General features: G+C 38.7%; 1 protein-coding gene across 1 annotated transcript; it reads right to left on the reverse strand.

The window, feature by feature from the left end:
- Window positions 1–39606: 39606 nt before the first annotated feature.
- Window positions 39607–54739, reverse strand: LOC128371274 (protein sprouty homolog 3). Its single transcript, XM_053331553.1, has 2 exons — window positions 54588–54739; window positions 39607–40722 (listed from the first exon to the last, which is right to left on the reverse strand). The coding sequence occupies exon 2, from the start codon at window positions 40634–40636 to the stop codon at window positions 39728–39730; it is 909 nt and encodes a 302-aa protein (XP_053187528.1). The 5' UTR covers window positions 40637–40722; window positions 54588–54739; the 3' UTR covers window positions 39607–39727.
- Window positions 54740–60948: the final 6209 nt, after the last annotated feature.

Genomic DNA, 60948 nt, shown 5'->3' on the forward strand with positions numbered 1-60948 from the left:
TTTGACAGCTCTGGTTTTCACAGATGTTTCATGTATGTGCAGCATTTCAACATGAATAAATCATATACATTCTTGAAACACTGGAGTGGCAGCTTTATTTATAATCAACATCATTTAATGACACTTTTGTATGGTTATGTTCATGCAGTGGCAGCCAAGACCATGGTCCTGGTTGAATCCTTGAAAGACATGACTTGACGTAATTATTAACATTTAACCAGGTGCTTTGTTCATTCCAAAAAACCTTGTTTGTGAAGATGATCCAGGAGCGTTTACCTTTATAACACAACATAGTACATAAATGTACTGTATTGGACCAAATATAAAACAGTACTTTGTTCCGGAAATTACATTTAAACAAGCGGAGGTCATCTCATATTTGAGGACTAGACTGTTACATGTTCACAACATCAGATATTCTTTTTGAAAGGAGACTACCGCTGTAACTCTAGATCCTACAGAACATTGCATTATGGGCTGTTTGTAGCCTTAAAGTTGCTCAGCTAGCAAGTCAAGTCAGTTTATAGTGTATTTTAGAGGAAGTCAGCCCTAAAAGTGTTTCATTAGATCAGGTTAACCTGCAGAAGTGTCTGAAAACTTGTAGTTTTTTGTTTTTTTTGCCATGTTAATTAAGTAATGATGAGTTTTTACTGCAGAAGTGGACTGGCGACTCTGAATCATCACAGATGATGATGACTAACAGACTAACAAAATGATAACTGAAATACTGAAATAATTTTGACTGTTTTTGAGAAGCTGAAAGGAGAGATTGTGAGTTTGCGGCTGATTGACAAGCTACAGGCTATATGTGGGATTCTGCTTTAATGGAAGTATTTCACTTTTACAAGAGAAAATAATTAAAAGGGTAAGGACTTCTTGGATTAGCAGTACCTAAGGGAAACGTTCTAAACATGATGAGTGTGAAAGCATGTTGTATCTCCAAAAACAGGTGTTGGAAAAGGTGGGGTCGTCTAATATTTGGGCATGTGCGGCAAGTTCTGAAACAGGGTTATAACATTTTTTAGTTGTAGAGAAACTTAAGAGAATCAAAAAATACACTGAGGCCCAGAAGACAGTGGAAGCTAATCTGGAAGTACTTGGCTCCTAATCTCAACGCTTGAACCAAAATACTACATGAGAATTGTTGACTTTTTAAGATAATATACTTTATATTTTATTTCATTTATCTCATGTTTTCATCCACATATTGGCATGATTCAGATAATTTGGAATATCAGCCTATAAATGCTGTGTTGATTACGCTTTTTCCCTTGGATAGCTAAATACCTAGCTAGCTAACTGATTAGATAGATAGATAGATAGATAGATAAGTCTATCAAGACCTCTCACACATATTCTCTGTCTCTCTCTCTTTTCCCATGAAATGAGAGTAGGGTGCTAATGGAGGAGGGGTGGACTTTGTCTTGAATATCATCATTCAGGCCGGGCGCACAGGGCGAGTCGTGATTAGCTGGCAATTTATTCTGGCGGGCGCGATTGAGAGGAAGGGGCCCTGAAATGGTAATGTGTTTAAATGTCAGAGGAAAGGTACGGTTCTCATCAACCTTTGGTCACCCGTCCGCTTTGAATATTCTTATTGCCGTCATGTATTAGTAATGAGAGTTGAAAAGTAAGTAAAATTTAACCTTCGCTGTACCTGAGGAAACTATGAATATTAACGAGGCCTATTATGTGTACCTGATCTGAAAGAATTTTAACCCCGTGCCAGGTTGGCTCGCCGGCTCTCTCCCTGCCCAATTTCTCTACATCCATCTCTCTCTTCTTCTTTGTTTTGCTCTTTTACCAATTTCTCAATTTTTCTCATTTTCTTGCTGTTCTCTTTTTGCCTTTCCCTCTTTTCATTCATCCCTTTCTGTTTCCCTCCCATCACTATCATCTTTTTTTCCACTCATATGCTTCTTCCTTACCAGTTACTTTCATTTTCCCCCTGTCATTCATCCATCTTCCTCTCTCTCTGACACTCAACAACTCTCTCTTGTCTTCTGTCTTCCTCTTTAACTTTGCTGCTCCTCTTTCTGTCTCTTACTTGTTTCCTGTCTTTGTTTAATGCTGTTGTGCTGGATTCACCAGTCTGTCAGTGTAATGGCTTATGTTAGCCCTGCTGTTTTAAGTGATGGGACCATAATGGATAGAGCTGCAATAAACAATATTTGGTGCCATGTGTACAAGGTTGCTATGGCCTTGCTGACAGCGGTGAGAGAGTCCCCAAAGGTAGAAAATTGTATTTAGCCCATCCAGCAGTTCATTAAAACACACACATCTCTTCTCAGTCTGTATGACTCTAGTAACTGATTTGACACTATTTGTATAACTGTTAAGTGATTGATAAGTAGTTGTTGGTCATAATTTCTCTTTTTTCCCAACATTTCTATATTCCTCGTTGAGACAATGTCACATTGTTAGCACATACCCACAGCAGCCTCCATTCTGTAGCCTTTGTCATCACTTATATATGTTAGATTGGACATGTATGGATGTATTTGAGAAGTTCACATTTCTAGTAAAGAACAAGGAAAGGAAGTGAAATCATTGCTAATACTGTTTGTTGATATAGCCTCCAGAGCCACCGGAGGACTGAGTGGGGTAATCAAGAGGTGGTCCTTAAAGAGACAGGAGCTAAAACAGCCTGTTTCAGTCAGAGGCTGAACTGAGGGGCTGAATCAAGAGTCAGTATAGTCTAGTATAGAGTGTTTAAATCATGTAAAATTATTTCAATAGAGCTTCCAAATGTGAATGTAGACCTGGAAATGTGCATGCTATGTTCACTTTACCAAGACATATATCTTCACCCAAGAGCAGACAACAACCGAGACTGAGCAGGATGTTACCGCTGAATTTGGTGAGATTTTGTTTTTGTATACTGTGTTTTATCGTGGTTTTATGGCTGCATAAGCAATTAGAATAACTGCTCGTTGAGCCGCTTCATTAACAGACACAGACAGGATCTGGAACGGATGACACTCCTCCTCTTACTTCCCCCATTCACTAATTTGCTCTCTTCCCATATTCCGTCTCTTTCTGTGTCTGTCATCCCTTTGGGTCTCCCCATTTCACCCTGTCATGAGAGGGTTGGAGGCTGTTTACCATGCAGAGATGGTGTTTGCATAGATCAGGCCAAAGTGGGACGTGTGTGTGTGTGTGTGTGTGTGTGTGTGTGTGTGTGTGTTGGATGGAGGGGGGGGTTCCTCCCAGGATTAAGGCTTGATCAAGGCACCATCAACACACACACACCCTCAATCCCACCTCCCCCATGAGAGCATGGGGTTTTCTGGGGGGATTGACACATCTATCTGCAATGGACAACAAAGACAGAGGATATGTTGGTTGAACCCCCCCCCCCCCCCCCCCCCCCACTCTCTCTCTCTCTCTCTCTCTCTCTCTCTCTCTCTCTCTCTTGCTCTTACTGTCACTTATGATCTGTACATGTTACATATGAAAAACTGTCAGGCTCTGAGAAGATTATGTGTGATATGTATGTTTGTGCGCTTGTGTGTGTGTGTGTGTGCTGGTATGCCAAAGTATCTGTTGGTGTCTGTCGATATCTTCATGTATCCATCCTGCATTGGTTATGCAGCAAAGTTCTTATTAATGAATACAAAGAAAAAGAGAAAAGCGATTCTCACCAAAACTGTTAACATGGACCATCCTTGATTCAGACATAAGGGTTGGAAAAGAGATACATTTGAGATCATTTTTTAATAATAACTGTTCTTGTGGACAGGACAAAAGCAGTAGCCCATTAGAGGACAGGGAAAGTTTGGACTAAATACACAGTATCTTCTCCCTTTAACTCATGTTTATCATCGTCACTGTCGGTAGGTCATTCATTCTGCATACTGTAGACAGTACTTAGCATTATATCCTATGATAAAGGTAGACCTTTTTGGCTTTATTTTGATTATCAAAAAAACACCAGACCTAAAAATCCAGGTAAATTTTAAGTTTAAAAAAACATTTGCATTACAAACACTTTGTAGTTTAACAATTCATAGGATATGTTTTATGGGGACATAAAATATGGGCAAAACCAATACTTATTTCAAAAATGCATCTAAGCACATGTATTAAAGGCATCTAAGTATGTGTATTAAGACAAACATACACTCCTCCCAGGGGCTGCTCTCTGTCTTATCCCACATAATGTCCACCAGCTTGAGCTTGTTGTCCTGAGAGTGAAGCCTCCCTCTGCCTGCTGTGATCTCTGGGTAAGCCGGTAACAGCCCGGCTCTTATTAGCTCTCTTTATTGATTTGGAGAAGGGATTCAGAGCTGAGCCACTCTCATTAGCACTGGATAAAGTCATAATCCACCAACCTGCAGGGTCAGACTCTCTCTGCTTTTCTGCCTTAGCGCTCAGCCGCTTCACATTTTTGAATTCAAACTATTGAGTTGATTCCAAGATGTTGCTTGTTAGATGGTAATAGTATTATTTTTTTTGCCAAAATAATGATGAAATATGGAGTTTTCTTGAAGACAATCTCACTGCACCAACAAATAAGAGAGTTTAAAGTTGCATAAAATGAACTATTGTATATGTAAAATACATTGGTTCTATGGGTAGGCCTATAGCTCACAAACACACATAACATTAAGTTTTTTCAAAGCTGATATGACTTCAAGGGACTTTCTACACATGCTAGTCACACAGTGAAAACAGAGCATGACACTTTCACAATTTTGCAAGGTTTTAAAAGTGTTTTCTAAAGCTTTTCTACAGATGTTGTGGAAATGTTACTGTGTTCGTGCTTACATGATACTGATGAGGAACAGAAACGGCACAAAATATCAACATCTAAAACTCTTAAATCAACACATGTTCTTTCTTATATTTCTCACCAGTCACTCTGGCTTCACCTCTCATCTCCTTATGTTGATGGTGCAAGCTAGATTCATAAATCACTGGGATACACTCACATTGTTTTAAATAAGTTGAAACATATTCAACTAGTGAATTCCACCCTTAGCAATTTATTATCTTCATTGACAAAAATCAAAGTGAAATTCACTTTGCATTCTGTGTGAACATAAAGTTAAACTTCTACAAGTAGTAAAAGGCACTTAGAATAACTAGGGATTTAGAAGGCAGTAAAGGTAGGCAGTGGAGTTTTTGACCACTATGGTACTATGTTTGTGTGGGCTGATCCTCACACATGCACATCATTATTGCCAACAGTTTCATGTCACTCCTCTCACTGACACTTGGTGGCAGTCACAACAAACAATCCAGGCTTTGTGAATGTTTTATGAGGAAGCAAACACATTTAACACATATATAATATGTATGTGACATACATATGCAATGTACTTTTGGGGCAAACACTGAATATAAAAATGTTTAAAACTCAACAGGGTACCTGAACTGAACTTTAATATCCTTTTGGGAAACAGGACCTCCATCACCATCTTTCACAGTAGCCTTAATTGATTGGATATATGCAGGAGCTACATTACCCTTGGACAAAGTCATAATCTGCCAACTTGTAGATTGTGACCTTTGCTCATCCACTACTTAGCTCACTTCCAGAGCTATTGCAGTAAAATTTAAAGATCTCTTCTTTCCTTTGATCTAACGCTGTCAAATCAGTGTTTGTTAGCTTGAAAACCCCTTTCTTTAATCTTGTGGTTGCAGGTAAATATCAATGTATGTATCCAAGCACGTGTTAATGTGTTTTTAATGTGTTTTTGATTTCACTAATTCTATACGGTATCCTTGAGTGCCAAGAAAGGCACCTTTAAATAAAATGTATTATTATTATTATATTTATTCTTCATTAACTATATTGTTTATGCTTTTCGTAGATGTACTGCCTGGTTGCTTTTTGTTGTAGCTTCTACTTGGAAAATGAAATAAAAATTGGCATTTCCAAACCAGTTGTCTTGTTTGAAGCAGGAAAAAGTTCTTCACAGTGGATAGATTTACTGTTCCAGCATTGTGCTGTATAGTGAGCAAAGAAAACAGAGATCTTCCATGTCAGGTGTCTGATCATCAAGTTATCCAGTTTTTTTTTTTGCTGTTGCACTCCATTACACGTTTCTGTAAACAACAAACAATATTTCAAACATGTCTGGAAGCCCTTTTGGTGGAGTTGACTGAAAGCGTCGGTCTCATGACCTTTGTTTGTCCAACAGAAAACTGTTTTCTATTTTTTTGGCTTTATTTTTTTATTTATGCAAATTCTTATGTTCATTAAATTATTCTTTTCAAGCTATTTTCTTTAGGGTATTTTTTTAATCATGTCAAATCATATCCGCCTGTCAATCACGCTCTAAGTCATTCTGTTCATCACTCCTTCTTCCTCACCAGAGCTGGTGGAAGCCTTCCTCATCCTCTTCTCCTCCTCCTCCTCCTCTTCCTCCTCCTTCTTGTCTTCCTTCTCAAGCCCTCCACACCAAATTCACTCCCGCCCAGCTCCAAGCTGGGAGTCATCGATTTGCCGGTGTGATAGAGGTGGGAGGTTCGTTCACAATGCGGCGGGGGTCTGGCTGCTCTGGCTGCATCTTTCAGAGGGCCAATCGATACCGACTCCTTTTCTCCCCTTCAAAGCTTTTCATTCACACAGACAAACAGAGAGAGAGAAAGGAGACGTGAGGAGAAGGGGAAGGTGTAGAGGAGTGAGTGACGTGAGAGTTATTTTTCCTTTCTCTCTCTCCTCTCCCTCGCCTTTCTCTTCTATCCTCTCTGGACTGCCTGGCCTCAGGGTCAGACTCGGGAGAGATGGAGGGAGAGGTAGAGACAGAGGGAGGAGAAGAGAAGGGAGCAGGACCATGAAAGACAAGAAAAGTCATATGGAAAGCAAGAAATAAAAGGCAGGTGCTTGGGCAAAATATGTATAAAGCAGCAGGGAATCATAAAATACAAAAAAAAATTATTTACAGCAAGTAGCTTTGTCATATTTGCTTGTTTCACTAATTTGCTGAGAGCTTACCAGACAAATGCCAGTGACTCAAACATGAGGTATATGGAGGTTGAACGGGGAAGGAGGTATTGTGGGAAGATTGAAAAGACTACAGACAGGAAGGAGGGAAGGGGTGCAAATGGATGAAGGATTACAGTGGGAGGTGTGAGAATCAGAGGGTGATTTTATGCAATATACAATAGGCCGAAGGATGTGAGGAGAGTAAACATACACAGAACCTGCCCTCAAAAGACACCAGCAAGGTCAGACTCCCGTTGTCTCTGCTCAATAGTTTCAACCTCGAGGTTATTAAATCAATTAAGAATCTTCTTCATACTCATCTTCCTTTTACACCTCCCTTTTCTCCTCTCCAATTCTTTATTGATTGCATCCTATTTTCAATATTTCTCTTGCTCTTTAACATCATCACCATCTCTGCTTTCTTATTCTTCTATGCCAGTCTCCTCTCTTGCTCTTTCCAGTTCTTCCACTCACTGTTTCTACCATTTTTTTCTTCTCTTTTCTTTGCTCCTTTCTTTGGTGCTTCTCTTATTGCAAGAGTAGCATGGCTTGCACCTGTGGAAGTGGAAGACTAAATCTAAAAAAGACGTGAAAACACAATTATATATGAGCGAATTAATTCTCTCAGGTGTTCAATCACTTCTTGACAATAAAACGTAAATCTAAAGCCAATCACACATTTCAGTCTTTCAGCACTTTAATGTCATCTTTGAGAAAAAAGTTGTTTGTATTTGCATATGTTGATTGAAAAATCGTTGGGCATATGAATACAAATCCTTCCACTGAGTGGTTTTCCCCTTTGAGTAAATAAATGCAGACTTTCTGCATAAAATTAAATATAAAGCCAGAGATTCAAATCTCAGCCTTAAGCGGCAGGAAATAATCATCTAACTAACTAACAGATGCACACTAGCCTCTGCCATGGAACTGATTATAAAGTTGTCTTACACTCTATGTATGTACAAAGCAACATTCCCTGTCCTCTTGATTAATTTAAGTCCAGTATTCAATGTTAGATCTCTATCAACTCCTGAATAATAATATTGTGTTGTTTCGTAGCTAGATGTTCAGCATGCTTCATCAGCAAGTTGCTAATTTTTGCTGTCCATTGCTTGTTTCTGGACAGGTAGTGTACAGCAGGTTTATCAGGTTTTTTAGTTGTTAAGACTCAACAAGCTGAAAGGCTAATAGTGTGCTCACAATAAACGTGAAGCTAAATTTTCACACGGCGCGATTACATACAAAATCCATGCAAAGACACAAATAGATGCAAATCAACATGAATACGCATTTATGTGTGCTGAAAATGTTTCAGCTTCAGCAAAAAAAAATTGTGAGAGGAGGTGTGAAAAAGAGAGAAATAACAGAAGGAGAAAAAAAACACACTGCTTGAGTTCTGAGTTCAGTCAAAGGTTGAACTGAACACACTCAGACACAGACTCTCTCAGACATGGTCAGTACATCTGCTGTTAGCTAGTTGCGTTGCCTTCTGGAGCTGTGGAGTTGAGAGGTCATTCTTTATAATTTTCTGATTTCACATTTGATTTGATGTCAATATCAAAAATGACCACAACCTCTGACATAAAAGCTATTATAATTATATCACATGTTCCTTTTTTTTCTTTCTCCTGTACAACCATTGGTCTCTATTCTTTTCTGGATAGCATGCTAGCACACTTGCAGGGACCTGAGCTACAGTAGATAATCCATATGTGACCATTATGTCTTAATAAAGAACAACTTTACACCAACTTATCTGGTTTAACTTCTCACCTTGCTGCCGTAATGCACATATGTACTCCAGGGATGTGGTTAAAGGTGCAATATATCAAACTTTGACCAGATGGGGGTAAAACACTGCTTTACATCCTGGTATTCTTGACATGTTTGCTGTTATTTGCACACTACAGTCTGATGAAAGGAAACCAGTTGCTGCCTAGAAGTTCAGAAAACCACATTTTCAACATAATCTCAATTTTAAAGTACACTCATTAGCTTTTTCAGAACTTTCTCACATGTTTCAGCTGATGAGTTGAGATGTTTTATCATGCATACTGATCCTGAGCTCATATTTTAAAAACACATCTACAGCACAGCGGCTTTGAAAAATGGTCAGCAATCGTAAAGCATGTCTAATTTGTAAAACCTGCAAAACCACTAGTACGGTGTCTTGTCTTATGTATTTCAATGACAAGGTTAACAACACTCTTGTCTTTGTCTCTCAGCTTTAGAAGGGGGTGACTTATAGATGAGAAGCTCTGGGAAATAATATTCTGTGATGCAAAGGGATGAGATTTGTAAGGTTAAACCATATCCATTAACAAACAGGAAAAAAAACAAACAAAGCCTTGATTATTCAAACACAGACACCACTGTATGGTCTCCCCTGGGACTGTAGGTCTCTGAATCAAAGACTGCCAGCTTGTTTACTCTGATCATCCGCTGACAATAACCTTTTTATCAGCTTTAAAGAATGTCTTTTCATTTCATTGTGAGAGACGCATTAGACAAGAGGGTTGTGTAGGGAACAATCTCACGTCGTAGTGAAATATGATGTTGAATAGTTGTGCTCTCAGTTTTAAGCAGTGTTATTCGATGGTATTTTTACACTGGGCAGTCTGAAGGTTTTGTCCTTGTTAGAGGATTTTTATTGAATATTACATCGGTGTCAGGAGTAAACTACAATGGTGCTGACAGTAAGTAAACTTTCCTTGAGAGCTTTCCCTGTGTCTCGGCTCGTAACGTTATCCATGGCTTGAGGCTTCAGAGACAATTATATTTTGGTGATATCTCTTCCTTTCTTCACCAGAGGTTCTCGCTAATTTGATGCTCTGGCGAGGAAGATCGTTGGCTTTAATACAAATCATGTTTCAATCGTTACTTGAAGACCTTAAGCCCTACCCCGGCTCTCTGGAGGGCCGCAGTAATGAGGCCTGCTGGGATTTCAATCATTTTTACATCTGTTGAAAAATAAGGAGAAAAGAGAAGAGGGAAAAAACAGAGAAAAAAGAAAAATCAACTACCCCCCCTTCCCTTCCTCACAACTCCCCCCATCTCCTTCTTACTCCGTTGAAAAAAAATAATTTGTTTTGAGGATTGATAATGAAAAAAATATATAAAGAGCTCTTTTTTTTCTCCTCTACTTTTGTGTTCTTGAAATTCGCTGGCCTTGAAATCTCTCAGCACAGTACCTCGATGCTTAAAATTCCCCCAACAGTTTCTAAAGCCCTCTTCTCTCCCTCCCCTCATTGCAAAATAAATAAATCTTTCTGATATTAGATTTCAGACACCTCTTTATCACACAAACTCACTCTTTCTCCCAATCATCCCCCCTGTCTCTGTGGCTTATGGTATTTTAATCTCAGAAAACAGAGGCTGCTCCGCTGTTCAGAAACATTACTCCATCCCTCCGAGGGGTGGAGTAGTAGGTGATTTGGGGGCCTTAGTAATACTGAGTCATGGAGCCTCCGTCGTAACTCACCTTTTCTTTAATTGAAAATGTTGGCAGTGGCAGTAGTAGACAAAGTGTTCAAAAACCTTCGACTTTTAATACCATACTAACAATACTATGTGAAAAAAATAAAAAAAAATATATATAAAAATCCTGCGTTTGAAATTTTACGTCAATGGCAGACGTATTTGTGGCACAAGGTAAAACTGATTTATATGCTGCTGTATTGTTTAATCTATAATAACAGTTAACAACAGATAGTAGCCATAGGTGGACTAAAAAAATGAGTCAGTTGAGGAATATAGCTTGGCGCTTCCGCTTGTTGCAGCAAATTTCCCCCTAGTGGCCATTTGATGTATTAAAGCGAAAATCCCCCTGCAGCCTAAAAAAGCATTTTCCCCATTACCACTATTGTAACAGAGATGTCTGTCAAACTGTATAGTCTCATGCTTTTGCAGATATTTTTGATACAAAATATCATAAAATATGATGTATTGTTATAGTAACTGCCCAGTGCATTTACAAGGATTTTCAGAAAGTGCTTAGGAGCCCTTTAGTACAGAGTTTCAGGGTATAATAAGTTAGAATAGAAACATCATTTTATATGCTTCATATCTAAACATCATTATAAATCTATAGCTGTTTGGGGCCCCTATTAGTTGGGGGCCCCAGGCAGTTGCCTACCTTGCCTAATGGTGAAGTCTGCCCTCGTCCCTCCTCTTTGTCCTCCATCTTTTTTGTCTTTAATTCACCCTAAATAATGGCGCCCAAGGTCCATAGGTGGGAGAAGAGAAATAAAATCTGACATAACAAGTACCTACAACCCTGAAATAAATAAAAATAAAAGCTGGAAGACGGTCGATACTGTCTGATAGCCTCAAGCAGAAAGTGTCCTCATTCAAAGATGTGATCAATTAAGAAAGGTGAACCGCTCTGACAGAAATAATTGCATGTATATAAAGTACAATTTTTCAACAAACTTCATGTGTTAATAAATCTTATGTAGCCCCACTTTAGTCTCGTTGTATGGTTGTGAGTTAGAAAATCGAGTGTGTCAGTCTCAGACTCAGAGTCTGTCTGGAGTTTTGGTTTGAGATACTACAGCCAATGTTTGTCCCTGACTTTTCTAACCAACTTTTCATTCTTGAATTTCATAGAAGAATATCTGACTGCATGAGATGATGAATTACCTAAAAGTGCATATATTGTTTTGGTTTGTTTTTTGGTTTTTTTTGGGGGGGGGGTTGTTTTTTTTTGATACTTGGAGGAGCGAATACGTTAACAAACAAATACCTATGGTAGTACACTTGTTCATGTTGGTGAAGAACAAAACTGTTCTGGCCTAACAGTAATTAAATCAAGGTGTGGAATTAAAACACTGTGAGAATTTACACATTCACACATGTCATTTCTGGTCAATATATGAGACTTAATTTAAGCATCATGCAATGTTCAAACAGGCATTTGAACACGGTGCAACCATGCATATTTAATCCATGGGTGGGGGCAATATTCAATGTAACAAGATCATGTTCATTGCTTTGATGGAAACTATGAAAGTTAAAACTTGAGGGCCAAATATTTTTTATTTACACAGCAGACATAGAGAAACATCAGCATTCATCTCACATCATGTTTCTGTCCATTGGACAAATGTTAATCAGGTTTTCATTCTCTTTTGGTCTCTTTACATCATTTACATCAACTCTTAAAACATAGACTTCTTGCTATCACACACTGTTGTATGTCACACCTTATGTTGACATATCGACTAATTAGAAGAAAAGTTATGATCAGATTATGACTTGTACCCGTTTTTTAAATAAATCTCATTGATGCCGTAATTATCGTAAAAGACAAGAGCTGAGGTCATTTTCCTCACAGTTTCCAATTTCAATATTTCTTCTGTTAGGAAGTGTAATTTATTTGGTGGGAGGAGTTTTAGACACGGTTAGTTGGGTCAGACTGTCCCAGGTGATGAGAAACTTCTTAGAAATCTACATTGCTAAGCAGCTGTGGGGATTATAGAAAGTCTTGCATCACTGATGTAATGGTTACAGCACCTCATGATCCGAGACATTGAATAAGCCTTTTATGTCTTTATTTATCATGGGAAAAATGACTTAAAAATGCAGACTCTTTCACACATTTACAAGAGGAATTTCCCCAATATGCCCACAGTCCTCTACAGGTAGCCACTGAGCAGCTCTAATGAGAATCTTAACATCTATAGGTACAACATAAGACCCAAAGCTGCATATATCAAGACTGTTGTCTCATGGATTTCCTCTTATTGTCTCAGCTGGTCATCAACCTGCTACGGTTTTTCTTTGTTTTTGCAACAGACAGCAAGTAGTGGTGTAAATTAGATAGATTTGTTTTGTTTGTTTGTTTCTTTGATAGCGTTTGGTGGTTATGATGATGATGTTTCACCTTTTATGATGTTGGCTTAAACTTGGACCAGAGAATCCAGTCTCCTTTACATTTATTTAACCCTAACAGCCCCTACACATCATACTCAAGCCAATGGATTTTACTCAGACAAATGTACACTGCAGATCAGTCTCTGTGTACAGTAGAAACTATCTCAAATTAATAAAATATTTCAGTGGTTTAGTTGCCTGTGTAAGGATTGATTGAAAAACCTCCTGAAATACAGATTCAATTTTTAGAAATTAATTGTAAAAGCAACTTCGTTTTGGAGGGTTATTTCAAATGGGCTAACAGAGGATCTCCAGCTCTGTGTATATATATGGGAAAAACAAAACCATACCATACTGATTGGGACTATCATTGGATCTGAACCATGCCTTTGATTAGTGGAATTAGGTTACCAGTAATTATGACAATTATGGTGAAAGTTTAAAGTCCCTGCACAATTGGGTTAAAGAGTCACAGTCCAATATTCAAACATTTTCTTTGCACTTAAATTTACAGTTAGTTAATAGGTACACTTACAGCATTGACAGCTTAGAAAACCATCCTTTAATATAAACACATAGGAAAGTGTGTGAAATGTAAATAAGCTGCTAATTAACAATGTCTTAGAGCCCCTGTAAGAAAAATGACAATAAATGGTCAACTACATAATGCTTGGGAGGTAAACAGTATACATAGAAATAAGTGAAGTCAATTTTATTTATATAGCACCACATCGCAGGCGCAGCAGAAGTTATCTGAGGGCACTTTTCACATAGAGCAGGTCTAGACCCTACTCATTAATTTACAGAGACTCAACGTCCCCCTATGAGCAAGCACGTGGTGACAGTGGCAAGGAAGAACTCTGGAAACCTGGAGCGCTACAGTTGGGTTGAGAGAGAAAGAGGGAGGGGGAGAGAGAGATGAAGTGATGCATAGCAACAACAATAATAACAACAATAACTATATGACTAATACTAATATTGCTAGCAGTGGGCATCAAGCAGGACCACAGGGGCAGAAGGTGGTTTGCAACCACAGATCCATAGATATCTGCAAGTACCAAAAATGTTGTATTAGTCATCTTTTTGTTTTGATTTTCACTGATGTTTTAAATACATTGTACATAAAAACGGATGAATTCTTGGATTTTTTATCTTTTTCCCCCTATTTTTGTTAACAAGAATAATGAACCCATTCTATATGGTGTATACACAGTCAACATTCAAATGCATGGATGCTTTTGGTTAGCACTGGGATACCGTGATCAAAGAAAAGAGAGCGTTTCTACTCTGCAGTCACTGTGACAGAATGTCACAAATTTGAACATATTCTACAACTGTGTACAAACACGAAAAGTTTGCTGTCTCGAGGTGTCTAAAGAGTTTTCATTTTTTGATACCAGTTTCATTTGATCAGTTGATTTTTCTGTTTTATTTCAGAGCTCTAAAGCAAAATCAAACTCATATTTGAATATCAGGCTATCGGGCGGACACATCACTGAAAACTGGTTGCCGAAGCAGCCCTTGAAGCCTCCTGGTAGAACTGCACCACTGAGCTCAGAGCTGGCTGCGGAGGTTTGGCCTGCACTGTTAGTATTAACACTCCACCTCAACAGTGGATCAGAAGAACCCTGGAGCGAGACACCTCACCTCAATGCTACAACAACAGAGGTATGGCCCACCTCCCAGGGTGTACAGGGCAGCCTGCTTTGTTTATCACATCAACACCTGTGAGTTTGACTGTGTCTGCTTGACTGATGCATCTTGTGTGTTTTGTTGTTGCCTTTGTGCTCATCTGTCTCCTCACTTGCTGGTCTGCTTGCTCACTCTGCCTGTCACTTTGACTCCCCAGTTGTCCAATTGCTTGTGCTCCCTCCTGCTTGTTTGTCCATCTCATTGCTTCTACACTTACCTGACAAACTTGTTATATTTTTACCTGCCTGTCTACTGTCTCACCTGTCAGTTTGTGTGACAGTCTCTCTGCCCTTGCATCCTTGTTTGCTGTCCTGTTCCTCTGTCCCCTCCCTCTCCCTTCAAAATATACCTGTTTCTTGTTTGAAAGCCTACACATGTGGAGACTGTAAAGGGAGGATTGTCGTGTATGTGTTTGTGTCTTTAAGTCAGCTGTCATCAGAACATACCAACTATATGCCATGCACATACATGTGCCATGCCATACTATGCATCTCTCAATGAAAGCATCATTGCACAGCATGTTAAAGCTCCCTGTAAATACTTTACATGCCTGTACTGTGACCCAGTTTCTTTCTACAGTGTACATATATAACATTTATTTTTCCTGCCTGCCACATCTACTTAATTCAACAGTGTGTATGGTTGTGCTGGGGTCACAGTGGAGCTGAAAGTGCATGTGCCTCTTCATATAGAATAAGTCAAATTTTTAAATTGTCTCTGGATCAGACATTCAGTATATCGTCAGTCAAGTAGAGTTCATCACACAGTCAATAATAATAAAAAGAATCAGTCCATTGGTCCGTCAGCTAAATAAAAACGTCAGTGAGAGAGAATCAGACCATCAGACAGTCATTGAGTCAGTCAGTGAAACAGAAGCAGTCAGTGAGTCGGTAAGGGTATCACAGGCTCAGGCCTTCTCCTCTGCAGATGTCAGACGCTGATGAGTGACAGCTAACCTCCCTCAGTGCTACTTATTGATCAGCCAGGGCCTCTGCTGATCCAATACACTCATGCTCTGTGTGTATATATATGTATGTCCAAGAGAGAGAAGAGAGAGAGAGAGAACATCTCTGCGACAGTCGTCTCTTAGGGTTCAGAGGTTCGAAATACAGTTTCCACTGACCCTTATATGAACTCCATGTTCTGCTCAACAAGTCAAAGCAGCATGAGTCTATCTGACCCAGCACAGTAGACTGCAGCTGACTCATTTTCATAGGCTTTGATTCTGATTATGAGGATTAAACATATGAGAAACAAAACAACTCATCTATTCGCTCAACTTCTTCACTTGTAGATCTGTACTTCTTTCACATGCCTCTTCCTTTTTGAACATTTATACTGCAACACTGCTGTATGTGGTAAAGTCTAAAGCGGATCATGTAAACAGTTACAAATTAAGCTATACAATATTTTAATTGCAATATTTTATTTTTTAGTATATGGATTGCAGAGTTGATCTATGCATTATCAAGGATTCATAATGAAAATCAGATAGAAAACAGCAGTTGACAAAATGTTGTAATCAAAAACAACCATGACAACTACAACAAACTGACAGAAATGGGAATACAACACACAACCAAACTGTGCAGGAAGCAAATAAAAAGGATGACTCAAGACTATAGAAAAATAAAGAATTACAAGGTGCATAGTGGAGAACACCAACAGACTATAGTGATTTGACTCAAACCTATTTTGGGCCACTGACCACCGTGAAAGGGAATCTACATCAACACCCTCTCAACAATTATTGTCTGTCCGACACAGCACAAAACAATTATGAAATCAGCCCAGTTCTAGGTCCATAACATCCAGTGGACATACATTAAATCATGTACCAAAGTCTTAAATGGTTCTTATGGGTTAAGGTTACAGGAAGCCCCAGAGGAGGGTTGTTATGTTTTAAAAAAGAGCTGTTATATGACTATTGTATATTTATAAAATGGAATTCACACTATAATTGGGTAAAGTATAGTGGGTAAAATAAAGTTTAAGCATAAGTAGCACAAAAGTGGGAAATGAAACTAAATTCAACAGGACAGGCTGAACATAACACACATGAGTTATGGACTGACAAGTTTATGTCTATTTCTTGATTGTAGGGGCATTCTGGGAATGGTATGAAATCACTGAAAAAGATACAGTAAAGGCAGGTTTTGGAGAAAATGGGACAAAAAATCAAATTATATTACAACTCTTCATCCCAAAATAACTCTTGGTGTCTTTGTGTCAAATATCATAAATTGATTATTAGATCTCCTAGCGTGAGAGTATTGGAGACTGGATCTTCCCTTAAAGAACTTCTCTTGAGGACCCACTGAGAACCCAAAATATATCCACTTGAGCTCCACAGAGGCCACTGAGCAGCCCCCAGGTGTGAATGTGTGAAACAGAGTGAAACATGCCTTCTTAAAGCAGTATGTGTGCTGACTCAGTCTTCCCCTGCAGGACCTTTAAAAGGTTACTGTCTGCACAGGTGGATTTAATCAAAATTGCAGCCAGGAAGTGCTTGTTGTAGCTGGAGCTCCCTGTGGGTAGCAGGTTTGAAGCAGACTGTCTGAAGCTCTTTGTGTCATGTCGTTTTTACGGTTCCAAACTCTTGAAAACACCAGAGGGAGGCCTTGCAACTCTGCCATCAAGTGATCATTACAGTGCGTCAATACTGACACCCTGTGGTCAGAACCGGTGCTGCACCCCTAGTAATCCACTCTGCAGCTCCAAAACACATCCAAAACACATCCTCCCTTCTTACTCTTTCTTTGCCCTTTTCTTTCTTCAGATACCTCTTTGTTTCCTTTTCCTACCACCTGTTTTACCTTCTTTACCTCTTCCTTTTCTCTATTATGCCCTTTTTCATCTTGTATATGTGGTTTGTCCTGACATTCTCTATCTTCTTATCAAGTTCTCCTTTCCACCTGTTTTTTCAATGTAACTCTCCTTCCACCAATCTCTTTTCCTGTCCTTTACTTACTTCCTCATGTTCTCCTATAAATCTTTTCCATTCCCTCTTCTCCTTCCTTCCTTTCCTGAAGTTTATTATTCTGACTTTATTCAACACAGAACAAAAATAAACAGAACAACATCTCAAATAACAAAGGCAAAAAGATTATGTGTTACATAGTATTGTGTTATCTTATCCTATTACATAGTAGTATCCATTACATCACCATATTAAAACAAAAACTTGAAACATTTTATAATCTTAGTGGGTCAAATAAACTGATTGAGATTCAAGGTCAATTGAAAATCTAATTTCAGATCAGCCTTAATTAATTTTTGTTCATGAATGTAAACTAAATATATTGACATTTACGTATGACAAGGTTATCAGTGTTTGCTATTTTAAAGTACATTACAAATTAAATTATTAAAATATACAAAAGAACAACATAACCAGCAGTTTTATCAAAAATAAAAAGTGACCTAACCTAACTCGAACATTATTAATCAGTCAGAGGAATATAAACATTGATGACAAGTTCTGTAACCATCTGTGCAGATTAGCTGTGTCAGGCATCACTGAGCATGCTCAGAGGAGTGGTTCTATGTTATTGCTGCTTTGCTAGTCTGATGATCTGTGAGAGGTAAACTGCACTGTCTGCGTCCTCCTGGTTCTTCTCCTCTTTCTCGCCCTTGGTGGCCTCCTCTTCCTCCTCCTCCTCCCCATCAACCCTCCAAAACTCGTTGTAGAAAGTAGAGCATCTATTTATTATTGATGAGGACAGCTCTGCTGTGAATGGAGGCAAGGAAATAAACTTTTGTGCTCCTTGCGCTTTACTGCTCTTTTGGTTTTACAGAAGACCTGGGATGATCAGTATTGATGTTTTTAAGTTTCATAAAAACATCCTTAATCCCTCTTAAAGCAGTAGCAGCACTGCAAGGTGTTGCAGTCGCATGGTTTAAAACTTGAACTGGTGTGTATAATATCATTCAATATATCAAAAAGAAAATAAGCATAATTTGATAGCAATGAATATGCTTGCATGCAAGAAACTACATGATCAAAATAATAATGGGTCACACATTTTTGGCTATTTATGACCAAATCAAAATTAATTAATCTGATACCTTTATGTTCATAAAGTCTTTGTATAAAGTAAGTTGAAAATTATCATTGTATGTGATATTTGTAACTCATGCCAAAACCCTGCATGCATTACCCTGCTGCTACATCAGCTTCCTCTATTCTGGAAAGGTTGGGAAAGTTTTCAAACCTGGCTACAGGGATTTGCTCCCACTCAGCCATGAGAGCATTAGTGAGTTTGGCCACTGACATTGAGTGATGAGGCTTGGCTCGCAGTTGGCGCTCATCTCATCTCAAATGTGTTAGATGGGGTTGAGGTCAGGGCCATGTGCAGGCCTGTCAAGTTCCTGTATATCAAACTGGGGAAAACATTTCTTTAAGGATGTTGAATCAGGAAATGGCCTTCCTCAAACTGTTACCTCAGAGCTGGAAGCACACTATTGTCTAAAGTATATTTTTGCATTTGAACTTTCCTTTAATGGCACTAAAAAGCCTAAAATCCAAGGCCAAAAGTTTTATTATGAGTCCACATACATTAAAAGTGCAAGCAAAATACTGAGCCAAAACACACATTTATTTCATTCAGAATAATGTTTATTGCCAAGTACATTTGAACATACAAGGAATCAAAATATACACAAAAATTAAGTCATCATAAAAGAGAAATTCTAAGTGAAAAGGGATGTTTAAACAAGTTTAAACATGTTTAAAGATTTAAATGGGAGATAATGACTATGTTGACAAGTGATGACCAAGTGTTCATAGTATAAAAAGTATGGTAATGTGCAAGTCATAATAATAATATAAGTTTTAAGGAATTATTAAAAATAATAATGCAATTATGATTCAATACAATACAATTAATGATTAATTTGATAACATATAAACATAGTCACCTTATTAACTTTTATTTTATGTGGCAAAATACAAAATAATTCATCTCAGTATTTACATGGCTTTATGAAAAAAAGACTATAGAAAGCAAGCATATTTTGCGCAGTGATTGGCCAGGTGTGCGCAGGTGTGTGGATGGGCGGAGTTTCAGCTTCTACGCAAACTCTGTTGGTTGTACCTCAATTTTTCCGAAAATGTGCACAGATCCACCATGAACTGATTGTGTGAAAACGAAGCTGAAACGTCAGTGTTGGACTTTTAATTAGCGGGAAAAGTTTTACAGACTGTCACTTCCTCCAAACGTTTTGGACATCATGGGTCACAGGTAGGAAACACTTTCTGTTGTATTTAACACGCCATGTCACTACTGTAGGATTCAGGTGTTAGGCCTATCTAGTCGTGCTAGGCAAAACATATACAAACATACACAGTCATAGACTTGTCATGACTACTTAGGAGCGGTTGGATGACAGATAGTGGCAAAGGCAGTAATTTTCAAAAGTGGGGATTTTGTTTTCCTCTTACCTTTTAAAGGCAGAGATGGCTGATGAGAAGATTTGTGTAATGTAATGAAGAAACAACAAACAAACAAAAAACATGGATATTTATCAGTTGCATTGACCAATTGGATATTTGACCAGGCGTTTATTAATCACCATAAAATAGTCATTAGCTGCAGCCTTAGCAATGCCTTCTGTTGTAACCATGTTAAAGTCTCTGTTTGTGTTTCATGTTATTTGCTATATGATATTTTGGTTCTGCAATGTTGCTGTCGTCTTGTTTTTGCGAAAATGGGTTAAAAATGTTGTTTGTTTGGCTCCTATATCAGTGTTTTTATTGTGCAGTCACAGTAGCAGAGATAGAAAAACTATTAGACTGACATACTGCACATGTGGACAGAGTTCTTATGATGGTCACCTTTTGGTTTGCCTTATGAAATATTTGACCGTGTTAATGATAGTTTTACCTCCAGAAAAGAAAATATAAACATGTAAAAGATAATTGAATTTTAACTTACCCCAACAACAATATTATTAGAATTCTTTGGAATTTCGTCAGTGGCTAAATGAATGCAGTAGTACAGTAAATACAAAATTAAATGATAATAGAGTCAGACTTAATATGTCTCATGTTTCTGATAAATGAAATATCTTTTTAAAATGCAAGTTGCCTCACTGGAAATATTTTTCTTAGTTAATTGAGAAAAGTAACATCCAATTCACATAGGTCAACATCAGAAAGTGATTTGTAAGTACCCTTTAAAGGCCACATGAGGGAGCTACAAACCTACAATGGGCTTATTTATTTATTTATTTATTTAAATGTATTTATTTATTGGCTTTTCAACCATAGTAGCTGTTCAACTAACAAATTGATCTGGAACTTCAAACATCTCAAACACCAGACTGACTGACATGTTCAAGTTGTCAAGTGGTAATTACACTACTGTGTAATACATCAATTGATTAGCATTGTGTAGTTCAATTAAAAGACTGCATGTCTCTCTTCAGAATACTGTGTGTGTGTGTGTGTGCGCGTGTTTGTGTGTTGCTGTGACTCCTCATACATTTGTGTGTGTGTGTGTGTGTGTGTGTGCGCGCGCGTGTGCGCATGTGTTTGTGTGTTGCTGTGACTCCGCATACATTTGTGTGTGTGTGTGTGTGTGTGTGTGTGTGTGTGTGTGTGTGTGTGTGTGTTGCTGTAACTCCTCATACATTTGGCACACAAAGAAAAGATTCCCACAGTCCCTCTGTGCTCCCTGACCAGAACTCTGTGGGAAGAAAAGTGTGTGTGTGTGTGTGTGTGTGTGTGTGTGTGTGTGTGTGTGTGTGTGTGTGTGTGTGTGTGTGTGTGTGTGTGTGTGTGTGTGTGTGTGTGTGTTTCCAGTCTCCATCTTTAGACATTGACACAATTAGCATTGCATAAGAGTGGACTAAATAGCTGTTGTTTTGGGATTTTTAACTGAATGTTGAATATTTGAACCGTTTTAGCAATTCTCATGCGTAATAGAGAGACAACATTAAGATGAAGAAGACAAAAAAAGGATTCTATGACAAAGATATAGTAACGTTTACATGAAGACAGTCTGATGAGAAGTATGAACATGAAAAATAACATAAGAGCATTGAATTATGGGAGAGGAAATGAAGAACAAGAATTTGATTGGACTTTGAATACCTTCAGAGAGAGATTCCATATAATATGTTATAATTACTTGTTTTTAAAAGTTGGAATCATTTATCCAAACTTGACTTTTTCTCTTTTCTCTTTACATCTTGTTCAGTGTCCAATTTTACCCATTTTTTACATTTGAGAGCACACATTTCTTTTAACTGGGCTTTCCTAATATGACCCAGAATTTACAAAAATGGAAATAAAGTGTATGATTTTTCGTGCATCTGATATATTAACTCAAAAATCACCATTCAAACATTTTATTATATTCCTCACATTCTATAAAATGTTCTCCTGGACCATAATATATTGAGATTGTGAATCACTTTTCTCCATTAACACATATAATACATTCTGTCTGCTCTCTGACAACTTCATTAAGGATAAATCAAACATTTATTAATGACTGATGATGTATTTATGAATGTGAAATAGATTTGTGGAGAATATGGACAGTATGTAAATGAGATTACTGCAGAAAGATGTAACCTTGTTATTTCAGCACATATAAATAGAGTGAATCAGTTTAGAAACTTGTGTTTTTCTGCTGAAGTTGGAACACAAATATTTCTGCCTGTGTTTAAAAAAACAAAACAAAAGTTTCATCATGCACATCAATCTACCTATCAGGATTTAGTGATTGTTTTTTGGCAGGTTGTATTTGCTATGTGGCAACTATCAGATCTGATAAAGGCACACAAACATATTATGAAGCACATTAGGGTTGGATTCTTAAATATACTTAAGAAACAATATGATATTCATTTTCTGGGGCTTTGAGATCAGCATGATACTTGAAAGGCTGTGGCAGTTGTTAAGGTTGAGAACAGGGACTTTTCCTGCTCAGATGAAGAGCTTTAAAAAAAAAAAAAAAAAAGTAAGAACCTGATACATTGGTTAGATTAGTTAGACCATTTCTAAACCACGTGTCCATATAATAAACACATCTTTAAACTTGCATGGGTTTTTTTTTGCTGGTTGGGGCCAGCGGAAACAAGCTATAAACACAGCATTGACATATTATCATCTTGTATGGTGAACTTGTTTGCAAAGAGTCGCCTATTTACACATGGAGCAAACACTATCACTGATTTAGAGTTGTGTCTCTGACCATCTGGTGAATTCAAGTCTAGTATTCCTCTTCTCTCCTTTTGGTTCTGGTTTGGCCTGGTTTAACCGATACATGCTAGGTTCCCCAGCTAATCGATAACTTTTCCAGTATATGCTTTTTGGTGCTGAGCAGAAGTGAATGGTGCTGCAGTGAGTTTATCTGCAGAATTTATACTTAATACTGCTAGTTTAGTGAGAGCAGTGAGAATCAACCAAAACAGTAACAATGCTAGCCTACTAGACTTATGTGGGTTCATAACTATGACCTTTTCATATACAAGTAGTTATTTGATCCATTGATATAAAAAATATCAATTATTGCAGCTTTAAAGACTAAAAGGACAAAACTGTCACTAACACATTAGGCCACCACTTCCACAGGTTAAACAAACATGACTGACATCGGCGTCGGTGTCATTAAGATGAACAACCAGCTGATTTTCTGAAAGATTTGTTAATTATGAACCATGTAATAAATGAAGGCTATGAGACCTGTGTGTGTTGGTCCGGTGGCGTGTTTGTGTGTCTGCACTGTGACCTTTCTTTCCTGTGGAGGCAGTGGGCAGTCCATTACCCAGGGTCCTTAGTGGGACCAGCTGTCAGGGCCTCCATCCAGCGTTTTCCAGCTCAGACTGTGGGAAAGTGGGAACCCCAGTTTGTCCCACAAGGCTCACTAATATCTAACAACCACCCCCCTTTCTCATCCGGCTTCCTGGACCAGACAGCTAGTTCTAAATATAATACACCCAGGACTGTGGATTTCCCGCCCTGTCCCAAAATACTGAGCCAAAACACAGTGCTGACATAAAGCATGTTCTTTCAGAAATATACTTTCATGTCTCATTTTCTCTTTTTTCTCTGATGTTGTATCAGGTATGTGGCATTGATGGCTTCTCAGGTAGAGATACTTACATTAACAATTGACTGTTTATTACTACTTGAGAGGAGCAAAGAGGACACCACTTATAAACACATACATTAATACTTCATCAACGTTAAATCGACATTATCAAAAACTTGAGATGCGTTTGGTATAATGGCCACAATACCTGCATAAAAATGATTGAATGCTTCTAGTCAGCTGGCAGTCAAACAGCTCATAAGGGGGTCAGAAGAGGTCGTCACAGGTCCATTTAAGATCCCACTAAGCCAGTGATTACTCTTAGTTATAATTTATTAAATCGGGTAGTTTAATGTGTGCATGCAGGCACAGATTTCCACAAGTAATGTATTTATGTTTAATACATGTTTATATAAAATGTATGTGGCCTATGCATTTTCTACTTAAAATTAAAACAGATGTATGGGTTAAAAGGTTAAACAAGATACATTTCTTTGTCAGCAAAGAGAGAGTAGAAGACACAAACAAAGCCATAGATATATATATTGCTGTTTCACATAATTTCATTGAATGTGTTTTGTTTGTTTTTGTAGTATTTTGCTCAGTTTGAGAACTTTTCTTTTACATGATATCCCAGTTTTTATGCTCTGAGGCTGTAAATAAACTAAGGCCAAACCTGACCCTGATGGATGGTTGGAAGGATGAAAGGATGAATGGCTGGTTGGTTGCATGGCTGGCTCAGTACACACAGCACTTAACCCCATCGCTGAATACCACACCACCATCAGCAGCAGGCCATTACTGTTCAGGAAATATGCTGAATTATTCAATCACTTCCTCTCTGCATTCTCTACAGGATGCACAGAGTCTATTGAAAATCACAGAAAGTGTGTGTGTGTGTGTGTGTGTAGGCGCGTTTGTGTGTGTGTGCGTGTTTTTGCATTTATGACATGTGCACATGGGGGTCTGTGTTCATGTGTATGTGTGTTGTGAACTCCTGGTCATGACCTACATTAGGTTGCGTGCTTGTACTCTTATAAGATTCACAGAAGATGACGAGAAAACACCCAAAGTGAATTCAAGTTGAGAATTTAACTTTGTCTTTTAAACTAAACTTTACCAAGGTGAGAATAGAATAAATTGTATGTTTAAACATTATTACGGGATAAAGAATCATACGTATGGTGAATTTACAAATCATGCAAATTTTGCATTTTATAGGCCACATTTCAAAGCAGCAAGTTTTTAAAACTGCATTTTTTTCTGTTTTTCCAGCTCGATTCAAGGTCATCTCAGTACAACTTGTTTGAACCAGTGAATCAAACCTGCTTTAATCTTTGTCAGCTAGGTCACTGTTACATGGAAACTTCATTAGCACACAAAAATAAGCTGGCATACACTGTGTTCTCTAAATACAACTGTTTTGAGCAGTAATGTAAGTGTTTTGAATGGACTGAGACATGAGTAATGGTCCCTCAAGGACATCAGATGGCATGCTGCAAGTCCTTGGTTAAGCAAACAGACGTATGTTGAGATGATTTGGAAATATTTCAGCGCTTGATTGAATGTCATTTATCACAAAAGGAAATCAGTGCTCCCCTGCCTTATATGTCTGTGAAGCCTTATTTGTTTAAATTCAATCATTGCTGTGGCAAAAAATAGAAACCATGTATTTTGCTGCAATGTCTCGGCCAATAAAAAACATAAAGCAGAATTACATTTATTTTGTAACATTTAAGTATTTTTAATGTCCTACTGACTATTGCGAAAGAGGATAAAATGGTTGCTGTTGTGAGAACCATCCACGGTTTGTGAAATTCTATATTGTGTTTTTATATATCCGTCTGCAGTGTTTTGGCATCTGATAAGCTTTCAAATTCATGGACCTATCACTCAAACCAATGCAGACCCCTCACATTTCTCTAAAGTAGTACTGTTTTTGGTCTGATCACCTAATAAATCTCTACTTGGCTCCAGAACTGCAGGGCAAACAGCAGGTGTACAGGCCTGTACCACATTGGGTGTGTATACGCATACATGTTCGATGTCTTATGTAGTCGGCACACAGTCCATGTGGTCATACATTTTTGACGGACCCAAGTGGATGAGAAATTTATAACACTTCTGTGGAAAATGGATGGAATATTTACTTCTAAAACTGTACTCATTGCTCCCTCTCTCCTCCTCCTCCCTTCCTGTGCTCCCCTCCTCTCTCTCCCCCTCTTTTCCCACACCTACAGTATTCAGCTGTGTCTTGGGTAATAATGATTCAACAATTATTTTTCCTGTCTTGTGTACTTCTCATATAAAGTGTCATAGTCCTGGGAGTATATAATATTTCGTGGGAAAATCAAGATTTTGGGAGCATCAAAAATAAAATGTAAACAGAACTGTTTTTTAATTTAATTTAATTTAATTTTCCTCAGACTTGTGAGATTAGACTGTAATATTTATAGCAGGGCATTCCCCTTAACTGTTTCAAAGTGTCATCATGAATTTGCCATCATGTCCTGTGACATGTGGTTATATGGGATAATCTTATTGTGTTGACCTGAGGGTATTAATGTGGGAAAGTCTGTTTCATGCAGTCATTTTGGCGTATTGTTTTGGGTGATTTTAGGCACATGAACATTGCTCTTGGAAATTTAGTTATAACATTTATGGTGGTCTTCTGCATTCAATGGTCCACCTGTTAGATGCTGCTCTCCTCTCTCATTTGAGCATGGAGGCCTGATGTTCCACTAGGCTAGGCACTAGGAATGGCTTGTAGTTTTTATTTGCAGTTGTTTGCATTATAAAAAACCCAAAAGTTTGTCAGACTGTCTTGGTGATGGCAGTGTTAACATCACATAACTCTAGACTTTTGGCATAATTGTCCAGTATCAGTGCTTTTTTCTCTCATGATAGGGTTGAGTTTTGTTTCACACTGACTCTGAACCAAGATTAAGAATCTACAGTCACACTTGCAGCTTTGTGAAGTGTTATAGGAAAATATAGGGAATTATGAATTTTCATGAAGGTATTTCATTGTCTGAGAATTCTTAATATATTTACATATTTAACAGCAAACATTGTGGAAACGTTGACCTGCTGGTGGCACTATGCAGGGTTCCTCTCCAAAATCTATAGGATTCACTCTCTGAGGACCATGAATGTATGTGCAAAATTTCATGGCAATCTATCTAATATTTGTTGAGATATTTCAGTCTGGTTAACTGCCCTGCTGTGTCGTCCCTAGCCTCGCTGCTAGCGTGACTAAAAATCATACGTAATAAAAAGCACCTTGTTCGTTTGGCAGAGCTCCTTTTTTTTGCAGTGAGAAAAATCTAAACACATCCGGTACAAAAATGTGATTTACCTCTTCCTCATGCCCTCATTTTACTTCCCAGATGATGAAATATCATGTCAACATCTGTCTCCTCCAGCCTCATAAACCCTTGTAGTTTTTAACGTTGTTTCATTGGGATTACTTTCTTTAACGAACCACACCTCATTTTGGTATTTCTCTCACTTGACTAAATGAAACAAACTAAAGGAGTCTCAAATGTGCCTTTAAAGTGGGTGGGAACATTTTTGAACCAAATGGTTTATCTTAGTCCTTGAACACAGCTGCATCTGTGAGTGGACGCCAACTGCTCATTTTGACCACTGGGTCAGAACAAACATCCGCAAAACTACTGGACAGAAATACTTTGGTGTCAGCTAAAGTAGGTTTTTATTTGATATTCTACAAAAAAAATGTAGTAGACCAAATTGAAATGATCCCAGTGACAAGTCTGGGAGGTTTCAGTGGACTCATAAATCAAAGTCAGGCTCTAAAATCAGACTTGTTGATTTGTCAGTGAACAAAAATATTTCAAGTTAGGAGCAACAACTACAACTGCTTTTTGCCCGGCCTGAAAGAGTTTCTACTTAATCAAGGACATTTTAATCCGATGTTGCTGTTTCCTCTCAGCACTTCTAATTAATAATTTACATGAAAATATATGGGGCCCAAGCTATTGTGAGTTGCAAGAGTGAGGAAAAAAAAGTTGAAGACAGGACAGGGGATGAAAGAATGAGAGTGGGAGGGAGGGATGGATTTGAATTCCAGAGGGTTGGGAGAGGAGTTTTGTCATCCCAGCAGCAGAAACAGGAAGTGAGTTGAAACCTCTCTCCTGACCTTTTAACCCCTGCAGATAACATTCCCACCCTCCCCCATCCCTACTGCTGTGTGAAGCCCTCCCTCGCTCCCTGGATCCCTCTTTCCTAGTTGTTTCCTGTATTTTAGTCCAACTCCATGAACCTCCACCACTCTTGTCTTTTTTATGCATTTCTTTTTAACAAAAATAAAATCTCCAAAACCAGTTTCATTTGAAATTGTGTTTCACATTGGTTATGATTAGTCTTACAAATGAAATGACAAAATAAGACTTATGTTCTTGCCCTACTGATCTGACACCACTACCAACAGGACATCACTTCTCACAAATTGTTATTGCAAGAATGAGACAGACTTTGTGGCTCTATAACATCATCACACTATTTCCTTTTTGGCTCCCGATGGAAAGAGTCATAATGACTTAGAGAACTTTGTCAACTGAACCCAAGCAAATGTCTCACTCTGGGTCATTTTTCTTCAAGGACAATCTCATCCTATTTTTACACTGTTTTGTTGGTTAGCAAGTTTCCTGTAATGTGTCTTTTAAGCAAAACTATGTTACTTTTAGATATACTAAAAATAAATTCATTAATTCATGAGAACAAGGTTGTGGTTGCATCAAAGTCTAGTCCCCTTTAACCGAATGCTTAAAGATATCTGCATGATTTGACTGATGCTCCATATTACATTCAAATGAACTTGCTCAGAAGCAGGACTTTGGATTTTGGCCACCATCACAAGTATGAACAAGTATAATATTATAATGTTCATTTGAGCACTTGACTATTGTTTAAGTCAGACTTAAAAGATGGTGAACCCCGTTGTTCTGTGTTTGTATTGACTCATCAGTATATCAAGCTGCAAATTTGCTACCTTTGAAATGTTGGTGAGGAAAGGATGTGGAGTGGATTTTAGCACAGAGCTCTTCAGGGTTCATGGATAAGCCATATAATAAGCTTTTCATTGCCCCTTGATCACTCATAATGATAGTGGTAGTGGTAGTGGCGCAGAGGGTGACAGTTGGATTTCGGGCATCAGCATCAGGAGCTGGAAACTGGATGCAAGACAAGAGATGCAGATGATAATTAAACTGACATGATGGTAGAGAAAGCAATTCCCACATCATTCTCCCATTAACATCCAGCATTAAATTGAAAATGACCTTAAAGGTGAATCAACATATCATATCTCCTTGTCTTCATCATTTCCTCTCTTCCTCCCACGCAAATCCCCAACTTCCTATTGGTGGTTTTCACACACGCACAGAGGAAAGCCACAGCTATGACCTCTTATCTTTTCCAAACAGGCTGCCAGCACCTTGGCTATCTAATTCTATTGTGTGTCTTAGGTCATTACATCACAGACTTTGAAACTGTTTTAAATTTGTACAAACTGTTTTAATGTTTCCTAGAACTATGTTAGCTTTAATGCTTCTTGTTCCATCATCAAAAGTAGGTATACCTAAACTAACTGCCTTTTGAGAAACATAATTCATCACCAACTTCAAGTCTCATTTACCTCTCATTTCATAACATTTCCAATAATTACCGGCTGGAAAATGTCAGCAACCTTTTATCCTGCTGAAGTGTCCTTGAGCAAAGTCGTTACCACCTCCCAGGATAGTGATCTGTAGCCGACCCTCACCTCTGACATTTCTTTCATTTGCGTCACTCTCTTGTTTTTTTTGGTTGCCTGTTGACAGCTATAAAACAGAGATGAGTTTCTGTGAGGCCAATCTTGCTCCTCTCAGTGACGGAGCAGAGTGCCACGATCGTCTGTGTAAACACACAAAAATAGTGATTGACAGCTGTATGGGTGTTTGACAGACAGGCAACTTTGTTTCTGAGGGCTGTGAGACCGACTCCCAGGGCGCATCAGGACAGCGCCTGTATAGAAACAACAAGGGCCACAGTGAAAATGCACAAGTTGGCAAGGGTAGGGGGTCAAGCAGGGTGGGGGGCGGCTCCTCACCTCTGGACGCCCACGGCTTTAACAGTGGGGTCAAAGGCCACTGCTAGAAGTGGCATCACTCATCTGCCTGTCTCTTCACTGGAAGAGAGAAAGAGAGTTTTCAGTGAATGATACACTTATCTCTAAAATATAATCTCATAGCTTGATTTAATCATTTCCATGAACGATATACCACTTATTGTTACCTCTACTTTTTAATATTGACACCCACATATGTATCATAGGCAAACATTACATTTGAACCTAAACTGTCCATTGTAAAATGTATCACTGTTTGCAGGCTTGTGAGTTCAACTTTCAGCTACAGTATTTGCAGTACTTATTGGCACACAGTTTTCCTTAATGCCAATTTTTCGATTGCACTCCTTTTCACTTTTACCTGATGACTCATGTCTCTTCAACATGTTTCTTCCTCCCTACTCCAAAGAATTTCAGAAAGGGAGATATTTTGTTTCTCTGGAAATCCTCCCAGCATTCTGGCCTATTGGGAAAACTGCAGCAAACAACAAATGCTGGTTTTAATCAAGTACAAAATGTCAGATTTGAGGTTTTAGACTTGAGGCTGAGATACAGAATTTAATCCAAATTATCTCCCTTGTGCAATTGACATTTTTGGTTTGCCTAAACTCGATAATAACTTTTCATTACAGAAATGAAACAGTTCACTGTGTGAGAGGATTAACTGACAAAAATGTACAAATGTAGATTCAGACTAGCTTGTAACTTCAGTTTAAACTAATCCAATGTACAGTATGCCCAAGATAGTTCTGTAGCACCAAAAGCTGGTGTTGAATGCCAGTCAGATCCATACTCATCTTTAGTCTTTGATCAGTTTGTGATGTAAAACATAATTTTACTTTTAGACAGAGACCAAAATAACTCCTATGCTCATAGTGTACCCATTTCACTAGAGGGATCTGAGGCCAGGGAAGGCAGCCAGGGACAGCAGATCGCCTGCAGCAGGTACCAAAAACAAGACAGGTCAGCGAAATGGACCTTTATCCACAGTTACAGAATTGAACCAGCAACTGTCTGTGCGCAGGTTGAACTATCAGGCTACTAGGTCAGCACTCTCATATCAGACCCCCGAGCTGGTGAATGGGTTTATTGGTAAAAGCTTGTGAAGGGAAACATCCATGCATTATTAATTTTCTTTATCACACTTTTAACACACACACGCACACACAGACACGCACACACACATGGTCTACTGAATGTTTCTGTGTCACAGATGAGAAAGTGTGTGTTCATTTCGATGAGTATGTGTGCACTTAACTGTGTATGTGTATTTGCTCATGTATGTCAACAGGAGTACATACAGTACATCCACATTGTGTGCATTTGTGTAGCTCCAGAGGGAAGTATGCAAGGGTGGAAGATGCTAAGAGCTCTGCTTTAATGCACTTTGATTTGAGATGATGAATAGAAAGGTTGTTTTTTTTTCTCTCTCTCTAAGCTGCACATTCACATACACACACACACACACACACACACACACACACACACACACACACACACACACACACACACACACACACACACACACACACACACATTTCGGTTTTCTTCCTCTAGTAATTGCTCCTCCTCGTCTCTTTTTGCATGTCTCTCTCATGCATACACACACATACAGACACACACATGAACACACATCTGTATTCACTGATCTAGGAAGCCATTAGTGTGACCCAGCCTTGATTACTTATTTATGGGCCCAACAGAGTAAAGTGAGGGGAGTGGAATACCAGGTGGTCTCATTTATAAAACTGCTGTTTGACTTCACCCACATTTCATCACAGTTGATTTTTTAAATAATTTTTAACAATGTCAGCAAAAAAAAGTGTTCAATTTATGACATTCAAAAATGGCTAAATACTTGAGATGTTTACCGGAAGCAATCAAGAGAAATTTAAATTATGAAAATTATCACTTTCAGATTCTGCTTCAATTTCTGTTTAATTTGGCAACTATCATGTCATGACCTTTCCCCAGTTGCAACATCTGAAATACTCACCTGATGGTCATAACACAAAGCTACAGTGACTCCTGTGTTGTGTTATCTAGCAGCACTAAAACATCATTAAAAGAAAACTTATTTACACATCCAGCAGCAGGGACTTTATTATACACTTTATTATTGCAACTTCATTATGTTCCTTGTTCCTTGTTCTTTATTTTCAGCTTGGATGTATAAAAAGAGTTGGTGAATTAATGTTGCTGCCAATGTGTCCCACTGGCCACAATCTCCTACAGCCAAGAAAGCATTCTCTCATAGTCTGTAATAAGATGTCTGTAAAACTACCAACTGGATAGCTTTTAATCCTTGTATTGTGAATTATTTTTAACAATGGAGCTTCAATATTTTTGGAACTTTCTCAGAGCCTAGAAAATATATTTCCATGTGTGTGACATCATCTAGATGAGGGTTCGTGTACAGTGGGCAAAATCCAGGAAGCAATCCAGGATGATGGAAAAGTTTTTTTGGCACATGCTCCATCTTGCAGTCTGGTATCCACTTCTTTTAATACATCTATGATTTAACTCACTGATGTGGTCCAGCTGTGCCAGCAGTCACAGGCAGTGATGGGCCATAACCCATTACTTAGTAACTTGTTATAAAGTATGAGCTTAATGTGATTACTGTTTTCAGTAACAAGTTGTAGCAATTACAATTCAAACCCCAGTAAATGTATTTCAATGATGCAGAGAGCTGTGTGGAGGTGGTTAGTTTCTACAAAAAGAGGAGAAATGTGAACTTCCAAAGTTGTCGTTCATACTTATGTTGTGTAATCTACGATGGCTTGCTAATGTGAGCTGCTTTTAAACCAACAAAGAGGGTGCATGAGGAGCTTGGTAGCTGAGTGGTTACCGCGCATGCCACATAATGGCAGCGTCCCTAGTTCGATACCGGCAAGGGATCTTTACTGCAAATCATTCCCCACTCTCCCTCCCTGTTTCCTGCCAGCCTACTGTCAAATAATGGTAAAAATGCCCATAAATAAATCTTAAAGATAGTTGAGCCCAGAGTTCAAACTAAACATGATGAAGCAGCTTTTACACAACTGGAACAAACTAGCAGCAGAACTGAAATCATTTTTAAATCCAGGTTAAAAACTCTTCTCTTCTCCTGAGCTTATGATTGAGCTCTTTTAAAGCACTTTACATTTTAAACTTTCATTTGCACTCTATGTCCTTTTAATGATTTTAAAGCTAGTTATTATTTTATGCTGCAATCTTATATTTAATGCTCAATTCTAGCATTTTATTTTTCTCTTTCTATTTTTCTGTACTTTGTTTTTATTATGGGGGGGGGAGGTGTTAATTGTATGTTTTAATGTTTCTCAAATTACATGTTTTTCTGTTTTATGTAAAGCACATTGAGTTGCCATTGTGTATGAAATGCGCTATATAAATAAAACTGCCTTGCCTTTTAAAAAAGGAGGGTGTGTGAACCTCGTAGCTTCACTATGAAGACCAGATTTGAGTGCTGAGGGCCATCCACTCACTGGAGCTGAGATAGCTGAGACTGATGCTCAATCTTACTATGAACTATCTTGTTTTCTATTTCTACATGTTGTTTATGACACAAGGTGTCATAAACTGCTCTCTGGTGAAACACTGCATAGCTTCAACTTGAAGACACAAAGACTAGACTAAAACTAAAAGAAAAATAGGCCGCCAAAAACAACACTAGCTTCAAGAGGAGTGTTCATTCTCAGTCTTCCAAGCTTATCCCATAATGTCAGGACTAGATGTGTTTTGACTGTGATCTGATTACGACCCATATTTTGTATTATTTATATAAATAAACAACAAACGTCAGGTCATATTCAGAACTAAATGGCTTAAAGATGTGGCCAAAACACACAGAGTATATAGTCTAGACCGGCTGTATGTGAAAAGTGCCTAGAGATAAGTTCTGTCGATTTGGTGCTATATAAATAATTTGAATAAATAAATAATAAAACTGATTGGGACTTCCCAATTATGTAACATCTGAAAATGATTGTCGTGCACACTTTTTTTTAATAAGATGCACCGATGTACATTTAATCAGTCAGTCATGAAGCACACATTTGTTCTGTTTGGAAACTCCTTTTTATTGGATCATCTTTAGCCAGGAGGGTAGCAGCAGCCACACCACACCGAGAGGAACAAATAAACAAAACCAAAAGACAAACAACAACAACAACAATTACAACAACGGTGCTTTTCATCTCCCCTGACTCCTGTAAAATAAATACTTGACTCATCAACACCATCTGCATGATTTTTTGTGACCGCTATTGTTGCAACCATTTAAATAAATATCCATGATGCAATGTCAGCAATAAAACAGAAAGTGTGAAATGCATATTGTTCCATATATAATATATTCATTTTAGATAGATTTCTATATATATTTGTTCCATATACTCTCCTTAAATTCTTTTACAACATACAAGATGCCAATTTGTACCAAAAGCAATGCTTGCTAAGACACAAGAGGAGAACTGTAGTGGTTATAGTGGCAGCCTGTGTACATACAGCAACAGACAGGTTCCTGACATGAGCTCCGGTCCTGCGGGAGGAATGTTGGAAAATATTGAAATTAGAGAGTTATATTTTTAAGCACTGAAAATCATTATTTTCAGCAGTGTTAATCATGTTGCTGAAGAATTGTATTCTTCAAATGTATGTACAGATATACACAGGATGGTCAGTAGATGTGAGGTATCAGTAATGATTAAAGAGGGCAGTTTGTGACTATACCAAGAGATAAATCCCCCAAAACAATCCTAAAATATTGAAATAAAATTTTAAATTGTAGTACTTCTTCATTTCTGTTAGATCTTAAGATTCATTATATCTTCCTCTGAAGAGACCCAAATGTAGAAATTAGGGGTTTTCTAAATCTGAGACTGTGGACAGCCACTCAGACAAAGCTTAGAAAAAGGCACCTCTCTATGGAGTCGTGATTATGTTATTTGATCCCATACACACTCAACATTTGAGCTTATATAGCCAAATATTGCTGTTTGACATAGCTTCAGACTACACCAAATACATCAAAAAATGTCTGTCCTAAAGCATTTAGGAGTTTAGTTTCTGACTCTGGAAAAGTGGGAAAAATATTGTATCTCTAAACTATACCTTTGACCAAATCAGACACATTTAGGCTACTCTACATGATCTCATTTTGATAACTGATGTAACAAATAATGTCATTTTTTCACTTTGATTCACCGACCCTCCCCTGAAACTGTTTGCAGCCCCCCAGTGGAGGCCTACCTCACGTTGAAAACCTCTGGTAGTAAATCAACTTTAAACTGTTGAACATTATCTCAAAATTACTAATTTATCATTTGAATCATCGGAAGTTGTTTTTCCTCGTACCCCACAATGTACCACCCTGTGTGTGTCTGTACATAAAGAACATTGCATAATAAAGAGGTTATGATTGGACAGCTGTCACTGTAAATATTTTAAAGCTAGCCTGAACACAGATGAAACATAATTAGTTTAAAAATGCAACGGTTTTCTGAGTAACGTCATTCAGCTCAAACTGAAAACAATCTGGGTACAAATAAATGTTCCTCAAGTCATCTCCACAAGCACCAAGATCTGACTGAAGTCATCCAGCCGATGTAGAGGAGACAGTGTGTGTGTGTGTGTGTGTGTGTGTGTGTCTGTCTAGAACCCATCTGAGGCTACCGTATGTCCCAATTAATGCAATAAAACCAATTTTCATTTTGAAAGTTTTCCATCCACACTATTGTTTTCAAACACCCCAGGAATAAAAAAGTAATTTCTGCAATCAGGCATGTGCAAATGCAGCTGGATCAACTTAGCCGTGTGGTTTTCTGCCGCTTTTTGAAGCATTGTTTGTCATTCACAGAGCATGCATGCAGGTTAGAATGTGCCAGCAAATTATCAAAAATGGCTCCCATGACAACACACATCAGCATTTTTTAAAGAAGGCCCAGTTTTCCTCTTGTCAATACTACAACATGAAACTGGCATATCCAGTTGATCTCTTCTTGGGTGTTTGAAAACGCTGGTTTTGTGTGGATGAAAACTCTATTTCATTACCATTAATATGGACATAATGTCAACCCAGGTGTCATTAGTGTCAATTACATAGATTATGTTTTTTGGTTGCCAATACTCCTAATAACAATAATAATAATAATAATAATTAATAATGATAATAATAATAATAATAATAATAATGTCATAGGTAACACTAAACGTGGAGAAAGTTGCAACATTAAAAAAGAAACAAAAGCCGTAATTTAAATTGAGCGTGTCCTCCACAGTTGCCAACCCATCTATCAAAGTGAAACCAGTGATGAACACAGAAACCTTTAGGGCAACATTCACACATCTTGCAAACAAACAGCTACAAATTAAAACTATTAAAACATGTTTTACCACTCTTCATTAAGTTACTAATGAGAAATTTGACTGTGTCTTAATCAATCAGGACACCCGTTTGAAATGTTTCTGAGAACATTTGGGTAAAACAAAAAACACATTAATTACTTTCTAACATTAATAACTATAGATTGATTGTTCTGTTGGGGAAAAGATGTTAACATTTTACTTTCAACCATCAAATCTGCACCAATGCTCTATTAATGAGTTTCTGTCAGCACACAAAGACTTTAGGCCTCAATATGCTTTTAAAAGAAATGGTTTCACAACATGACGTTTGACCACCTCTGAATCCTCAAGTGGTTATTTCCTTTCCAGATGGACAAACTCAAAGGCAAGGCAAAAATCCTACCTTGCCTCCCACTATGTCTTTACAAGAACTTTGTTTCTTTTGCATGTCTATGTAGTCTTATTGCATTGAGACCAGTGATAACTTTTGGACCATCTCTGGCATTCATAGTGTTGCATGAAAAAAAAAAAAAAAAAAACCTTGAGAGAGAAGTAAAACCCTGCCTACTGCCTACTTCCACTCCTACGCACATCTGGCCAATAGCTGTGTAAAGTGATTGTCGAATTGTCCATTTCAGAAAGTTATAAATATTGGGGGGACCTAACCTCTTAATTCCACCGTCAAAATAGGTGTTTCAGGGTGATAGATGGTTTGAGTAGCACTTTGTCTGAAGCATACAGAGGCCTTTATTGTTAATTTTTCATCACTGTTATCCTTCTTTCTACTGCATACAACAGCTGGGAAGATTTGTCAGGCAAATCCCATTTTTTGTTCTCTTTCAGACCTGCAGAAGGAACAAGAAATGATCTGATTGGCAGCCAATCAGCTGCGGAGCTTTTGAAACTCTGTGTGATACAGACACATTTTTTTAAATTTCAAAACCCAGCCATAATGGTATTGATGCAAAACAGATTTCTGAAGTCCTCATTCAAAGTTAGGTTTGCCCAAACGTTCCTGAATTGATCACAAGTGGACAGTAAATAAGTAAATGTTCACTATAATGGAAAACAGCGGTAATAATATCAATCTCATAGAACAAAATAAAGCAGAATAAAAATAGTTATACAGTTAATAGCCCATATGTACATATAAAAATATAGCAAAGTAACATTTAACAAATCAGGTCAGTGTGTGTGAGTGTATCTGTGCTTAGGTGACGCATCTCAGCACACATGCACACACACGCAGAAAAGCCCATGTGCATCCAAACATGGACGCACCCACACACGCTTAAAAATATGTACATGCATACACACAAGCATACACACCAGATGCACACATCTGACACTCTGTGTGTGTGTTGTTTTTCTTTTTATAAACTTTGAGTCCTTTCTTCCTAGAAAAGCCATGAGCTGTGATTGTTTTACCATTTGAACTGTAAACCTAAAGTGTTGAATACGTTCATTAGAAAGTCATTTTAAACAAAGAAAAAAAAAGTATTTTGTTAAGAGCATGTATGGCCTCCATTTGACTTAATGGCTGCATCAACATCCTTTATTTCCTCTTTCCTACCCTTTATTCAACATCTGTTTTCTCTCTCCTCCCTAGCATCCCTCTCTCCCCATCAGCTGTCCATCTGACAAACACCACAACTCCACTCATCCTGTCCCTTTCTTCCCTCCCTCCCATACTCCATTCTTCTCCGGCCCATTAAGAGCTATCATGAAGCTAATTGCCTGTTTGATCAACTCTCGATGGACCAGGAACTGGAGGCTTTTAGCCCTCTGAGCGTAAGAGGAGAGACAGATGAGGCAAGAGGGATATATGGGTGTGTGGGATTAATGCGCCTTACACGAACCAGCTTTTGCCGGTTGGTTTATTTTATTTCGCTTAAATTTGTTTTGTTTTTTTAATTTTCATTGGGTGAATTCCCGCACAGGGGATGAGACAGAAAGATGTTCAACATTTCTGACCAAATTACTTCTTTCTGTGTCACTTGCTGGAAAATGTTCATTCTCTGTCACGTGAACAACACTTGTAAACGACATCCTGTCAGCATGCTTTTTTTTTTCTGAAGTTGATGAGAATGGGTGAGGTCAACCCTGAAAGGCTGCTGGGATATTCAAAGTTCATCAGTGTTGCTTAACTTCAATTTTTTTTCCAGTGGCCAACTAGCAGAGAGTTGTGCAAAAATATATCTCCAGGGTAATTGTAATGTTTTGATTGGTTGGTGAGGCAATTGTATAGTGTCACCACTATCAAAATACCCTGACAAGTAGCCAATACATTTTAAAAGCTCCTCATTTAATTTTTTTTTTTTTCAATATGCTGACACAATGAGGCACGTTTCCAGGAACAGCCAACTGATTTTGATTAGATCTTAGTGGCTTAGGAGCCTTATGGACTACTCCTAACCTCTCAGAGACATAGGAGCTGGTTTAACGCAAAATCACTTATTGCATTAGCTTTAGGTTGAAAAACTAGGACTGACAGGACTGACACACCCATAATATTAATTATTTATTTTCTCCCAATTAACTAGCTTTTGATTGGAGAATGGGGGAGATAAGGAAAGAGGGAGCAATGAAGGAGGTTGGGTGGAGGAGGGAGGTTGGCGACAGACTGACTTCGGGAGGAAACCCGACCAGACCCTCAGAGCTCCACTGAAGCAGCATGGCTAAAAATAAGACAAGGGAGGCTTCTTCTGCTGACAAAACAACATACACACAGGCTCTACATACACAGGTTGTTGTACAGTAGGAGGACACACATACAGACACACATACAGACACACACACACACACACACACACACACACACACACACTGCCTAGTCACAATGGATGCACCCTCCCTCCGGTTAAATAATTCCCCATTCAGCTCTTGGCTGCCAGGGAAAACAATGTCCATCTACCTCACAGTGCTTTTCCTTTACAAATGAGCTTAATAGCATTGAAATTCACTCAGTTCGTACAGTGCATGGTCCCTTTTTTTGGTGTCAAACTGTTGTTAAAGGTGTGTTACAAGTGTCTTTGTTCTCACTTTATGCCTGGGTGTTTTACTCAGAGTCCCAGTCAGATATCCTCTGTGGCACAACGTTGGTTTCTTCATTCATTCCTTTTTCATTCATTCCTTCTGATTTGTGGAGCTTTCTGAATGCCGTTGTGGTGTAAGTCCTCAATCTCCCACTTCTTCCGCTTCTTCCGATTTCCTCTTTTTAGAGGACAGACACTCTGTTGGCGTAGATCATATACGTTGCCACAGGCGTCTTTCCTTCCTGATTTGGTCCACTGCCCATCTCTGTGCTCTGTGTGTTCTCTTTGCAGAGGCTTGGTGGGAAGGAGGTACAACAATAAATAGATTTTAACTGTCCAGATTACACCACAGAAGGTAGAGAAAGGTGATTTCTCTCTGGAAGTCTTGCACAACAGCTTCATCTTCTTCAGGATGAGTTTTAGTTTTTTAGGAATTACGTTTCCAACATTAACAGGCACAGTAAAGCTTTGGTCCCTCCTGAGCTGGAGAAGAAGTAAATACAAGGTACATTAAGTGAACACTTCATGGTTGGTTGGTTGGCTTGTCGTATGTAGGTAGGGGTTACAATGGCATTGTCGTCACAATGTCAGCTGTGGCACTGTTGATTGGCGACAGCGTTGCTTTGGCGAAGGGGAAACGGATTTATCTGGCCCCCATCCAGGCCTGTCATAACGGCTTCTCCAGGGCCTTGCTGCGGAGCGAGGGGTGACCAGGGTTGGGGTTGGAGGCAGAGATCTTGCGGCACACAGTGTTGGTGTTGCTGCACCTGCAGCCGGGACGCGTGGCACGGTCATGGGCACACTGGCACAGGGCAAGGCACAGCCTGGCAGGGGGGTAGCAGCAGAGGCAGGGCAGGCAGAGTGACAATAGCCCCATGGTGCCCCAGCGGGCACAGGCATGGGCTGGAGCACAGGAGCATGGCCGGTCAGCGCAGTTATCCTCGTCATCCTGGGCGGAACAGTGGTAGAACAGACCTTTAACACAGCACAGGCAGGTGCCATACTCCACGGCACTCTCAGCGGAGCACAGACAGCGCTGTCCACAGGCCCAGCAGGAAGGCAGGCGACGTGGGGCACAGCACTCTTGGCACTTACAGCGACCACACTGCTCACAGATGAACAGATGAAGGCCCAGCTCAGCCTCCTCCTCTGTGAGGCCTTTACTCAGGGAGGCATCGGGCTTGAGTTCTCCTTTAGGTTGAGAACGAACCACCGAACCTAAGCCAGAGTGAGATGGTGTCAGACCTGCCAGTAGCCTCTGGTCTGAGGTGGCACTGGTCCGAGAAATGGAGGAGCTTATGGTACTGGAACGGCTCAGGTGGGACAGGTGTGCATGCTGCTGCTGACTTTGGCTGCGGGGCATGGCAGAGTGGAGGGAAGTCTGGGGGTGGTGAGGGTATATTCCATGACGGTCATCATGAGGATAAAAAAATACAGACTGGGATGCGGGTTCCGGTATCACGGGCCGCTCCACATAGTCATTGTTGGCCCGGATGGCACGGATCTGGTCGAGTGACAGCACTGGGACCTGCTGGAGGTCCAGCCCGTCCATCCTGAAGGAATGAGCAGGGTCCATCCTGGTGAGCCAAGCCGGGTGGCACCAGGGCTGCAGGCCGGGGCTGGGGCAAGGTGCTCCCAACGCTCACGGCACATCAGATAAACCTGTAAACACATAGAGAGAAACACAATGACTTTGGTTTGTAATACTAAATTGAACTTGATGGTTCCACCCCAGTAGCACTCCAGACAATGATAATATTCATTTATCAGACAAGCTTACAGTAATACACAGCCATATGCAAAATGCATTCACTTTATGGCAGCTAGCACAACTAGGGTTGTTTGAAATTTTGCCAATCTTACAGTTACAAGCCTTTTAATGTCATTGTGAGGTTAAAGCAGTGAGGAAACTTATTCCAGATTCCCTCAGATAATGTCAAGCTGCAAATCCAGACTACATACTGTAAAACCACAATATATAACCATATACTCTATAAAATGTCATAAAATGGTGGGGACATTTCCCAGAGCATAAGGCAACATCTTAAAATTGCTTGTTTTGCCTGACCAGCAGTCCAAAACCATACTGTATTCAGTTTACCACTATATAAATACAGAAAAGTAGCAAATTAGTAGCAGCAGAAAAGTAGCAGAAAACCCAGTGAAGAAATCATAGTCTTTCCCAGTGTTTGATTGACAGAAGAGGTTTGGAAACATACCACACAAAAACTGCTTGGTATCAAAGAGGTTTTTCACTTAAAATTTTACTTTGCTTCAAACAAGCAAAGAAATCCAATCGACAGGGCACAGGTCACAAAAATAGTTTAGTCAAATTTCATAACATCCTACCAAATAACAATTATGTATTTGTACTTCGTCATTATAATCAATAGGTATAATGATTTTTTGCTGTGAAAAAAAAAGTCTTCATTTTGTGAAATAAAATGGAGGTTAAATATAAAATTAAGTACTAATGAAAAAAAAAATTAATTGTACCTCAATTATTGGCAGAAAGGGGGCACAGCACTGTATACAACAGAAGCAGCCAACATATTACTCCAAATATTTAAGCAGCACTTGATCAAAGATGGAGTTTAGCAGCACAGCCTCCACGAAACCATCAGTCATGTCATCATGACCGCTGAGGTTCTCCACTGCTCAGGCTTACGCTATTATTAGCCTGCCAGAGCCAGAAAGATACAGCCATGAGGTCCACACTGTAATTTAGCATCTGTTGAACACAGCTGCTGCTGCCACAGAGGAAACCCACCTGCAGACAGAGAGGCTGGCAGTGAGGCCGAACAGTTAGACTGACTGTAGAGGAACAGTGCAGACACAGGTTCAGTTAAAGCAACAAACTGTGTTTTTGCATTAATAGTTTTACTTTCTTTTGAATGGGTTAGTTTCTCTAGTTTATCTAGGAAGGTATTAATGTCACTGACCAAAATGTTAGTAAAAAGATGCCTTATTTTGGAAAATCCATTGCTAAATGTAAAAGTGCATAAAAATGAATGTTTGTACATACACTAGTAAAGGTAAGGAGAAAAAAAATATCTATGTAAATTGGGGAAACTGATCCTTAAATAGGGATATGTGTGCACCTTAGAATGAGCCCTTTATACCTACATAGGGAGGGATTGTAATGCTGGGTAAAACAGGGTACTGAGTAAGACTAAACTGTGGCTCGGGTTAATGGGTTCTATCCCTGGTTCCTCCTGTCCACATGTCAGTATCCTTTTGCAAAAACAAGTCCACAAGTGCTGCTAACAATTGTGGACCAAGCTCACAATTGTTAGTCCAGAGCTTTGCATGGTAGCTCAGTGCCATTGGAGTGTGTGAATGACTTGATGAGACGCAAATTGTAAAGTGCTTTGGATAAAAGCAGTCCATTTACCATTTACCATAAATTTTTAAAAGGTATTATAAATTTGCTTACAAGTGCAGTAAATGCATGAGCAAAAGAGGCTAAATTAAATAAAACATCCGAGTGTAGCTGAATGCATATGCAGCTGATTTGATTCCCTGGTCGGACATCGGATGAGCCCTGAATGAAAAGACAGAATTCTGGGGTAAAAGAAAAAACTAACTCTGATGTTGTGATATCTGCCACTAGCTTTTGGAAAGAACACGTGTTTCTTTGTATGTGTATGTTAAAAACTGTAGAAATGATCTCCAACCAGCATGTACAAATACTGTACACACACTCATGCACGCTAAGCAACACACACACGCAAAGATGCTGCGGTCTTGCCAAGTGGCCAAGGGGAAGAGATGGCTGGCTCACTCCTCACATTGGGCTGGTCCTCTCGGAGAGTAATGAGGCCAAATGGAAATGCATTTAAAGCAGCTCAGATCATGAGATTAGATAGAGGAGTAGCAGCAGCAAATGACCATCTTTGGGCCGCGTTCACGCGAATCCAAATTCATTCTAAAAACACTGTTAATGTATCAAAAGTTTCCTGACCTCATCTGTTTTTCTTAGATTGTTTTCCTGCAGTTCAGATCTACAGCGAGCTGCCAGAACAAAAAGAAACCGTTAAATATCTTCTATTTTATTCACTTTTCTGTTCAGGAGTATATGGTTGAAGCAATACAGTGTCGTGGCCGTTCATCAGTATGCGTTCACCACAGTGCTTGTCGGCTCTTGAACATCTGAAACCCTGAACTTCTCTTCAAGTTCTCATTCTCAATTTTTTCTCATCACGGTTTCGTTTTTTTGTGAGTAAAACCAAGTGTAACATTATTAATGCCTTAAGAGCAAAGACTGTCAAAGTGCAGCCCACTATTCCCATATCTGAAGAATAATTGTGTCTCTGGTTTTTCACCCCACCTTCAACTGTGGTTGGCAGAATACATACTTTTACCTTCACACATGGTTGGTCAACATGTACAGGAATATGAACTTGTTGGTTTTGACAAAAAGCCAACCTTTAGACCAGGTGTTTTTCTGCTTGCTCTTTTAAAAAAAAAAACAAAAAAAAAAACCTTTCTTTCTGCAAGCTTGAATTATTCTCCTGAAAAGTTATATGTGCCCAGTTGTGAGTCCAGTGATTTTAATAGTTATTTTCAATATCAATATATTCTATGTCATGGTAAAGTTTCTGCTACAAACAAATTGATTTTCAACTAGTACTTATTACATCAAATTTTAAAAAGTCTTCAAATATTAAATTAAGACTTAATTTAAGACTTTTTAAAATTTGATGTAATAAGTACTAGTTGAAAATCAATTTGAAAAGAAAAAGAAAAAAAAGTTTTGCCCAGTGTTAGTCTAGTTATGAACAGTTTGGTTCGAAAGTAGAAAAAGACCAGTGGCCTCTGGAAATGCTGTGTGAAAGCAATAAGAGAAGAGAAACTAGAGGAGGGGATGGAGGAGGTGGATGAAACCCAAGAATGGTAATCCATCATTGGGAGGGAAGGAAGGAGAGGTGATTAGCATGCAAAAACAAAAATACAACAAAAACAAAAAAAACTAAAACAACTTGTCCTCCAGGCTTTCCAAGGAGAGACATTTGAACAAATTCTGGCTCTGTACCCTCCAGCCTCTCTGTATCTATCACTCAGTCCCTTCCTTCCAGAGGTCCAGCCATAAAGCGGCAGATAAGGAGGCCCAGGTTGGTTAGATGAGGATGCATTTTCAAATTAGTCCGAGGAAAGAGGAGAAGTTCTGGTGACTAATCTCATCAGGCAGAGCGGTGGCTGCAGCTCGCTCATACTCTGCCCGCCTATCAGCCCATCTAATTGTTAAAAACAAGAGGCCTGCCGTCCATTACCATGACCTCATATTTACTTACTGGTTGAGCCAACCAGTGCCAATCCCCGATGTGACACAAATAATGCAAGTCATGTGAAAAAGTTAGAGAAAGTGGCGTCCTCCGGTGTAAAAATGTCGTGGACCATCCCTTCAATCTCAACTTCAAACAAACTAGTGTTGAAATGATCAAATCTACAGAAAATAACTAACAGACTATCAAATGCTGATCAAAATGATACAAATGAAATGTATACATTGAATTTCTTTGGGGTTTAGACTGTTAAATAGATAAAACAAGCTATCATCTTTAGCTCTAGGAACATGTACATTAATTGATTAATCAAAGAAATGAATCATCACAGTAATTGCTATTGAACATAATCACTAATTGCAGACTGAAAGAAAGTCAAATGTCAGCTTAAATCATGATGAAATATTTCCTTGCAGGGATATACATAGATAAAGATGCCAATTTATTTTCCAGTTTTATTTTTTAAACCATATTTCTAGCAGACATAGGGAGGAAAAAATAACGTCTGTTCCAATGTCTCTGGTGTCTGTGTCAGCACATGACCTGATTTGGCTACACTGATTGGCTACATTGAGGACTGCAGTTGTTTTGTGTAGTGATGCTCAATCTGTCTGGATGTCTGTACTGGGGAGGGTCTGTTATCAATCCTCTGGCAACAACAGCTGGGATGAGGTGTGTGTGTGTGTGTGTGTCTGTCTGTGTGTGTTTGAGGATGGTGGATGGTGGGATGGGCTGCACCCTCCCATCTCACATTACAAGTGGAGCTAAGGGGATGTGTGTGTGTGTATGTGTGTTACATGTGTGTTAATGTGTATGTGATTGTGTGAGGATTCTGGGTAGCTGACTTCCCAAACATGATTTCCATGGACACATCTTCCCGTAGAAGGAGCCGCAGGAGGCAGACCACAGAGCAGATATTCTGTCTGATTAAACCATCGCATACTGTAAAACTTTCAGAAATAGTCAAAAATGACCAGTGTGGTTTTAGAACTTTTTTTCACTTCTGGGAAACACAGAAGTGAAAAAACAAACAAACCTGACATTGAGTTTGAGTTTATTCTATGCCAAGTGTTTCAATGTGTGGTGGTGTAGTATTATAATAAACAAGTCCATATTTATTTAGTCTTGTTATTTTAAACGTCTACTTAAAGGACAGGTTCACATTTTTCGAGTCTGTCTTAAAACAACATGCCCAAATTAATATTATAACAGGTTTTGCTCGCTGTAATCTTTTTTTCTTGTTCATACTGTGACCATTAGAAGATCCCCTACAACTGTTCTTACAATATAAGTGAAAGAAGACAAAATCTAAAAATGGAAATGTTTATCTGAAGATAGCGTGAGTCTTCAGAGTCAGAGTTAGTCAGTGGATATCTTCTCGTAAAAATGTCTCTCTTTGTGTCTCAATAGACAGCGTTTTCCTGTTCAGCTGCAGTGGGAAGATAATTACAAAAAAAAATGGAATTTGGCACTAAAATGAAATGACAGTAACATTGGAAGATTTTGATTAGACAGCTGGAGCCTCATATTGTCATCATCAGATAAACTTTTAAGTACATTTGAAAGTGCATTACGAAGAGATCTCTAAGTAGGAACAAGAGGAATAATTTCAACAAGAAATAAATAATACATTCTCCAATGTTGATTTGGGCACCTAAACTATTGTTTATGGACAGACTGAACAATTGTGAATCTAGCCTTTTAATATGATTTAGAGACCCACCATAGATGAGGACATATATGTTTCCTCATAAAAACCTAAAAAAACAAAACTGGCCTCAAGTTACTGTACCATTGTTACAGACTTATTTTTATCATTTATACTGTTGTAAAAGGATGTTGTAAAAGGAGTCCATATTATAGCACTGTCAATATGATACTGATACATTTTGTTTTAAAATCCCCACTTCTGAGTTACACCTTGAAATTGATCATTTTGTTTTGGCCCTTCCTGTATTTCCATATCCTTTTTATATTTGGACCACACGCTCCGCTCATCATTGATGTTCCCACAAATGCAACGGACATTCAGGGGAAACTTGATGCAGGTTTATGGCTAACACTGAACCAACACAGCCGGCAGCACAATGAGTGTTTTATTTAGTAGATAATCCATCTGGCTCAGAGGAGGAGAGGAAAGAGGATGGGAGAGGCTTCTATCCATCCTCTAAGTCTCTTTCTCTGTCTGAAGCTGGTACTCAATCACATTATGAGGGAACAATAAAGTAGTATTTATACATATGATATAATGTATTAGTGACAGACAGAGAGAATTTAGAAGAGTTTGAGAGAATTAGTGTCACAAATACGTAACTTGTTTGTTGTAAATTTATCTTTTCTCTATGATGAATTTCCAAACTATTGCTTGTGTAAAATATAAAATGAATGTGGAGCAAACCAGAGAGAAACAGTCATAGTGAGCTGGTGTTTCAAGAGACCGTTAGTGGTAACCTGAGGATAGACCTCTGTGCTGGGGGAGTATCAGTAGTGAGACTCTGTCCTGGGACGGACACACATGCATACCCACACACTCCTGCTCTCATCACTCTTTTCTACAAAAACACACACTGTATGCACTTTGTCTCTGCTAGGCAATCACCAGTTACACTGCCAGGTTTCATCTGAAGCACAGTAACTGAATGAAAACACATGAAAACAAGCTATTTAAGTTAAGAATACATACATATATTAAAACATACATAAGTTGGGAATTCAAATAGTTCTTAAATATTTGGTTTAATGTATTAATCTACATTTTTTTAACATAGTCTCCATAGTCTCCACTTTTAGGCTTATTGCATTTCAGTGCTGCACTTCTAGAAATGCCTTGTCATTTAAATTTAGGTACTGAGTTTGAATTTCTTAAGGTGCTTTTATTTTTTTTCTAGCTATCACTGTTAATGCTAACTATTCTATCCTACAAATAAACCAGACACATAACTTTTTTAGTCTAACTGAGAGACACCAGATAGTAGTAGTTTTAAAAAGGCAATGTTGCAAAGCATCAGCTGTACAAAATGGAAAAAATAGAGGATTATCTGTTTTAAATGTTGATATGTTATTCAGACTTGAGCTAAAATACTTAAATGAATGCTAATACACTGCAAACACACACATATTATATATCACTTGGCCACTTTGAATCAAAAGTAGTGAGTGAGTTTAGTATTTTGAAGCATCCATTAGCTTATTGCTGGTCTTCTGGCAATGTTGTTTGGCAGCTGACTATCAGTGTTGGGATGTGGTCAATGCACTGCACCAGAGAGTTCTTTAAAAGTGGTTCCTTTAAAGACTAACTTAATGAAAACCTATGAAAATCTTGTTCTTGCTGACCTCCACAAACTTGCTTGAACAGGTGTCCTCCTGGACTCTGTGACATCACTGCTGGGTGTGGTTACAGGTGATCGACACTCTTTAAGTAGCTGCAGTGCTAAGGTGACACATTTTATGTTCCTGTACAAGCAATTTGAAAGTTTCTGCAAGTTAATTTTCCTTGCATGCACGAACTGAAACCATTTCCATCCTGAAATCTAGAAATCAGACTTACAGTGCAGTTTGGGAAATAGTGAAAACTGTGTATGATTTGTTGTTAATACATTAGAACATGTCTTTAATGAGTCACATATGAATAACTTCTTTGGGCAGCTTTATGGAGCAGTAATACTTTGACCTGTGACTTTCCATTTTTATGTGTCAAGTCACACACATAGTTTGGGCATAACGAGGCAAATTATCCCTCAAAAACAAATGAGAGCATGAGTCCCTCGCTTAGCCCATTTGAACATTTGCATGAATATTAAATGTAATTACTTGCATAATTAGCTTTAAAACTTAATTCACAATAGTTTGATAAATAATTATATCATAATCTCCCTTCCTCTGCTTTGACAATTCTAAGCCACACCTAAAAAAAGTTTGTTTCTACTACATGACCAAGTTGGGTCCCAAGTAGACTCAACGTGAGGATAAACCTGGTAGTAGTATGCCATTTTTCTTGTTATCAGCAAAACCAATGAAAAGACCAATCCTAACAACTGATTAATCATGCTAATAAGTATTGTGTGTGTATCTACGGACTGATATTCCTCTTTGCTGTAGACCTCAATGTTGTGCTAAAACAATTAAAAGATATGAGTGAGTGTTCTATTTTGACTCAATCCTACTTACAGCATCCAGCTACCATTAATACTCATGAGAAATGTGCTATTTCCTGCTGTTTGAGTAACATTTAACAGCAGTTTAAGTTTCCAGTAGAAACCAATGGACTTGGGGCTTAACATATAGTATGTGTTTTCATTTAACACTGTAATTGCATACAAAAAGGATATAGGCCTATACATTGCGTGTTGTATTTCTCTTTATTTCTATTTTTCTTGTTTGTTTGCTTTATGTAGACATCTTAAATCTCCCGTACCACACTACATTCAACAGGCATGAGGAACTCAAACAAATTCCATAGAAAGAGGATTATAGATTTTTTTCATCATGTTTTTTTTTGCTCTCAACTCAATTAAAAGTTGTTTTGTAGAAAATGTTCAAAAAACACAAACTTCACTTTCATCCATCCTGATAGTGTCAGAATTGAATAATATAATAATATATGTTGTAAGGTCCATTTAGACTTTAAAAACCTGATGTCAGAAGCAGAAAGTAACTTATCTGAGCTGGGCCCTTGTCTGCCCACTGCATGACTGTCTTACTTCCGCTGAGTCTGGACTCGACCTGCTGATGGTCGATGGAGTTTAATGGACAGAGCATCACTGCATCTCTCACCAATGACATCATGCTTTCAGGCTATTTAAAAACCGACTGCAGTGACCCTTCGCCTTGGAATGAGGAGGGGTTGCCCTCTCCTCTCCTTTCCTGTCTTCTTCTCCTCTGTCCTCCCCTCATCTCATTTCTCCCCCCTATCCTCTCACCCCTCTCGTCCCCTCACATCACCTTCACCACCTCCCTTCACTCTCCATTTTCATCCCCTCCCTGCCATTCTGTCCTTTACTCCCCTCACTTTTGGCCTCCTTTGTTTCCTATTCATTTATCTTATTCCCAACAAAGAATAAATCACCTCCTCCGATACTGAGAACATGGGATCCATACATGAAGAAGTTAAGAAATAAAAAAAGTGAATCTTAGCAGTGACCAATACAGTAAATGAATAAGCCAACAAGAAGCTAAAAGCAACACATTTTAGGAAATCTGCTTGTTTTTCAGCAGAGAAGATCAATATTAATTTAATCTCAGTGCATTCAGTAAGCCAGTTAGTTTAACAACTTTGAAAGTGAGAAGAAAAAAAAAACCCTCACCAAAACACTAAGCTATACTCAGGACTTTAGAAATACTTAATCCGAGTTACCACAGCACAACTGTAACTTTGCAATGTGGGACTAGACCCCAAAAAGACTTTTAACTCCTCAGTACCAGTTAAAAGTTTGGACCCACCTTCCTATTCCCTAAAATGAAAAAAATAAAAGATATAAGTACATATAATACGGCTTTAAATGTCTAACATTATAAACGATTAGCAACAAAGAGGTAGAAATAACAGTGAGGACAAGTTAGACAGGAGAGACCATAAGAGAGGCTTGATGTCAGTTAATGGGGAGAGAGGAATGATGTTGAGTGAAAATATATATTCAGTCTACATCCCCACCATGTATGAGGCTTAATTGATATGTGTTTATTGGTATTGTATCATCTGTTTTCATAACCACTAGTTTGTCATGTACTAACTTAAAGTAAAAATTAAAATGTAGAAGCAGTAGCAGCATTACGGAGTGGAAGACGTACCGAAACCGTATGTGCATTATTTTTTTTTTCTCAAAAAGAGACAAGAGATAAGCAAAACACAGGAAAACAACAGGACCCAGTCTGACCCTCTTATGCTGAACATTGTTTGGACCCAGCATGACTCAGGCCTGGGTTGGATCACAATCATTATTAACAGGTGGTGCTATGAAGACTTCTTCCAGTACAACAAAACTGTTATTTTACATAGTTCCACCTCGGCTTTAAAAATACATCCGTATGTTCAACCCTGAATCTAATCCAAAATATGCGAGAGGATAATGCGAACAGCTCATAGAACAACTTGAGTGAATGATCCTAGCCACAGAGTCTTTTGTCCATTTGGCCATCTTTGGGCATGCATGAATGATCAGTTGGATGTAGAGGTAACTTTGGAAAGGAAGCATTTAGAGCAGGCTGAAGGCTTGACTTGAAGGCATCTTTTACATATGTTTACCTCAAGTTTTGGAACTTTGTCTGTGTTTAGCTCTTTTATTCAATTTAAATGACAGAACATTTCAAAAAAGCATGATATGTCCCCTCTAAAGGGTGTTTGAGGATGTAGGAATCGGAGATGTGCCTTTTTAATCCACTATGAAAGACAACATGTTTTAAATTCTGAATTCTGAGTGTCGCTATTGTGCAAAGCCATCAAAAATCGCTTAAAAAAATTAATCATAGAAGAAATATGTTAACACATGAAATCAATATAATTCAATTAAGTCTTTTATGTTCTGTGATGTTTAAGCATATTTAAACCAGAAGATTTGTGAGGTCAAAACATTTAACTACTGTGCTGCCAGCTTTTCTGGGTGTATTGCATTACTGTGTGTGTGTTTGTGTATGTATATGTGTGTGTGTGTACAGTATGTGTGTGTGTGTGTGCTAGTGAGGCCCGTCAGGCACTAAGACCCAGGGGCCTTCCTCGTGATGCCCTCCGGGAGCACAGCAGGATTGAATGACAATAAACTGGATGAGATACCGGATGTGCCGAATCTGACCCCAACGGAAAGACTGAAATAGACACTGCAGACCAGCAAGTCCAGGCAGGGGGGGGGGGGGGGGGGTGAAGTGGTGAGAGGGGGGGAGAACAAGTGGGGATGGAGGAAGAGAGGAAGGGAAGAGGCAGTCAATGAGTGAGGGATCGTGACGCTAATAAGGATAAAAAAATGAAAGTGGTGGAGCCAGATGTAGAAGACCGTGGATAAAAATGGAAAAAGTCAAAACAAGCTACAGAGGAGGAAACTATGGGAGGGGAGCTTGAGAGGAAGTTGTAATTTTAGGAAGTTGTCTGAAGATGTATTGAAATTGAAGAACATCAGATTTCATGTAACAACCTACTCAACCAATTAGACTAAATGAAAAGCAAGGATGTAAGATATAAGATCATGTTTTCCTGACATCAATCCTGGTTTTGGTATAATCATGGGTAGGAAATGATCTCTGCTCAAAGCAAATGACTAATAAAAACTATAAACTCTGACCTTTTAAAGTAGTATTTTCAGAGGATTTTTTTTCATAGTGTTTTCATTGAAAGATTTTAATATCACAGGCTCTCTGTGCTGTGTTTTCAGTTAATTATAACATAATTGCTTCAGGTTATGTAGTTAGAAACAGTCTAAATTTTACCTTCAATTTCTTTCCTCAACAGATGTGTTTGTATGTGCACTGTTATGTTTTTTCTATATCTGCACATGGAGACTACTACAACTACAGTATGGTTAGTAAATGGGTAAGGTTAGGCAACTTGATTTAGAGTTAGGAAAAGACGGATTACGAAGATGCCGACCACTTCGTCCCCAGCTTGAGTCCACTGTAGGACATTTTGTTGTGTCTCTCTTTCATTCCTAGTCATGTTTCTGTTGTCTCTACCTAATAAAAGCATAAAATGGGATTGATCGTGACTACAGTCAGAAGAAACCAATGTTGACTATTGATAGGAAACGGGAAGCCAGTGATCTCTTGAAGTTGGATGTTTTGTTGACCCAACCAGCCATCCTAAACTCTCCTCTCTTTGCAGAATTTGTGGCTATATAATAAACATCACAATATTTCTTCCCCTTTTCTCCCGCTGGACAAGAGTTATAATTCCTACTGCAGCTCTAAGTCAAAACAAAATCATTTTTGGGTAGTTGCTTTTTCTCTCAGGACAGTCTCATAAATAACTAAGGATAAATACTATAAGAGATTGTATAATAGCCTTTAGCTTGCCACTGTTATAGGTATTAAATAAAATGATATGGCTTAATCTTGCTTACTTAAATATGGTCGTGACCCATCTCTTACATTGTCCGGAGGTGTGTCAGCGAAGAAAGTTGGTTCTTGGACAGGTTTGTTGACTGTTAAAAACTTACTCCATGTGCAAAGATAAAGTAGGTCATTCAGCACTAGATGAGACTAATCTGCCATGGGAAAACAATGAATTTAAATTTTACTCAAAAGCAGGAGTTTGGGAGTTTCACTTTTCACAGTGTTTTTGTTTTTTTTCTTGTTACATCTACTGACTTTTGGCGGAACCTCACCTTTTAACATTTGCACAATCACTGCCCTCTTGCACTCATTACTGCACTTCCCAGAGATCACCCCGTGAATCAAACGGGGAGGGCAAAACTATGGCATCATCTTTCTCAGAATCTCTGCTGACATAACATTTGGACTGTCTGTAGGTGGTGCTGTTCTTTGTCTTTTCAGCCATACTGGTTGTTCATCCTTTTTTATTACCAAGTTAATTTTTCTTTTTTTAATTTATCCCAAACATTTGGACAGTGAGTAATTCCAAGAGGAAATACTAAAGCTTCTGTTATTTTCAGTCAGAGGCAAAGCAGCTATATGTACTCTACTGTGCTTTTATACCTTAAAGAAGACATACTGTCCTTTTTTCTGTCATACTAAATTTGGTCAAGAGTTCATGTTGTTTTTACTGTGAATCTTTTGTGTCTGTTTCGACAAGTTTGTGGGTTTTGTAGTTCATGAGTCAGTGCATTAGCTCCACTGTTGCAACATAAAAACCCTCTCTCTCCATTCACCCCCCCCCCCCCCGCCCCCTCTCCCTCTGTCTCTATCCATCTAGTCATCCATCCATTTCATCGTTCGTTCATCTATCCGCCATATTCCTCCTTTCCACACATATTGTCCCCTCCCTCCCTTCCACCCATCCACCCATCCATCCATCCATCCATCCATCCCTGGTCAATCCCTCTGCCTGATGCTACCACTCATCTCATCCCATTCACTTTCTCTCCCTCCCTCCCATCAGTCCGCCCCATCATTTGCTCATCCACCCGCCCCTCCAGTCCCACCCCAGCGGAGATGGGTATTGACATTATGCATCCGACCTTGAGGACAATCAATCCCAACCCCACATGTCCCCATCACAGTTACACACACACACATACACGCACACACACAAACTTCTAAAACACACTGAGACCAATGTTAATATGCAGCCTAACAATCAGTTAATAGGATTATTTCTCTCCGTTCTGTTTGCAGAAATATACTGACAGTGATTTCACTTAAAAGTCAATTAAGAGTTACTTCAAAAGTTGGTTTAAAAAAAAGACAACTTGCCTATAATATGCAGACTAATAATTTGTTAGCATAACTAATTTACCACCAGAGGTTACAGTTTGCACACATCACTCATCCACAGACCCAAGCATACAATGAAACATTCAACTATAGAAAATACTAAGCAAAAATAATGAGAAGCAGATGTGTAGTATACTGTACATGTGTCATGAAAAATCATCAAAGAGAAACATCAAAATTTAACCCAACCCAACAGCTAAGACAGGAAATGGAAAACAGGGCAGGAACAGAAACATATCCGATCGGATTTGATGTATTTGAACAAATCACCAGCAGCATAATTGAACACACAAATCCAAAAAAAGTGGAAATGGGGAATTTGATCACCAGATATTTAGGAGACACCCTCTGTCCTCCTTTTCATCTCTCGCCTGTGACTTAAGAGGAGTTGGGAAGTAACAGTTTTCACCTGGAGTTACCTGTTTGCTCTGTTTGATAGAGAAACCTCTTCTCTGTGCACTTTTCTGTTCTGTGTTCATACCATATCTTGTATGTGATCTTAATAGAAATGTTGGCTACTTTGTAAGAAGATAAATGGCTGTGGACTTTACCAGGATGTTTATTTTACAGTGAGGAACAAAACTAAAAGTTGTCCCTAACCTGAAGCCCCCTAAAAAAGGAAGTCAAACTGACAAAAAGCAATATGGTTTAGTGAAATCTGTAGACTCTCTCCAACTACTGTCTTTATATTAAGTTCAGAACTTAACATGAAATCCCAATTCAAGATACAATGGCTATTTGCAAAGTGGCAAAATCCTTATGAATAATTCTTTACATCATCAAATGGAACTTTTTCATTCCAAGGTCACACAAATCATCAATAGTTCATTAGCAGATCGGATGGCAGCAGAATGAATTTACGCTTACCTCTGATTGGTGGGAGATCCATTCTGCAGTGGCTTGCTGGGGCGTCCTGGGTGTCTGTGTGTGCGTGCGTGTGCCTCTGAGAAAAAAATCTCTACAATATTCCTATGATATCCTTTTTAATTACTTTTAGTATTGTTGGAAACCAGTAGTGAATTTATCTTGACCTACTTTACTTTACTTCATGAAGTACGTTTTTGATGTCCTTCTCTTTCTTTTTGGTGCTGCAGGATGTTATTTAGCTAAAATACTTATAAGATATCCCTCTCTATAAGATTACTGTAGCCCTGTTGTTGTAAGGATGTGTGTTTGTAGGGAGAAAGACGGCTGGGAGGATGCTCTATCTCAGTGTGATGTACCCTCTTCCTCCTCCTCCTCCTCTTCCCGGAGCTCTTGCAGGAGAGCTCTGATCCTGGTGCGTCCTCCTGAGGTCACCTCCTCTTCTACCTCCCCAAAAAACCAACCAGTCCCTTTATGCACAGCGCATCGAAGCGCTCCAGACTCTCTGACCAAGTTGTAAAGACATTCAAGTTGCTGAAGATGCTTGTGATATAAGGATCCTGTCAGAGAACAGGCAAAGTTTTTTTTTTTTTAACTGAGGGAAAAGTGTCCGTTGTTGCAGAAGGAGAAGTGGTGGAATTATCTCCTCGCAGTGTAGAAGGAGCGATGTGAAATACTTGCAACCGTGCAGTATTTATGGGGTTTAAAAGGAAATGATGATGAAAAAGAATACAGCAGATGGAGTTTGGACTGAGAGGCTTCCAAAGTCAAAGATCGAATGCAGAACTTATTTTTTTCCCCTTTCTTTCCTCTCAAAGAAATGTCTTTTCCCGTCCTGCTGTAGTTTCCTCTCCTCTCCCCAAGAGATGAATGACTGAGAGCTGCATGCACTTTCTCTCTGTCTCTCTCTCTCTCTCTTACACACACACACATACACACACACACACACACACACACACACACACACCAGTCACCCCTCCTCCTCTCTTCCTCTCTCTCTGTCACTCCTCTCTCTCCACCCCCACCCTCTCCCATCATTGAACTCAATTCAATTCAGTTCTGCTCTATGAACATGACGGGGCAGAAGCCTGTATCTTGCTAAAACAAGTGTTGATCCTTTTGGTTAATACTATATTAACAGATTACTTTTTAAATTAATTTTCTCTCATGTAGTTTTTTTTCAGCTCAGACCATTCTGTTTTATGTTAGGCTCCTGTACAATAAATGTGATCCATTTCAGTTACTCTAAAGCCCCTTTATTATAGAAAAAATGAAAATCCATTTCTTTCTGATCAGGAAACCTTGCTCATACTCAGCAAAACTAATTTGTGTGACCTTGCAAAATAAGTGGTGACAGAAATTTAGCAAAGTAGCAACTGCTTGTGGGGGTAGTAGATGAACAAACCGGTTACTTGGTTACTAGACAATTAAGTAAGCTGTGCTTGAAATCACTGCATAATTTCCTTTTATTGCTCTATATTCCCACCATTTTGTTATTATGGAGTTTGTGCTTTATACACACTACTGCCCTCAGAAACTGCTTCAGTGAAATGGCAAATGTAGTGTAGCATGTAGCATGTACACTAGTTTTTGCATAGTGGTTATTTCATTTTCATCTCTACAGTACAACCACAACGAGATGTAACCAGAAAAAACTACATCAATCACATTTTTGTTGGGTAGAACACTCTCAGCCTGCAAAAATATGATCAAGCATATTTAATTGACAATATAAACACATGTCTTCAGTGCATCTTGTCAGTGTCTATAATAGAATCTTGATTGTATTTGTTATATATTATATTTGAGTGTGCAGGCTCCACTTCAAAATGCTAAAGTTTTTATTTTTCTCTGATTCCAATAGATTCAGTCAAATCAGACTCAAATAAAATGTCCTTGTTTTTTTCTGCTTCAGTATGAATATCTTCCACAATATGTCGTGTTCTCCTTTTTTAAGAAAAAAAAAAAACCAAAAGGAAGAAATATAGTCATTTTATATTTTTTGGTTTCATGATGGCACTCTCTAATTTTGCATCAACACAGCTGAACTTTGTAAGTTCTCATGTAATGTAATGTTTGTAATGTATTCTATTCACCAAATCAGATCAGTGTTTATCCATATTTACATCTTTCTTATCACTGCTCTATCACAGGCAGACTAACATTCAGACAGCAACAACAACCCACATTAGCTTCTTATCTACACCTTAGCTTGTTTTAACAAACCACCAAACAAACATTCACAGTGCAACACTAGTGTCAGTTTGCAGGTTAGATAGCTAACTGTAAACATTGCCTTCGGAGCATTACTATTTCTGGTTAGCTCTGGTTATCCTTCCTTTTTTATTTATTCTTTTATTGATGAAGTTTTAATAAAACATGTCAACATTAGTTTTGAGTGCAAAAAGGGAAACAAAACATTTTAGGCCTCCTCAAGGTTCAGTGATTCAGTGTTTGCACTGCATGTGCATTTAATGCCTTATCTGACTGAGCTAGCTGACTTCCTGTGGTCCAGTGAGCGTCACATGACCTGCATTTCCAAATGTGGCCTCTGTTCTCCAGCACAGCGCTACTATGCCTGGAGGCTTGGACAGTACTCTTGTCAGTGATGAAACCAAGTGTTGGTGAACCATAAGTGTCCGAAACCTTCCTCTACTGCTCACTAGAGAGTCAAAGAATAAGTGTTTATTGTATTGGCAATAGCGAATGAGGGAGTGAACAAGGGAATGATTTAGAGGATAGATACCAGAGATGTAGTTTTATTCCTATCTCATTGCTGAATGCAAATGACACTATATCACTTTCTTTATTTTTCTTGCATTCTTAATTATTCTACTCAATACTGGATTTAATTAGAGGCGTGCCAATGAAGTCAATCTGAATCCTCAGTGAGAAGTGAGAGAGGAGAAAAAGGGAGGTACCAGTAATTCAGTCATTCATTCATTCATTTCATAAGGATAAGTGACATCACTGACAATATGCTGCATGATTGTAATATGAGACTCTTCCTTTGTCTGTGTATGTGTGAGAGAATGCTTATGCATGTGCGTGTATATGTGTATGTGCTTTTGTCTCTTTTGGTCTATGCCCTTACTCAGCAACTTGCAACCATCCGGGCTGTAGCAAGACACACTAGTGTAGGCACACACGCACACGCACACACACAGTAAGGTAACCAGACACTGGTCCCTAATGGGGGTGGGGGGAGCTCTGTTTCCTGTTGAGGAAAATATCTGAGATGAAACAAATTGCTGATAGAGAGACACACTGAAGGGACATAAAGACAATGAAAATGTGATTATTGGATATGAATCACAACTGAATTCAAGATTTTTCTTTTTTTCCATGTAAGAGTTAAAATGTGTAATTGAAAAGAACTTAAAAAAAACTCATCATGTAGTAATTGATGTAAAAGTTACAAAACATAGAGCTTAACTTTTAGTCTGTGTGGTTGATGGCTAACAAAGAGCTCAAGTAGAAATGTCATGAGATCACATCATGAGATCAGGTGGTTATCCGTCAGTAGTGTATAGCTTGCCTAGTCATTAATCACAGGGTGTTACAGAAACATGAAAGCTATAATTATGATTACTGTAAATGAACTACACTGTTTGATTTCATTTTCACTTTGCCATGTTTAAGTATAACTTCTTTTAACCTTGAAAATATTCAGCCATTCTTACAGTATGGCTCTATTGATGACAATGTTGGTCAGTCTGTTGCTCATCTACTTCAGTCCAGACTAAAATGTCTCAACATCTATGAAATTGGTACAAAACAGACATTCATGGTTCCCAGACGATGAATCCTAAGGACTTTGGTGAGCCTCTTTTTCTTATAGCGCCACCAGCAGGTTCAAGCTTTTGGTTTGTAGTGTTCTTTGTCTGGACAACTATCGATTGAATTGCCATCACATTTTGTGCACACATTCATATTCCTCTCAGACATAATTTTAATTTGTCCAGTGTTTGGTTTATAACCAAATACCTGCAAACCTAATGGCTTCCCCATCAGCCTTACAGTAACTATACTTTAGTGCTAGTGCTAATTAGCGAATGTGAGCATGCAACACATTAAAGTAAGATGGTAAACATGGTTAAAATTAGACCTACGTAACATCATGCTGATGTTACACATTTATCTCAAAGCAGTTCTGTGCCTAATATTTGTTTTATGGAAAAAGTGCATGTTAGAGACAACAAAGCACACACATTTCACACATTCATTGCTTGTGTGATGTATTCCTAAAATATTGCTTGTCTAACATGAAACATGCCTGCCAATTAAGCAAAAATAACTAAACACAGAGGTGTGTGTGTGTGTGTGTGTGTGTGTGTGTGTGTGTGTGTGTGTGTGTGTGTGTGTGTGTGTGTGCGTGTGCGTGCGTGCGTGTGTGTGTGAGGGATAAAGAGATGGAGATAGATAGAGAGATGTTCTGGGTCAGGGAAGGATCAATGTCAAATGGCCTGGTTAACAGCATACAGCTGACAAAGTCATTCATTTCTGCCGGCGCTCCACTCTAGATGTACTCTTCCTGTATTGTGTGTGTGTGTGTGTGTGTGTGTGTGTGTGTGTGTGTGTGCGATTGTCTATCTGTATACGGTTTTGTGTCATTGTGCTGCAGTGACAAACGCCTGCTGGATGGGGAGGAGGCATCCCACCCATGAAGCACATGGGTGTCAACTTACACAACACATTACAGGGTCTCACGTGAGCAACTCTGCACACATTTGCGCGCGCACACTCTTCCCTTTCACTGGATGGATGGATACTTTTATCTGAAGTGACTGGCTGAACCGTCAGACAGAGGGTGAGGGGAAAATTATCCTCACTACTTTTCCTTGAGGTCGTTCTTAAAACTGAGTTTATTTAATTTGAACAGGAATTAAGTGATGTACCATGACTGTCTTGAATCATTGTTACTATTGTTATTATTTTTTTGACTATGATGAAAATTTGTGGGCTAGTTAAACATCAGACTGTAGAAAAATGTTAACATTGTGTCATCCATATGTTTTGACTGTGTTGAAGCCTGAAGTACCACTTCTTGAAGCCAGAGAATCCACATCTGGGCAAAGAGGGAGGGGCCTGTGTGGGGCTGAGGAGGGACAATTGAAAAAAAAAAAATTCCGGAGAAGAGTTAGATGTAAAGATAGAATGTAAATATATACAGATTAGTTTCTCACAAAGACTGGAACAATGGGACCAGCTATCTGGCTCTCATTTCTTTAGTCTATGCTAAAACACAATTGTAAGAAAGACCATTAGCATTTTATGGGGGGTGGGTGGGGGGTTATGTGTCATTATTTCAGCTTGTATTGGGCTGATGGACATATGACAGTAGTATAATCTTCTATCAGTCTCTAATTCTGCCATAAAGCAACTAAGAGCCTTTCCTAACATGTTGAACTATTCCATTAAACCTATTGCTTAAATAGTATTGCTGAGCAGCAATCTGTGCTCATGTAGACTATTCTTAAGCTACAATGTGTAGATTTGTTTGTGACTATGGCAACATTAAAATGATTTTGCTGCTGTGGAAATGTTTTGATACTACCATGTTGGAGTCAATAAAATCTAAAGAATTCAAAGCTATAACACTAATGAGCAGAGTTATTATAGTTAACTGAAACTAAAAGAAGAAGAAAGAAAGAAAATGCTTGTTTTAAGACATGTAATACTCAATTTAATTCTTTACCATGACAAAGTTTAATTATCTCAATTTTGATGGGACAGGAACTTACAACAATATTTTCAATTATGCAAGCCCTGTTCTAACACATAGGTTACATGTCTGTAACTGTCCATGTTGTTATTATCAGGTAGATGTAGCTGATTCATAGGCTTTTGTATTTTCACCACCTTTCAGCTAGTGCTCAGTTTCCCCTCATAAAGATCCAGCTCTGCTCACCCCCCTACCCACACCTTCTAATTGTTGCTGATATTTGGGTGTAGAGAAGAGTAGAGCCACTGATCCATTAACTGACCAGGCCCAGCTTGATTGGCTCCGGACGAACCCCTGAAATAGCAGGATTGGCTGTCGGCCAAGCGCCCATTTCCTGTGTGTCTGAGAGGAGCTCCAGCCACGGGGGCTCAAATGCATTTCCTGACTGTGTATAAAACTTTTATTAATGACCAGGAGTGCATCAGCGGCTATGCCCACTCGCCCACACTCACTCACCCACTCATTCACTCAGTCATCAAGGGAGAGAGAGAGAGAGAAAGAGAAAGGAAAGGATGATGAGAGTGAAAATGAGTTGCAACACCGTGAGACAAGCACAGGATGAGAGAGGAAGAGGGTGTGGGGGTGTGTGAGAGACGAAGAGAGACACTGATGGATGGATCAGGAGATGAGGAGATAGAA

The sequence above is a fragment of the Scomber japonicus genome, chromosome 13, assembly GCF_027409825.1.
Source record: "Scomber japonicus isolate fScoJap1 chromosome 13, fScoJap1.pri, whole genome shotgun sequence".
Classification (NCBI taxonomy): Eukaryota; Metazoa; Chordata; class Actinopteri; order Scombriformes; family Scombridae; genus Scomber; species Scomber japonicus.

Coding starts and splice junctions, on each gene's coding strand:
- LOC128371274 (XM_053331553.1), bottom strand. CDS start 40,636: ATGGACCCTGCTCATTCCTTCAGGATGGACGGGCTGGACCTCCAGCAG.